Genomic DNA, 72,089 nt, shown 5'->3' with positions numbered 1-72,089 from the left:
TCTGGCTATTATAAATAAGGCTGCTATGAACATAGTGGAGCATGTGTCCTTATTACAAGTTGGAACATCTTATGGGTATATGCTAAGCAGATGTATTGCTGGATCTTCTGGTAGTATAATGTCCAATTTTCCGAGGAACCACCAGACTGATTTCCAGAGTGGTTGTACCAGCTTGCAATCTCACTAGCAATGGAGGATTGTTCCTCTTTCTCCACATCCTTGCCAGCATCTGTTGTCACCTGAGTTTTTTATCTTAGCCATTCTGACTGGTGTGACTTGGAAGCTTAGGGTTGTTAATATTTGAATTTCAAGGATGTTGAGCATTTTGTCAGGTGCTACTCAGCCATTCCATATTCCTCAGGTGAGAATTCTTTGTTTAGCTCTGTACCCCATTTTTATTACATTTTTATTAGATATTTTGTTCATTTACATTTTAAATGCTATCCCCATAGCCCCCTATACCCTCCCCTGCTCCCTAACCCACCCACTCCCACTCCCTGGCCCTGGCATTCCCCTATACTGGGGTATATGATCTTTGCAATACCAAGGGCCTCTCCTCTCATTGATGTCCGACTAGACCATCCTTTGCTGCATATGTAACTAGAGACACAGCTCTGAGGGGTACTGGTTAGTTCATATCATTGTTCCTCCTATGAAGTGGATGTTCACAGTCATCTATTGGATGGAACACAGGGACCCTAATGAAGGAGTTAGAGAAAGTATCCAAGGAGCTAAAGGGGTGTACCCCATATTTTAATAGGATTATTTGGTTTTCTGGAATCCAATTTCTTGAGTTATATATATATATATATATATATATATATATATATATATATATAGGATATTAGTCCCCTATCTGATTTAGGACTGGTAAAGATCTTTTTCAAATCTGTTGGTGGCCTTTTTGTCTTATTGACAGTGTCCTTTGCCTTACAAAAACTTTGTAATTATGAGGTTCCATTTGTCTATTCTTGATCTTACAGCATAAACCATTGCCGTTCTGTACAGAAAATTTTCCCCTGTGCCCATATCTTCGAGGCTTTTCCCCACTTTCTCCTCTATAAGTCTCGGTGTCTCTGGTTTTATGTGGAGATCCTTGATCCACTTAGACTTGAGCTTTGTACAAGGAGATAAGAATGGATCAATTTATATTCTTCAACATGATAGCTGCCAGTTGAGCCAGCACCATTTGTTGAAAATGCTGTCTTTTTTTCCCACTGTATGGTTTTAGCTACTTTGTCAAAGATCAAGTGACCATAGGTGTGTGGGTTCATTTCTGGGTCTTCAATTCTATTCCATTGATCTACCTGTATGTTGCTGTACCAGTATAATGCAGTTTTTATCACAATTGCTCTGTAGTACAACTTGAGGTCAGGGATAGTGATTCCACCAAAGATTCTTTTATTATTGAGAATAATTTTTGCTATCCTAAGTTTTTTGTCATTCCAGATGAATTTGCAAATTGCCCTTGCCAACTCTGTGAAGAATTGACTTGGAATTTTGATGGGGATTGCACTGAATCTGTAGATTGCTTTAGGCAATATAGCCATTTTTACTATATTAATTCTGCCAATCCATGAGCATGGAAGATTTTTCCATCTTCTGAGATCTTTAATTTCTTTCTTCAGAGACTTGTAGTTCTTAAGGTTACAGGTAGGACTTAGCCCAGTCCTTTAGAAACAGAAATTTAATCATAAACAGGAGTGAATCTAGTTTGACATTACTATAAGATGGCTTACAAGCCCAAGATAGAAGCAGGCTAGTTTATCACCAATTTGAATACAAAACGTCAGATACATGTGAAAGAAATTTCCTGGAAAGAAACTGTCAGATCGAAGTCTGATAGATTAATTCATTAAAATTATGAAGAGTTTGGAATGTTGCTGAGGAACTAGCTAAATTACAATTCCTTTCTTCATTTTCACAGTAATACAAGGGTGGTATACTGTATGCAAATTAATAAATCTTAGACACAATGTCACCAAAATAATAATGATCCATATGATAACATGTTGGGTAGACAAAAGAAACTGCCTAAAATTGAGCACTCATAAATATGAGAAGAGCTTGGTATCTTAAAGATATCATTTAATAATCATTTTACAATGTATATCAAGACATAATACCACACATGGTAAATATATGTTTTATTTGTCAGTCTGGGCTGCCTTCTGATTGCTAAGGATCCATTGCTTGTACATATCTGTATCAGACCCAACATCCTGGTAAACAGAAAACATGCTTTGGAATGTATTAACAAAACTTTGTTTTCCACCAATGGAAGGCTAACAATGCTCTCAGGTACCACCCAAAGCCAATCTGCATATCTGTAATCTGCTTATCTGACACATTCATTGATGTATTTTAAAATTGCCTTCATTTATGGCTTTGTTCATATAAAACTTCATGAAACATCTTACACATTACATGAAACCAGGAGTAACTTAGTGCTGTGTTTCCTGGACCATGCTCACTCATACTTGACTCCGGAATGAACTTGATATTTCCTCTGTAGTGAAAAATGTGGTTGTTTGTGATTGCGTATGTGTGTTATGAATATAAGAAAAAGCAGCTATTACAACTGACACCTCAGAAATCTACAAACTCACTGAGATTACTATGAATAATTATTAGTCAATGAATTTGGTAACTCAAAATAAATGGCCAAATTCCTAGGTATATATATATATACATTACCATGACTAAATCATGAAATAAATGGAAACCACTCACCAGACTAATAACAATTAACAAAGCTAAATCAGCACAGGACTCCAACCCAAGAGAAGCTTAGTGATATTAGCCCAGAAACTAAGAATATCCAGGATACAATTTGCAAAACACATGAAACTCAAGAAGAAGGAATACTAAAGTGTGGATACTTTGTTCCTCCTTGGAATGGGCAACAAAATACCCATGTAAGGAGTTACAGAGACAAAGTTTGGAGATGAGACAGAAGGAATGACCATGCAGAGGATGCCCCACCCGATGATCCATACCATAATCAACCATCAAGCACAGACACAATTGCATATGCCAGCAAGATTTTGCTGACAGGATCCTGATATAGCTGACTCTTGTGAGGCTATGCCAGTGCCTGGCAAATACAGAAGTGGATGCTCACAGTCATCTATTGGATGGAACACATGGCCCCCAATGGAGGAGCTAGAGAAAGTACCCAAAGAGCTGAAGGAATCTGTAACCCCATAGGAGGAACAGCAATATGAACTAACCAGTACCCCCTGAGCCCCTGTATCTAGCTGCATATGTAGCAGAAGATGGCCTAATCGGCAATCAATGGGAGGAGAGGACCTTGGTCTTGTAAAGATTATATGACCTAATACAGGGGAATACCAGGGCCAGGAAGTGGGAGTGGGTGGGTTGGAGAACAGGGCAGTGGGAGGGTTTAGGGGACTCTTGGGATAGCATTTGAATTGTGTATGAAGAAAATATCTAATAAAAAAAGAAGCTTAGTACCAATTGTTTCAGTGTTGATTTGTACCAAAAATTAAAAGAATACCAATTATTTGCAAGCTTTTTCAAGAAAATAGAAAAAAATGTTCCATGACGATTCTATGAGGTCAAGCATTCTACTCAAACAAAACCACATAACATGACAGAAAGAAAAGTAGACAAAAGTATTAAAAACCTAAAGTCAATGTCCTCTTAACATATACACATCAAATAGTAAAAGCAGTAATCTAAATAGCAGTAATATAAATCTAATAACACGTTGCAGAGCTTGTTCACAAATTCATAACAGTCCAGAATGAATCACAACAATATAAGGGTATTATATAAGATGAAAATTAATAAACCTAATATACAATATCAACAGAATGAAGAAAATTATTCTTATGATAATCTTATCAGGTTGACAAAAGATACTGGATAAAATTCATCCGTCTAGAATATGTGGTTGTAGGTATCTTAATGATATCAATTCAAAATATGCAGAAAGGCTTAATACTGTACATGGCAATATATATGTTTTTTCAGCTACACTGTAGTGACACAAACAGGGAAGAAACTGGTGATGGATCTCCAAAGAGTGTCCAGATTCTGAAATAAGTGTGAGACACTTGCCGACAAGACCAGCATCTTTAAAGATCTTCAGAGAGATTGTAATTTCTAAGGTCCACCAAGCTCAGTCAAAGATACATCCTGTTATGATTTATTGTGTATCATTGGAAAGGGGTTGTTTTTACTGATGAGACATGGTAAATAGATGGTATAAAATAGTCTGATATAAGTAATATCTATTCCCACTTAGCATGTAGATGATTTAAGTTAGCAACATAAAATGTAACCCGTAATTTAAATTTGTATAGAAAGAGGGGATAAGGTTGCTTGAGGATGTGATATTCTATATGCTCTGTAAATAATACAGGTAGAACAGTTTATTACATGACATTCAGTAGACTTGATCTCAAGAGCCATTGGTACATTTAAATAAAGTAAACAAAATATTATGCAATTTGTCAATTTAAGTTAGAAGAACTATGTTGAGAACATTCTCAGTGGAGATAGAATCCATATTTCAACATTTTACACACACACATGCACACACATGCCACAAGTGTGTGTTTCATGCATTTTTCAGCTGTTTTATTTATTATTTTTTCTCTATGTTTTTTTTAAATTTTTCTTCTGGTTTGTTTGTTTTTTATACTTGCCAGTTGTTTGTTTGTTTGCTTGTTTGTTTCTTTGTTTTGTTTTTCTAAAGAAAGATACCCAGATGTAGTGTAGTTGAATGGTTCACAAGGTGGAATTGGGTAAATGATGAAAAGAAAACCACATTAAGGATATATTGTATAATTTTCAATAAAAAACTAAAACTCCAAGAAGAAATAAAAAGGTAGGACAAAAGGAAGGTCAAAAATGTTTCTGGGCTGATTTATTACAAGTGAAATGAGGACAAACCAGAAGAAGGAAAGAAGTATTATATAAAGAATTGGGCGCTGACAGCAAACAACCTGAATCTGGGGCAGAGAAGGGGAGTTTTGAAGGCTGTGATCAAGAATCGCTATTCAATTAGGTTACCCTCAAGTGAATCTGATACAGTAGCACATTTGCAGTCCACATTTTAAGCCTGATTCTGCTTCGTTAATTTACTTCCTTTTATTTATTTTTTCCTCCCTGTGAAAAACGAGTTAATCGTCAGTGTAGCATGCCCACCGTGCTCTGGTGCCTAAAAGAGTCATGACAGATTGAGAAAATCTTTGGAGGCGAACTTTCTCTCCGTTGCATACCCTGGGATTCCTCAGTGAGCTGAAGCAAGGAAATACTATTCCTAAATGCATGGAATTTAATCAGAATTTAGACAGAGATGGAGACTGACCAAAGCAATTGATGATTAATGATTTCCAATTGCTGACTGTGCCATATTGGCCTGTCTCTCTGCTAGAACTTTTCATGCTGCCATGCTGCAAGTCAAGGTTTCCTGATCCAAGGAGGTATCTCATGAAGGCATGAGAGTGAACTGATCTACCTGGAGCTACTGTCCAAGAAAGAAGGTATGAATCATTAGTACCTAATGAGTTCTAATGTTTCAGGCTGATTCTAAGGGCACTGCCATAGCTTCTTTTAGGGTTTCACAGCAGGTTTCATTCCCTGTTGGCATAGGATAACACCCTCATAACAGCATTTGAAATTTGCTTTTTTTTCTGACCCCCCCCCACCCCCGCCTTTTATTTCCCAAATTCCTCACTTAAACATACTGGAATTCTTCAAACAGGCCCCAAGAACACAGATTTGTATCACCAGGCTTGCTTAGAGACTAATTCAGACACAAATCTCCAGTAATATATCATTTAGGTATTGATCTTTAAAAATAAAGAAATCCCCTTGCTGATGAACAAGGATTAAGCATTGTGGATGATTCAGTTGGCTAGAGGAAATCCACCCTTTAGTGAAGTTCCCTTGGTATGTAGATAGACCCAGCCCAGGCAGTACTTGTAGTGATTTCCTTCCTGGGCATGGTCACTGGGTGTGACCCAGCCATGCCCATCAATTTTCTAGCCTGTAACCCTTGGTGGATTTAGGGATTGTTGTTTAGGGTAATCAGACTGAGAAGGCCTGCCCTAGTCTTTTGTTTTTTTCAGCTCATTTAAATAAAACCTGGCCTGTTTAATACTGGACAGGGTGCCTTGCCAACACCACCCTGACACTGTTTCTGCTCAGTGCTTTCTTGTGATCCTCCTGGTAACCCCGCTTTCTACATCCTCTGATGCCTGTGGTGAGTCACCAAGTTTTGCAAACATGGAGCTCAAAGGGGATCCTAAAACCAGTTATGGGGCTGGGGAACAAGTGGAATACTCTGTAGACCAGGATATGCACGACAATCTCGCAATATCTCCAGTGTGTGTGGTGCAGATGACTAGTGGTCACCTATTTCAAAGGCTGTCTGTTACAAAAAACTGTGCCTCTATCCACCTGATCCTATATATGGTCATGTAAACTTTCTGACTGGAGGTCATGAGTTAGGTGAACAAATTGAATACGTTTTTTATCCTGGGTTTTATAGAATTGGTGAAAGAATTTTACATTGTATTGTTACACCATCAGGTGTGAATTGGAGCGATGAGGCCCCGTATGTTCAAAGATTTTATGTAAACCATCCCCAAATACAGAAAATGGAGAATTCTTCTCAAAACACAATGACGTATTTGAGTCTCAGGGATGGGCAACCTACAAATGTAAAAGCGTACCTGGCAAGGATGAACTGCCACTTGTTGGAAAGAGCCAGATTTCTTGCACTGAAAATGGAACATGGAGTGCTAGCCCTCCGGAGTGCAGAGTGGTCAGATGTCCACATCCTGTCATTGCAAATGGGAGACAAACATCAGGATTCAGGAAGAAATATTCTTATGGAACAACGATTATGTTTGATGTAACCTGGGTTTTACCTTCATGGGAGCGATAGGATTACGCGTGAGGGTAATAGTATCTGGCAGCCACTAATTCCAGTGTGCCAGAGCCAGCGATCTCCTCCCACTACACCTCCTTCCACTACACCTCCTCCCACAACACCTTCCAATTTAAATGCTTCACACCCTATCAAAGGGATATCACTTGGTTTTGGAGATTCAAATGGATGGATCATTTCACTGATAATTATGGCTCTACTGAACTTACCATAATTTTCATGGGCTATTCAAAACATCCTCAGAGAGAGGAAAGGTGATAGAGGCATAAACTGCAAACACCACTTGCCAGAGTAAATGAATTCTACTATGCACAGCAGCCCGAACAGTTTCCACATATTGATTCATATGCTTATTTTTTCATTCTATTAAAAGTCTTTGGGTATACCAGAACTGCTCTATCATTTCAATCTCATAGATGCAAGTGTTCAGTCATAATAGGAATGTAATGAGATCATAATGTAGCTTAAATGTAGTTATCTTCTGATATGTTTTTAAAGTTGGATTAGGAATATAGTGTTTATTTTCCCTTAAATAACATGGACGCAGACACATAAGTGTAAATTCTCTTTGGTAGTATCAACACATAAAAATTATAAGGTCTCTGCACCTAAATATAGTTCAAAATAAAATCATATTTCATTAATAAATGATAATTTGAGGATTTTTTTGTATAAAGACTAGTGCTATCACTTCATAATCATTCTTTTAGTGTGGAAAAATCCCAACAACATTTATTTTTTATTGAAGAAAGCACTTACAAATTTAAATACACTGCTTCAACTTTTATTCATTAAAACTAAAATCTGTACTGTGAGGCTACGACACACTTTTCTTCCATGACTATGAATATTATAAATTTTTCATAAATTAATCTGTGATGCTCTTTTCTTTTATACTTTTATTGTTGCTTGTAATTTCTTTATTGGTCATTTAAGGAAGCTTGAATGTTATGTACGGTACCTATTTCTACTTTGATAAATACCAATAAACCAATAAAAATGTTCAGGGATATTTCAGACTCAGATTAATGCCTCCATGAGTTAGCACAGTCTGAAATCGATAACAGATTTAGCCCTTGGTTTCAAGTGAATGTCTTGACCTTTTATTTTCCTTAAACACAAATTCATAAACTGAGTAAATGACTCCAAGTCAAGGCAATGGATGATTGTCACCAGTCTTAAATAAAGAAATATTATTTAAAACATATCATCAACAAGTAGACACTTGCATAGAAAAAATTCAAATAAATTCAAGTTGTATCATAATCTAGTTTACTTATAAATTTGCTATTAGAAAACTCAGATCTGTAGTATCAATTCTTACCTCAGAAAAGCTGGAAGTCAGGAACCATAGTTCAGAGAAAGCAGCTTTCAGGGTACAGTCAATACTTGTAATTTTAAAGAATGAGAGACAGGAACATAGTTCAGACAGGATAGCACTCTCCTATTGTCTAGAGAGTCTTTCATGAGCAGACCAGGAGGCAAATAAGAAGACTGCCTTTCTATCTCAAACCATATTTTTAAAACTATGTTTTAAATATCTACACAAAACACACACACACACACACACACACACACACACACACACACACACACAGGCTAGGTCAGAAAAATGTTACCTTGAAAGGAACATGACTGGGATTCAAGTGTAAATCTTAACTGTGGTGTTTTGCTACATAGACACATGGAAGTGCCCCTTCCCTTTGGCACCACTGGAGATAATTTAAGAAAACCCAATTGAGCAGAAATAAACAATAATTCTGCCATTAAAGGAGTTAAAGTTTAATAGTGCTATTTTGACATGTTTTTCAAGAATGTACTAATTGCTTAGAATCAAGGAACAGTAACACTTCATAAAAATATTAATAGCTTTTAATGACTATTTTATGCTTAAAGGAATTTATACTTATACCAAATTATTTTCCAGGCTGAGGATAGAGTTTGATGTTAAAATGCCTGTCCAACATCTGTAAGACTCAGGGTTTGATCCCAGTACTCAAATTCATATTTGATATTTTGTTTGACAAATCATTTACTTTAAGTATGAAAGCGCACTTAGTTTCTGTTTTAAAAATGTTCAAATAATAGGAAAAATCACATTTGGTTTAAAAAATTTTTAAGAGCAAAATTAAGTAAATTGATAATTTTTATATAGAGTGGCAGTAATTGTTCATTTTATTGAATTTGGCTCTTCAAATCTATTGAGAATAAGACTGCACATCTGATACTGGATCTAGCAGAGCATATCTATAATTCCTTCTGCATGGGCAGCTGAGGTAGGGGGACATATTACATAAATACTAACTGGGATACACTTAAAGCCAACATAGGCAACTTAATGATACTTTCATAAGTAAAAAGAGAGCTGGGATATAACTGAGTGGTCCAGTGCTTGACTGTTTTCACTCTCCAGTAATACACACACACACACACACACACACACACACACACACACATATACACACACACATATACACACACACACAATTTGTAAAATCCTCCAAATAAAAAACATGTTTTAAAAAGTGTACACGCAGTACCTTTTAAGGTATCTGAATATCCCAGATGGTCCACTGCTACATCCACTCCAGTAGTGACTGGCATGACAGGCCTAGAAGCCTGGAAGCAGTCCCAAGGCAAAGAGTTTCACAAAAACTTAGCCTCCTGGAACCTTGGCATTCCCATAGCACATATGCTCCAAACCTGTTTCTGCGTTAGTCTGGTGTATGGATCTGTGTGCTCTCCCTCAATATTGTTTTATTATAAGTGCCTTTAAGAATTGATTTTGACATATAGCTAAGATAGATTAAGCCTCCACCAATGTTCCAATGTCCTAGGAAGCCCTTGAAGCCAACCCTGAGCTTGGCATTCAGTAAGAATGTTACCTATTCAGTAACATTCAAATTCACCTCTAGTAGAGACAGTGAAAATAATCAGGCATTACAATTTACTTGAATAAGAGCTAGAAAGCTCAGTGATGGTCTTCATAGTAATTACTCAGAACAATAGCAGAGTCACACCCATACACAGGAATACACAATGGCCTAGGAAATAGTTGGGTTGTGGTTTTAGGAAGAACTGTAGTATTACTCATGAAAGGGCTAGCAGAACAGAATTCCCCTGGTGCAGGTTTTTCACTAGGCCCAGAGGAATAGCATTATCTGGTATTTACTAAAGGACCCCTGGTGGTGGATTTAACGAGAGACTAGCATTGCATCAGAGCATTCACCTGGCTCCTGTGTTTAGCTGATCTTAATTAGGGTTGTTCCTATTCTCAGTTGTAAACATGGCCTGGCTCCCCCTAGCATTTTATGTATGCATTTTCTTTGTTTTTGTGTTCACATATTTTAGCAGATGTATTCGCCTAGCTTTGTTGTTTTTCTTTTGTATTATAAGACTGTTGCTTGTTTTGAGAAATTACATTCAGATACACACTCTCTCTGTGTCAATGTCTGTCATCTGAGCCAACTCCTTGCTTGCCTGTAACTGGAACCCTGATTTCTCCCATGGATTGAGGGGGCCGGACTGAGGCCGGTCTGTGGCAGTCCAGTTTCTGTTTTCTACTGGGTTGATATGAAAATAAAAGACTGGGCTACTTTTGATCAGCAAGTGATGAACCACCAAGAGAATTTTTTAGAATAGAAAGAGAGAACTGCTTGGAGAACTGTCTTGAGCCAAACATGGAGAACAAGATGTCTGGATATCTCCAGTGAAATTAGAACAGAAAGAAAGAAATCTAGAAAGAATGAATGTAGGTTGTCAGCTTGGACCCATGGTTTGATTTAAGTGGTATGTTTCACTACTCCCAGACACTTCTTCCTCAGAACTCCTCTAAAAGCTGAGGCTGATTCATGACAAGTAATTAACACAAAATCCTTCCATCATATTATTGAAAGGATTCAGCTACTAGAATATCTGGATTGAAAGAGGTCTCCATGCAAGTTGTCACAATAATCCAAAACCATGAGATCATATTACCCTACAAAGACTCATGAATTGACCATGTGTTTTAGAATTTGGTTGGACATAGTTTCTCATACTGCTCTTAACACCACTTTCTAACTACTTGATACTTCATATAGTTAACCTGATACACATGTTCAAGATACACACACAGAGACACATGCATACTTGCACAAAGCACAATCATGCATATATGTGAACAAATATGCATGTGCTTTGTCTCTGACAATCTTGATTTAAGATTGCCTCTTGAAGGGTTGCTGTCATCACAATTTTCTTTCCATTCATTTGTTGTCTCAACATACTAATTAATGGACTTAAATGTTTGTTATTTCCTCTTTAAAACTTCAAATAACTTGAAGGTTTAGAACGCAGTTCTTATAAAACTGAATAAGAACAACAAGGGAGAATGAAAATGAGGAAGAATAAAAAATAACGATGAAAGAGCTAGAACAAACACACTTAAGTACAGAAGATGACCAAGTGAAATAGAAAATTGTCCAGCCTAGAGAGGATTTATTTTATATTATTTTGTAATTAAAATTAAATTGTATATAATTTAATAATTAAAATTTATATAATATGTGTATATAAGTTTTTCTTTCTGTAGTTCAGACTTGCCATAAACTCATGATCTTTACAAATCAATTTCCAGATTACTATGATTTGTGATCTATGCAACAGTTGGCTGTAAAGAGTTCATAGAGACAACAAAATGCTCAGTATCATGTAATTGCTTTTTAAAAATATAATACAAAATAAAGGTTAATCATAACTATGTTAACAAAAAACTTGGAAACAAGGTAATATTTTTAAATGTTAATAGTACTGTTCCAATCATCTCTGGATTGTTAGTGTTATGATTTGTGTATGAAATGCCTCCAACAGTCTTTTGTGTTTAACATTTGATCAAAGGAGATTGTATTGCTTTATAAGATTCTGGAAATTTTATAAGGTTGTGACTAGCTGAAAAAAATGTCATTAAAAACATGTTTTTGAGGGGCAACTTCATCATGTCTCAGTGTTAATAATGGGTCCCAAGAAAATAACACTATACAATCCAAAATATTTTGGCAAGACAAAACCTTTTCCTTCTGAAGAAGGGTATGTAGTGGCATTTAAACTTAAACAAGCAAGCAGGGTAGCACACCCAGGAGGGAGTCCCACTGAAATTCTATTCCTACTACAATAGACTTCTTACTCTGAGTGGTCAGAGCTCAGCCTCATAGTCTTGTACTATGCCTGGGGAAGCATATTTGCCAGATGCAACCTTATTGCTTTTTACTAAAGATGTAACTTATTTTGTCTCTTATTGTTTAATAGACTAGATCTCTCTCTCTCTCTCTCTCTCTCTCTCTCTCTTTCTCTCTGTGTGCCTCTAGTTCTATGTATCACTGTCTATTTTGTCTCTGTCTCTCTGTCTCTTTATTTATCACTCTGTCTCTGTGTCTCTGTTTCTGTCTGTGAATGTGTATGTCTGTCTCTCACTCACTCTGTGTGTGTGTTTGTGTGTGTGTGTGTTTATTTCTGTCTCTTTATTCATCACTCTGTCTGTTTCTGTGTCTCTGTGTCTCTGAATCTGTCTCTCTCTGTGTCTATATCTATGTGTGTCTCTGGCTCTATATTTGTCTCTCTGTCCCTGTCTCTGTATTTGTCTCTCTGTCTGCCTTTGTTCTCTCTCTCTCTCTCTCTGTCACCCATGAAGTGAAGAACTTCTTCCATCCTATTCCCCCCCCCCAATACCACTATCACAATGTCTACACAAGCACATAGAGTTAAGAAAAATGGGATGGGACTTATGGAAAATGAGATTTAATAAGTCTTTCTTCTTTGTGTGTATTCTGTCACAATCATTTTAAGATAACCAATACAGATACCTGCCATAGAACTGTTGTTAGGACTAAACCTGACCACGTGATTCTTACTTACTTATTACCAGTTTGCAAGAATTTGGAAGTTTGGAGGCACAATTTGGAGAAGTAAACAGAATGGACAATTCAGGAGGAGCTCAGATTAGAATGACAAAAAAAAAAATAGACCAGCAGAGGACAGCGAGATGTGTCATCATATAAAGGTGCTTGTCATATAATTCTGGTGTCATGAATTTGATTACTGGAACATATATTAAGAGAAAGGAAGAAAATTGATTCCACAAAGTCGTCTTTTGCTGTCCACTTGTGATCCACTTTGACCATGCTCCCATGCTCAGAGATTTTGTTTCCTTCTAATATGACATTGTTCTTCTCATATCCCTTTTTTTTTTGTCATGGGATACTTCACTCTGCTCCTTTCTTTACCTCTTGAGATTATGCGACTTGTGTTTTATTTTACAGGAGCTCAGAGTACAGAGCTTCCCTGCAGTCTCCGAGGACACTTTGAACTTAAGACTCTTGAATACTATGGGAATTGTGAAGACTTAGGGGACTCCTGGAGACAGAATAAATGTGTCTTGCAATATGAGTTGGTGAGGAGTCTACATAGAGTATTATTGCTAGGATGTAAACTATTCCCACAGGCTTGAGTGTTGAACACTTTGTTCCTAGTTCCTAACACTATTTTGAGAGGTCCTAGGAGGTGAAGAGAGGCCTGTAGGAGGAAGTGGATTACTAGAGACCTTTGTAAATGAGACTTGGCCTCTGGTCCCTTTATGTTTTCTATCTACAATGAAAGAATGAGCCCCTACTTCAGAGGCTTTTGCCACCAATAGAGTCTATGGAAGTTTATTAAACTAAGTAGCCATGAGCTGAGTACCCCTAAGCTGAGCCAAAATAAATATCCTCTCTTTAAGTTGTTTCCACCAGTATATTATCACAAGATAGGCAAAATATGTATTACAAGATACATATATTGCACATGTAAATACAGACTGTATATGTAACAAGTACATATGTTCAACTTAGCTTCATAAAATACTAGATCCCTATGTCCTCCTAAAGGTGGCATTGTACTGAATACAATTATGTATTTTCTCTCTTCCTCTTACTGTCCAACTTCCATTACAACACATTCATTTAGAAGAATGTGTGACTTTGGCATATAGATGAATCCATGGAGTCCCTCACTTTTCCTCATCTTTACTGACCTAGCAAATTAGTATAAACAGATCAGCAACTATATCCTCAGGCTCCAGATGTGTTACTAATGCCATGTTGGGAGTGAGAACTCCAGTGATTGACCTTCTAATCAAGCAAGGCACAAGTTCATGCTCAGACTATGTATTTTTCAGTGGACTGGGGCATCCCTAGTGTACAGACATCCCTAGTGTCTGTACAGATTGGAAATATTTATCTCTAAAATCAGAAACAATTGGCTGACTTTGGAGCTAGGAATCTGTAGTTTTTGTGGAGAACACAAATACTCAAGCACAAAGTAAAATCCCAGTGGCTATAACCATCTGCTGCAAAAGGACACCATCCTGACATTGTAGCCTAAGATCTACCTTCCCTGACTCAGGAGAGGTCTCAATCCAAATCCACACCTCTCTGATGAGACACAGAGGCTATAATAACAATCTAGTTAGTCCAAACAAGGCAAGTGTTCATACCTTGTCATGTTAAAGCAATAAACATGAGGCAGAAAAATGCATGGAAAAGAGAAAAGGAAAAAAGAAAACCCACTGCATATAAACAGATCTCTAAAAGTCTAAAAGTAATTGAAATGTTCTTCTCTGTTGGTAATCGTGGGATGCATACTCCCCCATCACCCTTCAGGTACTCTAGAAATGGTGTCAGCTTCTGTAAAGAACACACAGTGTTTTCACTGTTGGTAAAGAAATCTTTCACAACAAAAATAACAGGAAACAACAATTACTTTTCCTTAATATCTCTTAATATCAATGGACTCAACTCCCCGATAAAAAGACATAGACTAACAAACTGGCTACACAAACAAGACCCAACATTTTGCTGCTTACAGGAAACTCATCTCAGAGAAAAGGATAGACACTACCTCAGAATGAAAGGCTGGAAAACAATTTTCCAAGCAAATGGCATGAAGAAACAAGCTGGAGTAGCCATTCTAATATCTGATAAGATTGACTTCCAACCCAAAGTCATTAAAAAAGACAGGGAGGGACACTTCATACTCATCAAAGGTAAAATCCTCCAAGAGGAACTATCAATCCTGAATATCTATGCTCCAAATACAAAGGCAGCCACATTCATTAAAGAAACTTTAGTAAATCTCAAAGCACACATTGCACCTCATACAATAATAGTGGGAGACTTCAACACACCACTTTCACCAATGGACAGATCATGGAAACAGAAACTAAACAGGGACACAGTGAAACTAAGAGAAATTATGAATCAAATGGATCTGGCAGATATCTACAGAACATTCTATCCTAAAACGAAAGGATATACCTTCTTCTCAGCACCTCATGGTACCTTCTCCAAAATTGACCACATAATTGGTCACAAAGCAGGCCTCAACAGATATAAAAATATTGAAATTGTCCCATGCATCCTATCAGATCACCATGGACTAAGGCTGATCTTCAATAACAAAATAAATAATAGAAAGCCAACCTTCACGTGGAAACTGAACAACACTCTTCTCAATGATACCTTGGTCAAGGAAGGAATAAAGAAAGAAATTAAGGACTTTTTAGAGTTCAATGAAAATGAAACCACAACATACCCAAACTTATGGGACGCAATGAAAGCATTTCTAAGAGGAAAACTCATAGCTATGAGTGCCTCCAAAAGGAAAATAGAGAGAGCACACATTAGCAGCTTGACAACACACCTAAAAGCACTAGAACAAAAGGAAGCAAATTCACCCAAGAGGAGTAGACGGCAGGAAATAATCAAACTCAGGGGTGAAATCAACCAAGTGGAAACAAGAAAAACTATTCAAAGAATCAACCAATCAAGGAGCTGGTTCTTTGAGAAAATCAACAAGATAGATAAACCCTTAGCCAGACTCACTAGAGGGCACAGGGAAAGCATCCTAATTAACAAAATCAGAAATGAAAAAGGAGACATAACAACAGATCCTGAAGACATCCAAAACACCATCAGATCCTTCTACCAAAGGCTATACTCAACAAAACTGGAGAACCTGGATGAAATGGAGAAGTTCCTAGACAGATACCAGGTACCAAAGTTGAATCAAGATCAGGTTAATGATCTAAACAGCCCTATATCCCCCAAAGAAATAGAAGCAGTCATTAATAGTCTCCCAACTAAAAAAAGCCCAGGACCAGATGGGTTTAGTGCAGAGTTCTATCAGACCTTCAAAGAAGATCTAATCCCAGTTCTTCACAAACTATTCCACAAAATAGAAACAGAAGGTACTCTACCCAACTCATTCTATGAAGCCACAATTACTCTGATACCTAAACCACAAAAAGACCCAACAAAGATAGAAAACTTCAGACCAATATCCCTTATGAATATTGATGCAAAAATCCTCAATAAAGTTCTTGCTAACCGAATCCAAGAACACATCAAAACAATCATCCATCCTGACCAAGTAGGTTTCATCCCAGGGATGCAGGGATGGTTCAATATACGGAAATCCATCAACGTAATCAAGTATATAAACACACTCAAAGACAAAAACCACATGGTCATCTCCTTAGATGCGGAAAAAGCATTTGACAAGATCCAACACCCATTCATGATAAAAGTCTTGGAAAGATCAGGAATTCAAGGCCCATACCTAAACATGATAAAAGCAATCTACAGCAAACCAGTAGCCAACATCAAAGTAAATGGTCAGAAGCTTGAAGCAATCCCTCTAAAATCAGGGACTAGACAAGGCTGTCCACTTTCTCCATACCTATTCAACATTGTACTTGAAGTCCTAGCCAGAGCAATTCGACAACAAAAGGAGATCAAAGGGATACAAATTGGAAAAGATGAAGTCAAAATATCACTTTTTGCAGATGATATGATAGTATATATAAGTGACCCTAAAAATTCCACCAGAGAACTCCTAAGCCTGATAAACAGCTTCGGTGAAGTAGCTGGATATAAAATTAACTCAAACAAATCAATGGCCTTTCTCTACACAAAGAATAAACAGGCTGAGAAAGAAATTAGGGAAACAACACCCTTCTCAATAGTCACAAATAATATAAAATATCTTGGCGTGACTCTAACTAAGGAAGTGAAAGATCTGTATAATAAAAACTTCAAGTCTCTGAAGAAAGAAATTATAGAAGATCTCAGAAGATGGAAAGATCTCCCATGCTCATGGATTGGCAGGATCAACATTGTAAAAATGGCTATCTTGCCAAAAGCAATCTACAGATTCAATGCAATCCCCATCAAAATTCCAAATCAATTCTTCAACGAATTAGAAAGTGCAATCTGCAAATTCATCTGGAATAACAAAAAACCTAGGATAGCAAAAACTCTTCTCAAGGATAAAAGAACCTCTGGTGGAATCACCATGCCGGACCTAAAGCTCTACTACAGAGCAATTGTGATAAAAACTGCATGGTACTGGTATAGTGACAGACAAATAGACCAATGGAATAGAATTGAAGACCCAGAAATGAACCCACACACCTATGGTCACTTGATCTTCGACAAGGGAGCTAAAAACATCCAGTGGAAGAAAGACAGCATTTTCAACAAATGGTGCTGGCACAACTGGTTGTTAACATGTAGAAGAATGCGAATCGATCCATTCCTATCTCCTTGTACTAAGGTCAAGTCTAAGTGGATCAAGGAACTTCACATAAAACCAGAGACACTGAAACTTATAGAGGAGAAAGTGGGGAAAAGCCTTGAAGATATGGGCACAGGGGAAAAATTCCTGAATAGAACAGTAATGGCTTGTGCTGTAAGATCGAGAATTGACAAGTGGGACCTCATGAAACTACAAAGCTTCTGCAAGGCTAAAGACACCATCAATAAGACAAAAAAACCACCAACAGATTGGGAAAGGATCTTCACCTATCCTAAATCAGATAAGGGACTAATATCCAATATATATAAAGAACTCAAGAAGGTGGACTCCAGAAAGTCAAATAACCCCATTAAAAAATGGGGCTCAGAACTGAACAAAGAATTCTCACCTGAGGAATACCGAATGGCAGAGAAGCACCTGAAAAAATGTTCAACATCCTTAATCATCAGGGAAATGCAAATCAAAACAACCCTGAGATTCCACCTCACACCAGTCAGAATGGCTAAGATCAAAAATTCAAGTGACAGCAGATGCTGGCGAGGATGTGGAGAAAGAGGAACACTCCTCCATTGTTGGTGGGATTGCAAGCTTGTACAACCACTCTGGAAATCAGTCTGGCGGTTCCTCAGAAAATTGGACATAGTACTACCGGAGGATCCAGCAATACCCCTCCTGGGCATATATCCAGAAGATGTCCCAACCGGTAAAAAGGACACATGCTCCACTATGTTCATAGCAGCCCTATTTATAATAGCCAGAAGCTGGAAAGAACCCAGATGTCCCTCAACAGAGGAATGGATACAGAAATTATGGTACATTTACACAATGGAGTACTACTCAGCTATTAAAAAGAATGAATTTATGAAATTCCTAGCCAAATGGATGGACCTGGAGGGCATCATCTTGAGTGAAGTAACACAATCACAAAAGAACTCACACAATATGTATTCATTGATAAGTGGATATTAGCCCAAAACTTAGGATACCCAAGATATAAGATACAATTTGATAAACGCATGAAACTCAAGAAGAATGAAGACCAAATTGTGGACACTGTGCACCTTCTTAGAATTGGGAACAAAACACCCAGGGAAGGAGTTACAGAGACAAAGTTAGTAGCTGTGATGAAAGGATGGACCATTTAGAGACTGCTGTATCCAGGGATCCGTCCCATAATCAGCTTCTAAACGCTGACACCATTGCATACACTAGCAAGATTTTGCTGAAAGGACCCAAATATAGCTGTCTCTTGTGAGACGATGCCGGGGCCTAGCAAACACAGGAGTGGATGTTCACAGTCAGCTATTGGATGTATCACAGGGCTCCCAATGGAGAAGCTAGAGAAAGTACCCAAGGAGCTAAAGGGATCTGCAACCCTATTGTTGGAACAACATGATGTACTAACCAGAACCCTGGAGCTCTTGTCTCTAGCTGTATATGTATCGAAAGATGGTCTAGTCGGCCATCAATGGAAAGAGAGGCCCATTGGACTTACAAACTTTATATGCCCCAATATAGGGGAATGCCAGGGCCAAAAGAATGGGAATGGGTGGGTAGGGAAGTGGGGGGCGCTATGGGGGACTTTTGGGATAGTATTGGAAATGTAATTGAGGAAAATATGTAATAAAAATATATAAAAAAAAAAAAAAAAAAAGAAATCTTTCCTAAGAGGACTCAAAAGCTGAGAACACACTCGTTACTGACTGTACTACATAAATGGCTCACATTTTTATCTTATTTTGCCATCTCTTTCTTTACCAAAGGGGACCAAAACGCTCCTTTTTCCAAAGCATCTCCCCAGTTTTGCTTCTTATAATTAAGTTCTTCCTAGAACTTAAACAAGGCTTTCAGGAAATTAGGTTTTTCCTTTGAGAAGAAGGCAGCTGTCCCACAATGAAACCGGCTTGAGTTTCAGTTAGTGCTTCTGCTCAGCCTGATGAATTTGCTCTTTTATTTGGGCATGTTACTCAGCACGAAATCCACTAACATGGTTGCCAGGAAATATTTAAGTGAATAACAGTACTATGGTAAATACTTGAAATGACTTACTGGACATAGAAAATTCTAGATACATTATATAGTACTTGGAAATATTATCCCTTTGGATTAAGGGAAGGTAGTTTTTTGTTTTGTTATTTTTTTGTTTGTTTGTTTCGTTTTGTTTTGTTTTAAGTGAAAAGGCTGTTTCTGGTGCTTTTGAGTGATTGCTAGCTCAAGGCTGAGACATAAAAATTTCAAAACTCCTGTATTTAAGTGGGCAGCAATGCACAGATGATCCATAAAACGTATTGACACAAAGCATGCAGACTTATAGACCAAATGAAAAGGCTAAAGAACATAAGAAGTAGCAGGAATATCGAGAACACATGAGATAACTGAGAAATTCTCAGAATTGAGCCAACCAACTAGCAAGCTACAAACCTGTGTCATGTGTCTTAACATACATTATTCAAATGGGTCACAGGACTTGTGTTTCTATTATTCCTTTCCTATGTCACTAAATTCCTTTTAATTATAGTATTAGTATCAATATTATCATAGGAAATTATTGACAAGGCTTACTAAATTATTGACAAGACTTTTCCTTTAAGGAAAACAATTCCGTGCCATTATAAAACCTTCCTTTCTTTTAGTTGCTACTTGACAAGCTATTTAATTTTTTATTTAATTTTAATTTTTTTTTTTTTTTGGATTTTTCGACACAGGGTTTCTCTGTATAGTCCTGGCTGTCCTGGAACTCACTTTGTAGACCATGCTGGCCTCGAACTCAGAAATCTGCCTGCCTCTGCCTCCCGAGTGCTGGGATTAAAGGCGTGCGCCACCACTCCCGGCTTAATTTTAATTTTTTACTTATTCACTTTATATCACACTCACTGCTTCCTTCCCACAATTCTTCACCATCCTCCTTCCTCATCTCCTCTGAAAGGGAGACCCCCCCCCCCCCATGCTGACACTGTAAGTCTCTGTAAGGCTAGGTGCTTCCTCTCCCACTGAGGCCAGACAAGGTAGCCTAGCTAAAAGAACATATCCCATGTACAGTAAACAGCGTTTGGGATGGCCATCATACCAGTTGTTCGAAACCAACATGCAGACCAAGCTACACATTTACTACATATGAGCAGGGAGGCCTAGATCCAGCCTAAGTATATTCTTTGGTTGGTGGTTCAAATTCTGAGAGCCCCAAGGATCCAAGTTAGTTGCCTTTGTTGTTCTTACCCCTTTGAGACCTGTCTTCCTTTGAGTTCCTATCTCTTTGAGACCTGCAGTCCTTCCTCCTATTCTTCCATGAGTCCCCAAGCTCGGTATACTGCTTGGCTGTGGTGTCTGTATCTGTCTAAGTCAGGTGCTGGGTGGAGCCTCTCAGAGGACAACATACTTCTGCCTGTAAGCATAACACAGTATCGTTAATAGTATTAGGGATTAGTGCTTGCCCATGGGATGGGTCTCAAGTTAGGCTGGTTATTGGTTGGCTATTCCCTCAGCCACTGCTCCAACCCCAGTGTCTGCATTTCTTATAGACAGGATAAATTTTGGGTTGAATGAAGGCTTTGTGGGTAGGCTGGTCTTTCTATTGTTCTACTGGGCTTCTTGCATGACTACAGGAAGTGGCCTCTTCAGGTTTCATATCCCTAATGTAGTAAATCACAGCTAAGGTCATCTCCATTGATTCTTGGCCATCTCCCTTATCCCAGGTCTGTCTCTCATTGAGTTTTTAAAAAGATGTCTTATAAGTGGTCCTGCTGTTTCCTAAACACATTCATGTTCTTCTCAGTTTTCTTTTGTTTTTGGTTGAATGCAATTCCCTGGTAATGAGAACCACAAATGGGAGTAGAATTTATTATTTCACTTGTGACCATGGCTTTTTTCTGCCTAGTTTCCATAGATCGCTCTGACAGCAAGGGTGATATCACTGTATTCTCGTTTTTAATTCCTTTTTCCCCAACCCTACTATTACAATCATTATTTTTGCAAATATTATTTCAAGTTATCCATTGTCTTTCAAAATATTGTTTTTAATTATTTTCTCTGACAGGAGCATTCATTTGTATCTCCTTATATAAAGCATTTACTTATTCTATGTCCATTTTTTTCTCTGTCATTACTGTGCTAACTTGTTTTAAAATAGTATCTTTTAAATAGATTACACAACTTTGCTTTGTCAGATCTGTTTCATATTGAGCAAACTAACAATGAGATTTAAACATGAACATTTTTATTGGGGTTCAGATATAGTCTTGAATGTATGTGGTGTTTTGTTTTGTTTTTTTTCACAGAAAGCAGAAATTTTTTAAACTTTTCTTTTTGTGTGTAAGTAGATTCTTCTCTCATATAATACAACCCAACCAGAATTTCCCCTCCCTCAGCTCCTTCTCATCCCCTTGTCCCCCTACACATAGGAATCCTCTTCCTTAGAACCACTCCCTCTCTATCTCACATCAGAAAAAGAACAGGCCCCCTAGAGATAACAAGTAAATAGGTCTAAACAAAATATAATCAGACAAGGCAAAAGCCCTCAGACCTAGGCTGAACAGTGTACCCCAGCAGGAGGAAAAGAGTCTCAAGAGCAGGCATACAAGTCATCCCTACTGTTAGGAGTCCCACAGAAACATCAAGCTAACAGCCATAAAATATATGCAGAAGATCTGGTCCAGACTCTTGATGCCTGCATGACTGTTGATTTAGTATCTGTGAGTCCATGTGATCCCTGCTTAGTTGATTCAGTGAGTTGCTCTCTTTATGTCCTCCATCCCATCTGACTTTTCCTACAACCTTCTGCCTTCACTTCTGTGGGAGTCCCTGAGCTTCAGGACAATGGACTCGGTGGAGACCCTTACCAATTAAAACTCTCTCTTCACATATGTCTGGCTGTGAGTCTCTGTACCCACTTCTATCTGATGTTGGAAGAAGCATTATATTGACTAGGCAAGGTACCAGTCTATCCAATCTATGAGTATAACAAGCTATCACTAGGAGCAATTTCATCATTTTCAATAGACAGTTGTATTTGCTTCTACTTAAAGTCTCTGGGCTATCAGTTTCCAGTTGGACATCCAAGCAATGTCTGGCATGAGTTACCTCTTCAAGTTAAATCAGAAATTGGTTTGCCACCCCCAGAGTTGTATGTCACCATTGCCACAGAACATCTTGCAAGCAGGACAAATTGTAAGTCAAATGTTTTGTCTCTGATTTGATATCCACATTTGTATTTCTGTATCCTGCAGAATACCTTCCTGTATTCAAGAGATGAGATGTAGGGTAAGGCTATCTATAGGTACCAGCTCAAACTTTCCAAATTCAATGAGCTTTGTAGAGGTTGTCCCTTCTTGTCATTTTACTGAGAAGAACCCTTTGTCCTAGCTTCAGCCTGCTTTGTCTAGAGATCTCCATGCGATCATCTCAGTCAACGGCTCACAGGTGTAAAACCAATCACACCATAGGGACCTTTGCCTGGCTACAAGAAGGTATCAGTTCAGACTCCTAATCTTCCATTATTAGGAATCCTCAATAGGATCACACTCATAGATTCCAGAAGGTTTCTGCTTCACTAGGTTTCCAAGTTATACACCCCCGCCCTATTCTTCACACCAATTCTAGCTTCTTCTCTAAACTCTCTACTCCATATCTCCCAACCACCAGTTCCCCACCCCCTGATTCTATCCCCACCATAACCAGAATGTCCACTAAATCTATTCTATTTCTCCTTTCATGTGGGAGATCCATGTGTCCCCTTGGAGCCCACCTCCTTACCTAACTTCTTGTGGGTGTAGTTTGATTTCATTTACTTAAGAGCTAATATTCACTGATAAGTAAATACCTACCATATTTGTCTTTTTAGGTCTGGCTTACCTCACTTATGATGATTGTTTCCTAGTTATATCCATTTGCCTGCAAATTTTATGTTGTCTTTTTTTTTAACAGTTGAGTAATACTCTATTGTGTAATTCTATTGCATTTTCTTTATACATTCTTCAGCAGAGGAACAACTAGATTGTTTCCAGTTTCTTGCGATCATGAGTAAATGATTGACTAAGTATCCTTGTAATAGGATGGAGGGTCCTTTATGTATATGGGCAAGAGTTATACTACTGGGACTTGAGGTAGATTGAGTCCCACTTTTCTGAGAAACTGCCATGTTGATTACCTTAGTAATTGTACAAGTTTGAATTCCCACCAGCAGCGGAGGAGGAATGTTCTCCTTGTTCCACATTCTCACCAGCATGAGCTGTCACTTGTGTTATTGATCTTAGCCCTTCTGACAGGCATAAGTTAGAATCTCAAAGTAGTTTTGATTTTTATTTCCCTGATGGTTAATTATGTTAGACATTTCTTTAAAGATTCCTCAGCGATTTGATATTCCCTATTGAGAATTCTGTTTACCCCATGAATTATTTGTTTATATCTGTGTGTGTATATATATTTTTTCTTGAGTTTCTTTATATATGTAGTTTATATATATAGTTTCTTGAGTTCTTAATATATTTTGGATATTAGTTCTCTATCAAATGTGGAGTTTATAAAAATCTTTTCCAATTCTGTAGGCTACCATTTTATCCAATTGATAGTGTCCTTTGCCTTAGTGAAGAATGTTAATATGGGATGGCTAAGTGGCTAAGCCTCGTGTAGGGCAACTGACCTCAAAGAACATTGGCCTAGGAAGATGTTAAGATGTTGGTATCTTGATACAATTTTGTTCTCATAAGAACAAATTATTATTAAAAACAAACCATCAATGGACCCTCCATCCTATTACAAGGATACTTAGTCAATTTTATTCATGATCACAAGAAACTGGAAACAATCTAGCTGTCCCTCCGCTGAAGAATAAATAAAGAAAATGTGATAGATTTCTTTTCTTCCCATTTTATAGCCTCAGAAGTTTCCTATCATAATGATACCATCAAGATCTATTCCTTATCAGAAACCAAATAATACAGTGACTTGATAGACAGTTAGCCTCTAAACTGTTAATTTAGCATACACTAATAAGTGATATTTATTTAGTAATTACATAAAACTCACATACTGTGAGGCACTAAATCATTGTTGTTTACTTTTACTGTAATAGTATACAATGGCAAAAAGATAAGTCACACATATTATGGCAGTATTTATTTTTCCTTTTAAATTGTTTTCAAAAGTTTGTCTGATTTTAGCAGCCATACTTTCATGAGTAAAACAATGTAGGAGGAGTCTTTTAATTATGCCTGTTATCACCAAAATGCATCATAGCTGCTCATATCATGAATCCAATTACATATCACATGATAGTATTTTGTGTATCATAAATTTTATATGTAATTCCTTTATAAGGATCTTATAATATTTAAATTAACTGAAGCCATTTCCATTGCAGAAGACTATGTATACATATTTTGCAGTAAACATTTTTAATTGTGTGTGTGTGTATCACTATGTGTTTCTATGCATACTATGTGCATATATCATCCTACAGAGACATGTAAAGGATATAAGATACCCTGAAACTAGAGTTATAGATAGTTTTGAGGCTCTGTATAGGTGACAAAATCTAATCAAGTTCCGATACAAGAACTGCAAGAACAGAGCTTAACCATCTCTCCAAAACTGGACCTTTTGTTCAGATCTATATTCTAGTAATATTAATTATAATATTGCATGACACAATCTTTTCTTAATTTACTTATATGGATCAGGTTTTGTTTTCTTGCCACTTTGTCACAAATTAGAGTCATTAAAGAGATGATATCAATTGAAGAATTCCCCCTTAAAGATTGTCCTGTAAGCATGTCTGTGAGGCATTTTCTTGAATACTGGCTGATGTGGAAAAACCCCAGCCCTGTTGTGTTCAGTGCCATTCCTTGGAATCAACCTGCATCATATATGAAGGCAAACTGAAAAAAACATGGAGAGCAAGCCAGTAAGCAGAATTCCTCCATGGCCTCACCATCAGGATCTGCTTCAAGGTTTCTGGCTTTAGTGTCTTCTCTGACTTCCTTCAGTGATGAGGAATATTCTTCACATGCTTAAAATTCAGAAATGGAAGTAGAAGGTGAAATAGCCTGTTTCTTCCACAAATTTTTCTTAAATAGAATGTTTTTTCACAGCACTAGAAATCAACCTAGGAACCTACAAGAGAGGAAGAAACTTAGAGGCACAAATTAAGTCTTTGAAATGAAATGAATATGAATTTTCCTATTTTAGTTTTATCCATATGAATTTGTATATATATATATATATATATATATATATATATATATATATTCACCTATACTGAATTTCTTTACTTTGACATCTTATCACATATATCTTTAAAATGAAGGGTGATCTGTGATGATTTTTTTTTTGTCCTTCACACTCCCTTGCATCTACATATTCATTTTGATTCCCACTGTCATCCTTCATCTGGACCCTCATCCCCAACTGTTTAAGTGCTGATATCAACAGGCTCCCATCTGTTTCCTAGGCCTCCAGGCTCTTTCTCATCAAATCATTCCCCTGCCAAAATAACCTTTACAAACTATTTTAGTCCATGTGACTAATCACCCCCACCCCCAATTAGTCACTGGCTTCCGTTTTTTTCCCAGAGTAGAGTTGTTAAAATATATTCCATAGATCATTGGTTCTACAAGATGCTACTTGGAAACAAAGATCTGAGAACATATTGGAAAACACAGAACATTTTATGCTTTGCTTGAAATTTCACAGTGAATGTTATTATTCTAAAGCCTTCTAAACTATTAACTTTTTACACTTACAAAATTTTGGCCTCAGAATCTCTAACTTCTGCGTCTTCTTTGGAATTCTTATAGCCTTGCTAAATCTAAATTGTTCAAAACTGTACTCTAAATCCCATTAAACCCATTCCCATCACTACATCTCTATCCAAACAAATGGTCACTTTACAAACTTATTCTTGATATTATTTTTATTGATTTAACTTCTGCTATCCTTGTCACCTTCAAGTCAGGAGTAATTTAACTTCTCTTCCTATGAATTCAACACAAAAATAACCAATAATTTCCCAAATTTTCTAAAATATTCCAGCCAAAATATTATATCTTATGAAATTTTATCAGATTTCAGAAAAGATGCCTTTTTATTTACCTAGATCATCAAAGGTTGTTCACTATAAAGCAGCTAGGATAGCACATTAAACATATAAGAGAAATTTCCTTTCATGAAAATGTTCAAATGGGCTTAAAAGAGGATCTCTCAGTAGCCCTTTTATGACTGTCAATGCAGCAATAAAAAGATGGAATCTATAGAAAGGCAATTTCATTAAGAACTCTTGCACTAGATGACCTAGATGGCCAAGTTCTAGGCCAATCAAGGAGAGACCACACCCTCAAAACATTTGTGAAAGATGCTTGAGGACAGATACCATAGTCTGCCCTTTGACATCCACAAATATTCAAGAAAAGAAACAAATATCACAGAGAGAGAGAGAGAGAGAGAGAGAGAGAGAGAGAGAGAGAGAGAGAGAGAAAGAGAAGTAAAAAGAGAGAAAAGCCAGAGAAAATTGAAAGCCATCTAACAAGGCCTAAAAGAGCATCATGTAAAGCCTCACATTTCATATCTAGAGAAATATTCTTTAAAACTAAAACTAAACTTTAAGGTGCTGGGGGACAGGTCAATGAGTGTGAGCTCTAGAGTTTGGGTGCACATAGCCTATGTAAAATGGGCTTTTGTGTGTTATCGAAAGGGAAAAAGTATTGAAGTGAGGAGAAGGTATTGGGAGTACAGTGGGGAGTTGAAAGAGGCATAGGTGGAATGGAGATGTGCATCATTATACTTAATTGTATACATGAATAAAATTCTCAATTAAAAAAAAGCTGGCCAGAGTGTCAGGGGCCTATAATATTAACATCAGGAAGAATGATTGATGCTACACCATCAATCATTGAGCTCAGTAAGAGCTATTGTCTCTCAATTAGTGAAGAGCATTCACCGAGAAGGTACCCAAGGTCAACTTTGGCCCTTCACGTGGTTGGGCATCTATGCACACACTTGTAGAGTTATGCACCCACAGTCCTGTGGACAGACATGTACACACTCATGCATGTCACATACCACACATGTACACACTTAAAAAGAAATAAAACTTAGTCTGAAAAAGTTTCACACAAATAAACCTAAAAACCTTTGTCGATTGCTATAAGAAATGATAAAAGAAACTGTTTAGACAGAAAATAATTAACATCAAGTAAAAAGGTTTTTGTATTTTTTTTTTCTACACAAAAGAATTAATGACAGTGTGGTGTCTATTCCAAAAATATTTCTTGTTTGAATTTTCCTGAAGCTGTTAGAATTCTAATTATGTTTTTGGTTCGGTTCATAGCATCAGGCAAATGTTAAGCTCCTTGACACAAATTATGCTATGCTGTGTGAGATATTAACACTAAGGGAAAGAGAAAAGAATATATAGGAGACTTTCTGACAATTTTTTACAATACTCATGTAAGCTAGAGTCAATTAAAAATAAAAAATTAAACAAAGTAAAATAGTAAAATATTTTATATGGTTTATAGCATGTGTTGAAATTTTTTATTTTTAAATTTAAGGTAAAATTTAAGTTTTCTTATACCAACAGAATAAAGAACAACAGGAAATAGACTTTGTTGATAGAAGAATCATAATATCATAGCATTTATGTGGCATAATATCATTGGAAAATAGACTGATCTGATAAATAAAATGTAGTAAAGTCAATATAATTCTTAAATAATATAAATGAAAATGTATAGAAAATAAGTCATATACCAACAATAAATCCAACATGTCATACTAAAAGCACATCCAATTATTTCAAAAGAGGCCAAGAGAAAGTAGATTTAGACATAGTCAGATATTCAAATCAAAATATGTAGACTAGAGCATTGGAGAGGAGAGTATAATGGTATTTCTTTATTGTGGATTTTACATATACATATATAATATAACCATAGCAAAGACCTCTAGTTCTTCTGGACTAATAGAGGTCTAACTCCCATTCTCTCATCTCAGTGGTCACTTTAACTGTTGTTAGAAGTTTGGAAGTACTGAGCTGACAAAGAGACAAAGGTAGGAAGATCAGAAGTCAGCAAGACTCTGAGGAGGATTCATCTAAGTGCCCAACAGATGGTTATGATACAGAACATATGATGATGATTTGCTGACAGCTAGAATTCTTGCAGCATGATATATAAGTGAGTCTGCATATGAGTGATATAAGAATTCCATTTTTCTTGAAGTTTCAACTAGATATCAGCATAGTTGAAAATCAAAATGAGAAATAAAATCTCATCTGGCTTAGTAAGAGTGCGTGATGATTGGTCCAAGGATACTAATTGGGTCTCTTGTTATATTTTCTCCATACCTCTAAGTCTATCTACAGAGCATCTCGTGGCTTCCTTTAATCAAGAAACATTGGTGGTTACTGTACAAAAGAACACATAACAACAGTAAGAAGAACTCTTCCAGGAAGAGTGTGTTATTTAGTTGGTAAAAAACACTTTTTACGTTTTGCTTTGTCATTTAAGAAGATGGGCCTATTTTCTAGACCACAGGTAGAAAGTGCCATGCTACGTTTAACCAAAGTCATGATGCCCTGTATCTGGGAAGGCCATTTTTATCATGTAGTAAACATTTGCAAAAGCTTCTTACAGATCAAATTGGAGGACTGTCAGTCAAATGGAATCACCAAAATTCTTTCTCCAATCAGAGAAATGAACTTCCTGTTTACTCTCGCAGTTTTAAATTTCTCAGATATATTTGTAACACCTACCTTCTCAGCTCACAAACAGTTTACAGAACTTCTGGGAAACAGAAAGGCATGCTTGAATATGCCATGGGAACATCAGAGTTACCTCTGATCTCATAAACCTTTTCCAATCCATCCTGTATAGTTTGGGGGTTAGAGGATAGCATATCTTATGGTAAGAGGATAGCATATCTTATGGTCTAGTTCATATTGTAGTGCCAGAACAATTGATTACACCACACACACACACACACACACACACACACACACACACACACACATGCACACACACACACACACACACCATAAACCTTAGTAATAATATGTTGTTTTATTTGAAATATGCCTTTTCCTGACTAGATTTGATTGTATTTGAAAGATGTTACTATAGGAAACTCACTTACATGTCTCAGGATTTTCCCTGTTCAGTTACATTAAAATATTAGAGCAGCAAGAGACCTGTGATTGGACAGGGAAAAGGGAGGCAGAGCTAGGAGTTGCAGGGATGGAGAGTGACAGAGGAGAGAAAAGAAGGCAAGATGGAGGTGGACAGACAGGAAGAAGATCCTGAACCAGTGTGGCTTTAAATAGCCACAGGTAGTTATGACTAGAAAAATTGGGATAATTTTTCTAATCTAGGTGGGTGGCTTTTATTATTATCAATTGGTTCTGAAATTATTGTAGTGGTATCTTGTGAATTGAGAATATATTGATATGTAAATCTGACTTCTTAATTATAAGCTTTTAGAGTTCTGTTCCTACTGGGTGTTCTTGCTGGGTGTTGTGGTGGTTGACTGCTGGGTGGATGGTCATTGTTGTGTGGGGCTGGCAGGGCAATGAAGGGAACTCAGGAGCTCCAGCCCTGCCAGGACAGAGTCGCTGACTAGAGTGTGGGAACTTGGCAATTCTTTTTTAGTATTTCCCGCAACACTTACCTATTTCTCATCACTAGCCCCGTGTCTTTCTATAGACTGAAGAGACCAGATGAGAATGTGTTCAAGCTCTAATGTGCATGAATCTATGAAAAGTACTCAACAAAGGAGCCATTGAGAGGTCGCATTTCTAAAGAGAATTGAGTTGGTATTATGTTAAATTATGTAGAATGATAAGATATTGTCTTTAAATGTATTGGTAGAACCACTTCATTTATTCAGTTTTCATTCACTCAAAGATTTCCTAAATGTCTGATGTGGAGACATTGTAGTAAAAAAAATGTGAATCAAATAAAACACATGAAACACTGGATTTTAAAGCTCATTAGCAGCCAATTTAGATTTTGGCAGCTACACTGAAGTTCTTCTGTAACACACATTAAATTATGCAATTTCCTTCTCTCCCCTGATTTCCCTCATTCCATTTTTCTTTTTACCTTTCATTTTCCCCTTGCTTCCTTCTTTGGGTTGCTCTTTCTGTCTTAAGTCATGATATTCAACATCCGTTTGCTATTTCTTAAGGCGCAGTTCAACAATGGTGTAGGCATTAGTTCTATGAAATGAGAGAAACAGAGGGGAGTCAGTAACAAGAGAAGAGGTTATGTATTGAGAATTTCACAAGAAGTACAGAAACTTGCTGTCTGTAAAGATACATGCAGGCATTATTTATGGAACAATTAAAAGCTAGGATACCTCTATCATAAAAAATGCAGGAACTAAGGGAGACCCATCAGTGATGTAAATTAAAGGACTTCTGAACCAAATTACTGAAGGAAGAAATTTGAGTATCTAATGGTAAGTGGTAAAGAGCTAAAAGACCTTATTTCTTACTTCTAACCTAATTAACACAGCTAATGTTGGGTATGAATTAGAAATGAAGCAGAATGAGCAAATAATCCCTAAACATTCTGTTTCTATGTAGGATTATCTTCAAATATTAAAAATAAGAGCTGAGTGTTGAGTATTCTACCTGGTCCTTTGTAAATACCAGAGAGCTAAGAAGAGAACAGACAAGTAGTTCTAGAAAAACAATAGACTTTGCCAAAATATAGGAAGGAAACTCAACATAATCTAAGGAAATCTGCATACTTTCTCCTTTTGCTCATTTCTAAAAGACCCCCAATTGCTTAGTAAATGTTTTTGGCACAAATTACCACCCTTCTTTCCTTTTATTCTCTCCCACATAGACTGCACCTATTAATTCTGACATCCATTACAGGAATCATCTCAGTGCACTTCAATTAGGTGCATTAAAGCTCAATGTAAGTTCTTGAATATTCGCCCTTGCTTATATTTCAATATATTTCTTTTATTATTAGCACACAAAGCCTTGTTCAAACTGAATTAGTTTCTGTGTTAACTCATTAACGCTTAAGGCCAAAGCCATCATTCTATCAGTGGGTTCAGTTTTATAAATAACATATAATATTGCATATATATAATCACACATGTAACATATTACATAGTGTTATGATTCTTAATGTTGCTTAATGATTACTTTATAAAGCTCCATTCAGTATTTAAAGGTCATATAATATATTCTCCATTTGATTTTTATACTATTAAAGCTACTGGAAAATAGTTGCCTTACCCAGTAAATAATGTTTCTTTATTTAAGAAATAAAATATCTTCTTCATGTCTTCAGAAATTTGTGAATATACTAGCTTTCTGAACCAGATCATTTGTTATACAAGAAGCCTGCTGAAATACTAGTTATATCTCTATCCGTAAGGACTTCACAGACCACAACCAATGGATCTTACTTCAATTCTAGGCAAGCTGTTTGGAGTCAGTAATAAATGTAAACTTAACCTGTGTTGAGACAGGCATTATGTTGCAAGGAGAAGTAACATGGCAAGAAATCAGGTCTAACTGATTTGACACACAAAATAAGTGCATTAAAAACATATAGATGTGATTTATTCACTTTAAAAATCATTTGAAAGCCCGCTTTCATCTTGTCATGAGATCCTATTCTCATTGAATTGCAGTGGTCAGCTGGGTAGGTAGCATTTGTCCAGTGACCAAGTGATGGTTGGTCTTGTAGTGAGAATTATTGTTCTGTCGTGGCTAGCCAGATGGCAAGCATTTGTTGGGTGGTCCAAAGAGAGCTAGAATCTTGAATAAAGTACCCTAATACATTGCAAATCTAGCCTGCCAGAAATTTAGACATTGGTTCTTTTGATGTTTTGTTTTTTAGGTGTTTGTTTTGTTTTCATAGACAAAATGAACTGAATTTTTAGAAAGCTACAGCAGAAGCAAACAGTGGCTTCTACACAGTATGAATGTCACACTACTTGTCCACAAGGGATCAGAAGATTATGAAAAGTCAAATGAAACAATGTAAATAAATCTCTTAGGTGTACGGAAAGCATGCTTTCCTGGTAGTAAAAGGCCACCACAGTGTAAGAAAGTATCAAAATGCAGCTTCCTGTATTATGTGAAAACAGAAAGTGAGCTTTAACAACAAAAAGTACTGTCAGCTGCATGCAGGGAGTTTGTGAACTGTCCATTATTATTTAGTATTCACAAGATGTGAAACTCATTGCATTATGCCTATAGGCTGCTTCTGGTCCTTAGAAAATTTTACTATTCTTAAAAACATTTTCATGTGATCAGGGAAGATAATTAGACTATAGCAAAAATAAACAATTCAAACACTTAGGCATAGCTGAAACAAAATAAAAATTTACTAACGACTTTCCCATAAAAAGAAAAGTCCAGTACAAGCTACCATCAATGAATCAAAACTATTGAGATGGTTAATTTTAATTTTTGGCTTGACACAACCTCAATTCACATAGAAATAAAATATCAATAAAGGATTGTCTACATTGGATTCACCTGCTCAAATGTTTGTAAAGAATTGCCTAAAGATAATTGATGGGGGAAGACCCAGTCCAGTGTGGGTAGAACTATTCCCTAGGTGTAGAATCCTGAATTGAGTGGAGAAATTAAAGTAAGCTCAAGCAATAAAGCAGTTTGAATGCATTCATTCCTCTATGTTCCTGACTATACATATGATATTGCTGGCTATTTGATGTTCCTGCTTTAAGTCCTCCAAAGATAGTGGCTGTGTTCAAGCTTAATTCCTATTGCTGTAATAATGACTATGATAAAAAGCAACATGGAATGAAAGGGTTTATTTTAGCTTATGGATTACATATGAATCATTAAGGGAAGCTAAGGCAGAAATTTAACATAGGAGGTGATAACAGAAAACAGAAGAATCTTGCTTACTGATTTACTTCCCGTATCACATTCAACTAGGTTTCTTATAAAGACCAACTCCACTCCCATCCCGTACACTCAAACGTATACTCCAATCCTTATTTAATCTAATCCCCATCAAGGTATTATCACAGTGGTCTTACTATCTGTAAGTGAGTCAGTTATTAATCAAGAAATGCCCCCACAAACATGTCCATAGACCAATGCAACAGAGGAAGTTCTTCATCAAAAATTCCCTGTGGCAATCAAAATTAACCACTGTGGAATATACCCTGAAATTATAAGATTAATAGATCCTTTCTTCTGTAACTTTCTTTTTGTCAAGATAGTTTACTACAGCAACAGAAATAAAACATGGACAACATATAAACTACCTTCTTAAAATCAATAAATGTTTACCCTTTAGAAGTCTGTGATATATCTAAACAAAATTCAAAAGTCCAAGAAAATGCAAGAACCTGTGTAGAACCACACACACAGTGTACTGTATATACCTTCTGAACAAACACACACACAACTTATATTCCTTCTGATCACACACATATATCAGATACAACATTTGTGTCTTAATTATGTTCACTGATGTTTAAAAGAAAGATAGATAAATATTGAGACTTTTAAGTAATGTGCACTTAAAATTGTAGGAGTGCAAGTCAGTTATGATACATATAAGCATCTCCTTCTGTATTTGTCAGGAACTGGCAGAGCCTCTCAGGGGACAGCTATATCAGGTTCCTGCCAGCAAGCACTTGGCATCCACAATAGTGTCTAGGCTTGGTAATTGTATATGGGATGGATTCCCAGGTGGGGCAGTCTTTGGATGGTCATTCCTTTAGTCTCTGCTCCACACTTTGGCTCTGTAACTCCTTCCATAGGTATATTGTTCCCCCTTCTAAGAAGGATTGAATTAACCACACTTTGGTCTTCCTTCTACTTGGGTTTCATATGGTTTGTGAATTGTATCTTGGGTATTTTAAGATTCTCAGCTAATATCCACTTATCAGTGAGTGCATATCATGTGTGTTCTTTTTTTATTGGGTTATCTCACTCAGGATAATATCCTCTAGATCCATCCTTTTGTCTAAGAATTTCATGAATTCATTGTTTTTAATAGCTGAGTAGTACAGTACTCCATTGTGTAAATGTACCACATTTTCTGTATCCATTCCTCTGTTGAGGGACATTTGGGTTCTTTCCAGCTTCTGGCTATTATGAATAAGGCTACTATGAACATAGTGGAGCATGTGTCTTTATTACCTGTTGGATCTGAGGAGTGATATTGCTGGATCCTCAGGTAGTACTATGTCCAATTTTCTGAGGAACCACCAAACTGATTTCCAGAGTGATAGTACCAGCTTGCCATCCCACCAGTAATGGAGGAGTGTTCCTGGAAGCAGTCGGTGGCTTTACTGTCTTCTGGGTGGTTTAAATGGCAGAGAGTTGTGTAGCTAGTCCCTCTGAACCAAAACAATTCCTACTAGACTTGGGTGTCTTAGTCAGGGTTTCTATTCCTGCACAAACATGATGACCAAAAAGCAAGTTGGGGAGGAAAGGGTTTATTCGGCTTATACTTCCATGCTGCTGTTCATCACCAAAGGAAGTCAGGACTGGAACTCAAGCAGGTCAGGAAGCAGGAGCTGAGCAGAGGCCATGGAGGGATGTTCTTTACTGGCTTGCTTCCCCTGGCTTGCTCAGCCTGCTCTCTTATAAAACCAAGACTACCAGCCCAGAGATGGTCCCACCCACAAGGGGCCTTTCCCCTTGATCACTAATTGAGAAAATGCCTTACAGTTGTATCTCACAGAGGCATTTCCTCGACTGAAGCTTCTTTCTCTGTGATAACTCCAGCTGTGTCAAGTTGACACAAAACTAGCCAGTACATTGGGGAATATAGAGTCACAAGACTCTCAACAAGTCAGTGGATCTTACAAGGCTCAAGAGACTCAGGAACCATTTGAGATCCATGAGGCCCATCCCCAAAAGCTTGAACAGTTGCTGGGAGGAAGAGACACTTGATTGGTGCTGGCAGCACCTGGGAATACAACTTCTTAAAATCACTTCACATGCAGGGGTTAATATTTTTTAACCTCTGAGTAACATATGCTCTTGTAACTCCAATAAATACACTGGTGAGGCAAGTCAGCCTTAAGTATTTCTTTGATCAGCAGTAACTGAACTATGTTGTGTATTTGGTTTATTGCTAGTATTATGTTAATTGGCTTCCCAAAATTATATGGGAATTTACACATCTACATGTAAGATGCTGAGAGTTCCTGGCCCAGTGGCTTTGGTCAGTGAAGTTACTGGTGGCCAATGGCTATGCACAGAGCCAGAGGCAGAACTTTTAGGATTCCCAGGCAAGAAATTCAGGAAGTTGACCATGCCAAGAAAGAGATAAGATCCAGGATTGAAAGTGGCAGAAGAGAAAGCTTACCAATCATGTAAGAGTCAGGGAAGAGGACCCCGCCCTATTGGGTCTGGGGAAGCAAAGATGGAATATACATTTTAGTAAGTAATAATTCAGGAGTATCAGAGGGAAGGCATTAGCAACATGGAAGTTTGGGAATGGGCTGATTAAGACATTTTAAATATAAGTCTGTATGTATGTGTCTTTCATTAAAAAATTCAGGCCTTTGGAGTGGGTACTAAGGAACTCACGCTACCACTGGGGAGATTAGAACAGAATAATCAACTACAACAAAAGTAAATAGTCATTCATTCACATCTTTCCAAGAAAGTCATATAACACAGGGAAAGTACATATGAGGTCATGAAGTAGAAAGAACAAGTAGAAATGGAAAAGAGGGGTAACAATGTGTTCTGATAGGTTGAATGACTCTGGGGCATACAGGTCTTATAAGGAACTTCAAAATAAATTAGAACACTTACTCATGGAAACAACATAATAGATGATAAAATAAATGAAGGAAAATATTGCAGGCTCAACTTGAAAGCTACAACACACAAGCTACAATAAATCTTTCCTGTGGCAAAAAAATAAATGAATTTGACAAATCTATGAAGTAATATGTTTTGTTGAGCAAAAAGATCATTCAACAAAGCTGGGGGACACTACTGTCATAGCTCACAGGACACAAAGGCACTCCATGTTCACATTGCCTGGCTCACAACTGTAATCTCAGCATTACAAAGGCTGAAGTGGGAGGATCAATTCAAATTTGAGGCCAGCCTTTGCTACAGACTAAAGAGACACAATTATATCATGAAAATAAATTACTGGGAAATGATTTGTAACTAAGGGTGAATAGCTTGTTTCTGCTGCACATTCTGTATGGAAAAATGTGCATGACCTAGAACTGGAAAACTGAATTAATAAAGAGTAAGTCGATGCTATGAAATATCACTTTAGATATTTTAAGTTTAGGACATGTGTTGGATGCATACTATTGTATATGGGTTGTGTGAAAGATATTTCCTGGGGAGATGTAACAGACATATCATCTACTCACCCCAGGCAGGGAACCTAAAACAGGCCAAAGAAAAGATACCACCAAAGTCCAGCTTAATGAGCCAATGCATTTTGTTGGGGTTCCTTATAAGAATATGTGTGAGCAGTCCCGTACAAGAGGAGAAGTGACTCAAAAATAGCTGCATCACCCCAACATGGGTGACAACTCACAAAATCTAGGAAAATGGAATACACTTTACAGCTTGGGGCAGATCAACAAGATTGGAGAGAAAGCTTTCCAGTTGACTCATTTGGTCAGAGCCTTTTCTAGGCAGCTGGTCTGGTTTCTCTCACTTCTTTGCAGTTTGGTTTGCCTGAGAGTAGCCTTCAGTATCTTTACAGCTTACTCTGGAAAGTAGGAGCCTTGTGAATCTGATCAGTTTCAGGCACTTCCTGGAGCTACATTGAGCTGTTTATCTTTGGTCTTTTTTTTTTTTTTTTTTTTTTTTTGGTTTTTGGTTTTTGGTTTTTGGTGTTTGGTTTTTGGTTTTTGGTGTTTGGTTTTTCGAGACAGGGTTTCTCTGTGTAGCCATGGCTGTCCTGGAGCTCATTCTGTAGACCAGGCTGGCCTTGAATTCAGAAATCCTCCTGCCTCTGCCTCCCAAGTACTGGGATTAATGGCATGTGTCACCACTGCCCAGCTTTATCTTCAGTCTTAAGGAGCTTCCTTGGGAGATAATATTGGAAGAGAACTAGTATACAACAATGTGTAGGAATGGTAACAGTAATTTGAATATTTTACTGAAGATCAGAAATAAATAGGAGACAGACATGAGAAATACCAATCAGTAGACTATTTTAAAGTATGACAATAGGTTGGTTAAGGAGAATACAAAAAGAACAGCAGCCACAGAGGCCAAGCACCTACCCAAAAAATGAATAATGCAGAAACCAAAATCGGACAAGCCAGACGAAGTGTCTTGAAGATAGTTTTAGGAGAAAATATGTACATGGAAGTCAGGAAAGTTTTTTAAAAACAAGAACATAGCAAGCAGAATTAAATGCCCTAAATATTAAGTGAAAGAATGACAGAGAGCTGTTTTCAAACTCTAGAAACTGCTGATTGCCAAACTATGGCAGTGGAACAGAATGGGGAGAAAACAAATTGACATGGTTTGAATATAAAATAGGAGGAGGTAGGGATATAGTTTTGCCTTGAAAAAATAGCAAGGCAAAAAGATGCTGCTATGCTAAATGTTGCAAGGTCCATGAAGTAGATGAATCTTGAAATGGGAACCGGCAAAGCAGAAGAGTCCAGGTAGAGGAACAAGACCCTTAGAGGAGCAGGAACAGTTATCTCTTCAATTATAAAAGGAGAGAAGACAGGCTAAATAAACAGCAAATACATGTATCCACTTAGGTACAGAGGAATGACACACCCTCTGCTTTCATTTAGTGAAGCCTGAGGCAGCCTATCAGTTTAGAATGTAGGAAGCATTGTTTTTGTTTTGGGTCTTAGGTTTGTTTTTGTTTTTTGTTTTTCCAAAGAAAAGTAAAAGAGATTTACCATGGAAACCTAATACTAAGGCTGGATATTTAGTATCAAGAGTTATCCAAATTCATGAATTAAAGTGTACCTTGGGTATTACATTTTGGAATTATTTTTACTTTCCACCACACTCCTAACAGCTGATCTGTTGTGGCTGTGGCAAAGACTGACAGTAGGAATAATGCTAAAGGTTTTAGAAGCATATATAACAATAAGGGAAAAATAGGAAATACTTGAGTACTCATAAGGAGACAACACTAAAATTGGAATATAGAATCTAAATTGGATATGAAAAGAAATGAGCAGTTGGGAGGTGATGGTTCACTTCAAGCATTTTTTTTTATTTGGTACCATTCCAAGAGGGATGATTCCAAGGGTTGGAATAGGAACCCCTATTAGCTGGAGTCTAGACAGAAGGGAAAGGATAAATAGAAGCAGAAATAAACTCTGCAAAAGAAAAGCAGAAACTCTTGTTTCCAACTATGCTTTGGCACTCTGAAATTAGAAGTAGTGACATAGCAGGATGGCAGAGAGGAACAAGGTGGAGCTTATTCCAGACAAAGGTAAAAGTGTTGGGTATTCTGGGGACAAGCTATGTTTGGATGGTGCTGGTTTAAGGGAATCAAAAATATTACAAAGGTGATAATTTCATAGGAAATGGTCAGTGTTCAGAAGCTGGAATAAACTGGTCAGCTTGCCACCTGTTGAAGATACACCAAGTCTTTGCAATAAAAGAACAAGTGTTAAATGAATTTAAATCATTATCATCCTTTATATTATAGTTTTGATCATTTAAGATTCTCTTGACAAAGAACTGAAATCTCTTTCCATGTTGGACATCATAGGTAGCTCTTTTAGTTCTTCTCTGGGATCTGGTTTCTCTTCTGCATTGAGTTGAGTAAGTTTATTGCTTTGCAGGAACACTCTGTCTTCTTCCATAGATGTCAGCCTACTATATTCACAGTTTACAAAACAAGATGCCTCCACCTTACAATAAAAAAGTCAAAAGTACTCATACCATTTTTTCAACAATTTAAACACAAACTTGCAGGCAATTGAGTAACATTTTGAATAGTTTCTTCACATGCTCAGAATCCAAAAGCTCAGGTTCATCCATTATAATCCCCTTCACCAAATTCTGTAATAGCAGAACTAAAGGACTCCCTAGGTAGCCTAAAAGCTGTAGTTATAAAACAACAGAAGTGAAGTAGGAATTTACACAGCAGGCAGCAAACTCATGAAACTTATTCCCTAACTGGCAGAACAAGCTAAAAATACAGCTTTCTATATATTTTTGGATGATAAATTTATAATAGGTTATTAATGAAACTAGAACATTTAGTATATAATCCTGATTTTTCTAAAGTTAAAATTATGTAGAAGGAAACTGATACCTACCTCATAAAAATGTATATAGCAACAGCACTGGAAAATACCTTCTAGGATTAATATGCCATGGACCCAAAGAACAGATTCAATTCTTTCTCTAAGAATATATCACACTGCATCGTCGTTCAATGAAAAGAGAGAGAAAAATATTAGTATTCCATAAAATATTACCAGCTGATATGCTTGTTCATCTCCTTAATTTCTATTATATAAATAACGTGATACTGAATAAAAACATCCTCACTCAAAATTTAAATGAAATAAAGCTAAAGTTTTTGGCAAGAGTTTATGGCTTAGAGAATGTGAAGTTGAAACAATAGATTGCAATTTTAATGATTTTCTTCTGTTCCTAGGACAATTAAGTTATCCAGACATTTTAAAAGAGAGAGTAATTGTTGTTGCATCTGTAATTGGTAAATATACTGTTAATAAGACTTATTTACATGGGTGTGTCCAGACACTGGTTAAAATAGAAGGTTTTCAGTGTAATATGGAAGACTAACATAGCTAACACCAAACAAAATAGGCAACAACACAGATGCCTGTCACATTACAAGAGACTAAAGGCTTTATATCTTGGGATTAGGGACAGTTTTCACCATTCCCTGTTCTCCTGGAACATGGTTCATAAGAGCTGGCTGTAATTCATGTGGAGTAATGGTATAAGCCTGGATCTGAGGCAGGAAGTTAGAATAGATGTTACTGCCAAATAAAAGAATAAACACATTAAAGACTTTCATATGAATCTGTGTGAGTCTTGCTTAGTTAATTTGGTGTGCCAAATTCTCCTGGTATCTTCTATCTCCTTTGACTCCTACAATCTTTCCTCCCCCTCAACCATGGGGTTTCCCAATCTCTAAGAGGAGAAACCCAATAGAGACTTCCATTTTAGGCTTTCTGTCTGCATCCACTCACATCTGCTGCTGGAAAATATAGGAAGCCCCTGTGATGACAACTGGACAAGACACTTCACTGATTTGGGGGGGGGGGATTGGGGGGCTGTCATCATGGTTGGTACTGAGAGTGAAGCTATAACCTGGGCCTGCACCTCTACAGACATATTATTCTTGCTAGCTTGGTGTTTTGCAGAACTCCTTACAGTTGGAGTGGATATATTTCTGACTCTTGCCTGCTATTGGGATTTTTCTTTTCCATTTAGATTTCTTTATCCTGCCTCAATATGAGGACTTTTGCCTTGTCTTATTTCATCTTGTTTTGTTGTGTTTAGTTTTTCCCTCTTAGAGGCCTGATCTTTTCTGAAGAGGAAATGGAGGGAAAATGGATCTGGGGGAGAGGTGAGGTGGAGGGAGGTAGAAAGAGTGGAGGGAAAGAAAAATGTAGTTGGGATGTGTTATATGAGAGATGAATCTATTTTTAATAAAAAATAATTTTAAAAGAAAAAATATGGCAATGAAGGCCTTTAGAAAGTATTTGCCTATCACTATCTTAAAACCAAATGAAACAATATTGGCCAGCATTGATTCAAAACCATTAATAACTGAATATAGCAGGCTCAGGGGCACATATTTGTACTCTCAGCACTTTGGAGTTTAAGAAGAGATCATTGCCAGAAGTTTAAGACCACAAAGCAACAAAGGTCTCTTTGAAACGCTGTCTCAAATAAAGAAAGAATATATAGACCTCTGGACAATTGTCAGAATTATTTACTAAATTTTAATTGTTCCCTGTACATATATTATATAACAGAAATGTTTTTAAAAGAGAAAATAAGCATGTAAACATTCAAGCTCAAGTTAGTGCATCCATTAAAAGATGAAAAACAAAAATATCTTCACACACACAATATAATATACATACACCACAGGAAAGTCAAATCTAAGCTAATGGTACCCATATCCAATGATTACACAATCCAGTGTCCCCAAATTATTGTCTCCCAAACACATTTAACAAAATTTCTACCAAAATATCTAGAAACTTACTAGACAACCATATAATTAGGAGTGTATTTTATGCACACACATACATACATATGTTGCAGATTGGTTCTAATGCTTTGATTTGATTGAGAATCTGCATGTCCAAACACTAGGGGTCCTTGTCCCTAGTTGATTTTGATCATCAATAAAGATGCCAGCAGCTAATGGCTGGGAAAAGGCAGATGGGGTGGGACCCTTAGAATTGTATGGGCTAGGACACGGGCAGGGGTTAGAGGTTTGCCAGGATGCAAGGATAGACAGATGGATAGGGGAGCTGCAAGAAATAAAGCCAACTAGCCATGTGAGATTTCAGGTAAGTGGCCATTGGCCACTTCCCAGATTGGGCCTAGGGTAGCAGGTATAAGAAGTGCCCAGTCAAAAAAAATTAAAATAAGGAAGTGCCCAGTCATTGAATTATCCAAGGCATTTTAAAAATAAGGTAATGTATATGTGTCTTTCAGTCTCTGATCCAAAGAGCTGCTGAGTGATGAGTGGCTGGCTGGAAGCACACAACCCACTGTGAGCATAAGTGGAGTAGCCAAAATTCATGCTACACACACACACACACACACACACACACTACACACACACACATATATATACACATACACACACACACACACACACACACACATATATATATATATATATATATATATATATATATATATATATATATATATATACACACACACACAATTGGATATAGTAGTACAAAGAAAAAAAGACAAGATAATCTTAAGGCAGAAAAGTGAGAAAACTTACAGGTTTTTAAGGCCACATAAAATTTCAACTATTCAGAACTGCATTATTGGAAGAACAATAAACAGGCCTATGAAATAAAACAGAAATCTCTTAGTTGTACAGCCTTCCCAGGTAGGTGAATCCTTCAAGAGAACCAAGACAACTCCCTTCAATGCGTAAGACTCATCATTCTATAAATGCTATTGAGTTGAAGGATTTCAAAAGGCATTGACGTTTCTTTGTAATATTCACAGAGAGTAATTCTGGGTAGAGTAAAGAAGTAAATGTGATATGATGTAGTTACATTTACCAATGATAAAGTTGCAGAATATCTTTATGCCTTTTCAATTGGTTACCATTTAAGATAAAATACAAAACATATTAATAATTACAAAAAGGAAAATACAATGGATGTAGCTTACTGGTAGAGTATTTGCCAAACAAATGTGATACTCTGAGTTTGATCTCCATGACTGTACATATAAATAAATAAAATCATTGAAAATAGTTAAGTATTTCTGTTGACAAGTAGTAGTAACAAGACATACAAAAGACAACACTTGAAAAGGATGTGAGGTTTGCAACATAGACAAAGACTGTATGAAGACCAATAAATAATAATTTATGCAGAATAATCAAAATAGAAATATGTTTCCTAAGTAGACAGGACATTTTACAGAAGGAGCTTTGTCTATGAATGGTCAAGGCCAGAACTTGAAGCTGGATAACTTGCTCTACCATTCTCCAAACTTCATCTTTTGAGACAGGTGTGGTATCCTTCTGTCTCTGATTTCCATAGCTGGCATTACACTAGTGATTGCCAAACTAGGCTTTTTATGAGGTAGGGTCTGAGAAATTAGAATTCAGGTCTCAATGTTTCTGCATCAATCACTTTACCAACTAAGCCATCTTTTCGTTCTCTCAAATTACCTGACTGTTGTGTTTATAAGATGTAAACATTTGATATATTCACAATGATCTTGTTACATCGTTGGCTTTTTTTAGATTGTATTTGGTTTTGCTCATGTTGTTTGTTCACATTTTTTCTATATGAATAAATCTTTTTTGGAAACCTGATTTCACTCTTGAAGTATCTTGAAATTTTGTTTCTGGTTTTAATATTTTGGTATTGAACAATATTTTGTTAAAATCCATCTTCTGTCAATCATTTTAGGTGTCTGGAAAATATTTATTATTCCATTAACAAAAACATCTTGATTTGTCCTTATATCCTTTGTTTTACTTAGTAGACATCTAACTAACTCATTCTTTTATTTCATATTTTCCATGTTTTTAAACTGCTTATGTACACTTGCACTGAGCTGTGCAAAAACCCTATCATGTTTTAGTTTACCTTAGTTTTCATTTATATTGTTCTATATATTTTTATTCTGTGTAATTTTAGTTGAAATAGAATGGCATCTCTTTCACTCTTCTTTTTCCTTCTTTCAGGCCCTCACTGCTATCCTACCTCTAATCCTGTCTATGCCCTCCTGACTTTTCTTTTTTCTTTTCCTATTATTTCTTATTATGTCTTTTTTTCTTTATTATTGTATATGTGTGTATCTACACACACACACACACACACCCCTACCAATAACTTGATGGGTTTAGTCTCCCTAAATTTATGTGACATTACTCAAACTCATATAAAACATTTTCCTTATTTTTTTGTTTCTTACACATTTTTTGAATAAGATTGTTTTCCCAGATTGTTATTGTCAATCTGACTTTTATTATTGAGTATCTGCATATATATCCACCTTACATGCCCTGTAAAACCCATGTACTTAATGTTTGGCTTATATATTTCCCCTGGGTGATCCTTGCAGTGTGATATGCTATTATACCATGTCTAGTTTTTAATCCTTCAATCCAGGGAAAGAAGAAGATGCAGATGTACTATATTGCCATGTCTCTCTCTAAGCATCTCTACCTCTTGAAATTCCAACTTCTGTTCGTTTACAAAGCCCAGTGCTATCTCAGCATTTGTTTCCTGACTTTTAAGGCCATACATTTGCTTCCATTTGAGTCATACTGACGCTAACTGTTGACTCTTTGGAATCTACATTTCAAATTCCCTGTTCAGTGTTTCTCTTCAAGTGATTTCAGATATTCATTGTGCAGATTCATCAGATTCTGACAGCCTGAAGCTGACCTCCTAATTTCACACACCTGCTTGAATCTACTGCCTACTATAGCATTGATAGCATTGCCACTTACTACTCCTGAGTTCATATTAATATGTTGTATTTTCTATATTCACTTTAGTGTTTCAATTGTTTGTCTTCTTTCTCTTAGCATAGTTCCTGGTCTACCACCTGTTTCTGTCTTGTTGCTGACATCCTAATAGAGCTAACGCATTCATTCAGCTTGCTTAAAAAAAAAAAGATTTCTTCACTCTTTTCTAAGTTTCCCCATACATGAGACTGTACTAGACACCATTTCTCCTATAGCTCAAATTGGTCAGGCCAGGGATAAGTTTCAGATTTGCTTTATTTTTTGCTGTTTATTTCTGCCAATTGCCCATTTGCCTTAGATATTGAAATAATCATTGCCTTTATATATATTAAAAAAACTACTCAACTGGATAAAACAACAGTGCTTATTTCCTAGTGCCTTGAAAAGGAATGTCTATTATATAGCCTGGGTACTCACATACCATTCCAGAAGGCTTTAAAACAAAAATATTTGTATTTAATTTGAAATGTGTGTGTGTGTGTGTGTGTGTGTGTGTGTGTGTGTGTGTGTAAAGGTGAAGGCCCTGGATACAAGAACTTTGACCTTGCATTGCATATGAAGAACACTTACCTGATACCTTTACATAATTTTGACCAATGGTCTTCAATCTTCTGACTGCTTTAGAATTACACTTTTGAGAAATAGAATTACACAAGCCCTGTTTGGATATGTCTCATTAGAATCTCTGATTTTGGGTACCAGTCCCAGAAGCTTTTGATCATATGTTCTGTAATCTTCTCCACATTGCAGTACAACAGGTTTACAGTCCTGTTGTGAACCTACTTTTCCCAGAATACCATGCCATTCACGTCCATCTCCAGATTTGCTCACATTGATTCTCAACCATTTGATGTCACAGTAGCCTGAAGCACACCACAGTACTCCAGGCAAACAGACCTTCAGTTAGCACTCTAAGACCAAGGCTGTCTGGCATCTTATACTGTGACTTCCCCCAATTAGTTCCACTTATCATAAACTAAAAGAAAACTAAGAAAAAATAGTCTACATGGAAATGGAGTATACATTATAATCCATCTCATTTACCACTCTGAACATATGAGCCTTGTCTGCTATATCCCTGATTTTTTAGCCAGACAGAAAATATATTTTTTACACATCTGAGTTCTAAACTACTTTACTCTGACAAGGGATATTTCTCCTTATGTCAACTTTTTTTTGTGAAAATTATTTAGTAATCTTTGTTGTTGTGATTGTGGTTGTGGTTGTTGTATACCCATCAAATAAATTATAATATGTGTGGGCAAATGGCTCAGTAAGCGAAACATTGACTGTAAAGATCTGAAGAACCAAGTTTTGTTCCTGAAATCCCACATAAAAGCCTTATCCTCTGACCTCAACATAGGTAGGTAGAGATAGAAAAACTAGCAACAAAATTACCAAATATTGTGAAGAAAAATATTACAACATAAACAACTTAATGTTTGGCTTAAAACATAAACTCTGACATGTACAAAGTCCAATTTGATAGAGGGATCTCCTTACTTGAGGTTCCTTATTCCCAATTACTCCAATTTGGGTTAAGTTAATAAAAATGTACCATCACAGTACAGTATATTTATCACACATAACAAATGTGCATAAAATCTCATTGTGTTAATTAATACCACATTGATTTTAGATTATGTTCTTACATTTAGAATAAATAAAGAAAAATCACAATGTTCGTAATGAAGCTCATAAGACCATAAAAGTTACAACCACAATGGCTAAGTAAGACAAGGACAAGTACCTCACCATCATAAATGCTAAAATGGATGGGGAAATCTCACAGAGACCCACCTCCTAAACAAAGAACTATAGACAGCTAAAGAACACTGAGGGTGGAGGAGACAGTCCTCCCCAGGAGTAACCCCAAACTTGGTGATCAATACCAATTGGTCAGCCCTAAAATTACATAAGTACAAACAGAAGTACAGTAACTGAGAACATTGTACTTATATATTTATGTATTTATATGTTACATGCATATATGAACAGTAACAATTAAAGAAAAGCCGGCTATACATTTGAAAGAGAGACAGAGACAGAGAAACATGGACTTATAGGAGGTCTTAGAAGGAAGAAAGAAAAGTGGAATGGATGTAGCTATATTTTAGTTCCAAAACACACACACACACACACACATTAAAGATAAAAGTATGAACAAATGACATTTAATATAAAAAGTTGCCAATGTTTTACACATAAAACTTCAGCCAAAAGTCAGAAATATTAATACTGGTCCACCTTTGTTAACTAGATCATTGCAAATAGGAATAATTTATGCTGCAGTATTTTGAAAAGGGTTAACACATTTGTTAAGAGATACTGAGTCTACAGAATTACTAAGGGAAAACATACATATAAGCTATAAAAATATTTAAAACAAAATGGTATTATTGAAGGTTCACTTAATAGCATTCAAGAGTGAAAATGAAAATTTTTATGGCAGCTGAAATACATCAGGCAAAGAAGATAAAATAGGAAGGAAAGCATAATCTTCCTTGTATGTAGATGTTAAAAAGAAAACATCAGCAACAAAACAAAACAAAACAAAAACAACCCAAACCCACCCTTGATGCCATAGGAGCTGAAAGCCGAACAGTGATTCCCAGTGACGGGAGAAAGTAGTGAGAGAAGTGAACGGAGTGTGTTCTATGAGTGCATGGATATAGTTTGATGGAACAAGAAGTCCTGCTGGGCTACTGCACAGTGTGATGAATATAGATAACAATACCCTGTATCCTACAAAGCTAGAGTAAATGATTTGAAGTTTCACCATAGAGAAATCATAAATATTGTATTAGTTTTACCATAGAAAATTCATAAATATTTTATTAGAGAGTTTTGTGCAACTTGCCTTAAGCATTATGCAATACACATATACAGGTATTAAAACATTACATCTTATACCATTGGAGGTGCAATGTTATGTTTTGATGTATCAGCTGAAGGGAGACAATTTGGGAAGAGATTGGAGTAGAGGTGGAGAATATGAGAAAGTTACAAGGATATGCATGCACACACATACACATGCACACACACACGCACATATGTGTGTGTATGGGTGTGTGTATGTATGTATAGTATAATATCACTTTCTCTCTCATTTCTGCTTACTCTCCTGAGACTCTGAGAACCAGTGTTCAACTTTCAATTCCAAGGAGATCAAATTGTTTAAGTTCTACTTACAAATGAGATCACATGTTCCTTTTTTTTCTGTAACTTGCTTATTTCATATACATGTAATGTCTACATATAATGTATATTGTATATAATTATCATATATCCTGTCATAATTAACCAATTATCTTATTTCCTAGCAAAATAATACAAATATTTAACTTTAAAATGAAAAACAATTTAAAAATCAACAAAAAGTAAAAAATTCACACATGTGACAGGCTTAGGTATATTTTTCCATAAAATCTTGTATATATTTGAAGAAGATACACATTGACTATTGTTCTTCACATGGTTCCAGTCTCAAGATACACACATCGCTGTGTCTTCCCAATGAATGCTTTTTTTATATATATTTTTAATATATTTTATTACATATTTTCCTCAATTACATTTTCAATGCTATCCCAAAAGTCCCCCATACCCTCCCCCCTCTCCCCCATTTCCTTACCCACCCATTCCCTTTTTTTTTTTTTTTTTTTTTTGGCCCTGGCATTCCCCTATACTGGGGCATATAAAGTTTGTGTGTCCAATGGGCCTCTCTTTCCAGTGATGGCCTACTAGGCCATCTTTTGATACATATGCAGCTAGAGTCAAGAGTTCCAGGATACTGGTTAGTTCATAATGTTGTACCACCTACAGAGTTGCAGGTCCCTTTAGCTCCTTGGGTACTTTCTCCAGCTCCTCCATTGGGAGCCCTGTGATCCATCCACTAGCTGACTGTGAGCATCCACTTCTGTGTTTGCTAGGCCCCAGCATAGTCTCACAAGAGACAGCTATATCAGGGTCCTTTCAGCAAAATCTTGCTAGTGTATGCAATGGTGTCAGCGTTTAGAAGCTGATTATGGGATGGATCCCTGGGTATGGCAGTCTCTAGATGGGTAACTTGTGCCACAAGAAAACATATGCATATATGATTGTCACCCTTTTCTAAAAGCTTAAAATTTTAGACAAGAGGTTAAGTATAGAATGTTTAGGGGTAAAAAAGTTTTATAAAACAATAAAATGTCCTCATAGAAATCTGAATTTTAACAGGCATGTATGATGCACTTAAACTACGTGCTATCACACACCTCCTATAAGTCAATTCCATCAATAGGTAAAGGATATCGTTATTGATATTAATATTTTTATACTTATTATTTTATTATTAAACAGTTGACATAATACCTTGAAACTACTCTAAGTACTCATCCACAAAAATGAATAAATTGATACACTCATGCTGATTTTTTCAAATGAAAAAGCAAGCTATAAATATGATTTAGCCAAAGAAACATAAGTAATTATCTAATTAACAAAATTAATATGAGCCTATTTGCCTTTGATGGTAATTTTCAGATAATACAGTATCTTTCATGATATATTATATATTAACTTAAAAATCACATTAATTTTTAGCTTTTTGGTATGGTATCTAAAGCATAGCAAACACATTAAAACAGCCAAAATTTCTAAATGTGATCCAAATATTTACCTGGTACTCAAAGATGACACTGTGCTTAAGCATTAAATACCACAAAGAAGCACAAATAAATGGAATGCTAGAATGTAAGTTAAATATATCTTCAAGGTTTTATAACCCAATGATCAGTATACAACAATAAAAGCAAAATATCTGTGAACTATTTTGACACAATAAATTAAAGAACGTGTTCACAATGCTACAAAAGTTAAGCTCAAATCAGAAAATATAAAAAAGGGATTATGTGTGTCATTTAAAAATTTTTATTTGTATCCCAAAGTAAGCAGTGCCCAAAGTGATATTATTATTATTCAAGTTTTGTTAAACAGGGTGGGAAAGAAGTAGATGGCATGATCAAGAAAAATAACACACCAAGTGGAAGCATTACAAAATACCATACTAAATCTTGGGAGACAAGATTGTTGTTTTGAAGGAATGGCACCAATATTAGTAACAGTGCCATCCATATAAAGTAGAACCATATAAGATGGATTCAATGTATATTTTAATGGACAGCATCATTACTTTGATTACTCACACAATAGAGCAGTGAAGGTGTTATTATTCCCATATCACAAATGAGGAAGTCAAGTTGAGCTATAAGCCTGAACTCAGGATTCTAGGGCAAGCCTTTCCAATTATGAGCTCTGTGACTCTGGGGAAATCACGACCTTTCTTAACGTCAGTAACTACCCCTATAATATAGAGATGATATAAAAACAACCTTTCATGGTTGTTTGGGGGTGATAGATTAACACAGAAAGTCTGTTTAAAATGAGGGGTGCCTCAAAGATAAAGATTTTTTTGTTTTCCCATTTTTACAATCTTAAAGGAGATGTTAATAGAATCAACATGAACAGCCACAAAGTAGTTCATATACCAGGCCCTAACACACGAAAGTGTGCATCTTGATGATGGTATTTTCTACCTGGGCAATCTTTGGAGACCTGATACTTACACAGCTGATTTTCCATAGTAGTAAGTAGTCACTAAAAATTGGGTGAGACAATGCATAAATAGTCCTTAGAGTCTTCTGGTCACAGTGCCTTCCTCTCTAGAGAGAAGAACCCAATTCCAGGCACCACAAACTTACTGGCCTCACAGATGACTAAATAGTGTGCAAATTTAATTATGTTCCTACCAACAAACCTTTTATTGAAAACCATCATTTTGAAAGCAATATGCTAGACATTTCAGATGACAGAGATAAATAACATAATATCTGCACTCTAAGGACTCATAGCCTTCTGAGAGCAAAAAAACCATAACTAACCAAAATAAAAGATGGGGAATATATATATATATATATATATATATATATATATATATATATATATATTCAAGAGAGAAATTATTGCTATGGGACCAATATTTTCCTGTCTTTGTTTATTTGAAGTTATCTACTTTGTTAGTCTACAATAACTGAAAAATGATATATATGTATTTTCACAGTTGGTGTATATAATAAAAATTCATACTCATGTTCTGGTTCCTGTGTTCCAATATAAAATTGAGATGTAGCTTTGCTGGAGAGTCCTGGGGTTGGGTTGCATTAACAACCTGTTGTCTGGATGTGGCTGATTTTACCACAGTACAGACAGATCCGTGCTAACTCTCTGAAGCCTCTTGTTACTATTGCTGCCCACATTAAAGACGGTTGTCTATGCTTGGGAATCAGCGTTAAAGCCTAAAACCAATCAAGGAGAAAAGAGTTGTAAAGAGATTGAACCTGAAACCTCATTTCTCTAGGTGACTTTATGTCATCCATCTGCTGAATTCAGATGCTCAGATACCACTCTGAAAAACATCTCTGCATCTGCTCCCTGTGTGAGATCAGCAAGTATTTGCTGCAGTTCAGGGAATCTCAGATTACACACTCAGCTACTCAATGCTTCAATTAAATGGCACCAATTCAATATCATTTTATTTATACCACAAATCTTCTTTTTCTTTTGCCTTTGGTAGAATATTTCATAGAGACCTGATACTTGAAACAAAATTTAAGCGTGAACTCAACACTTGGCAGTTACCTTTTAATTAGTCTCAATCCTAGCTTCTCTTACATTCAAATACATTCTGAAGAAAGACTTCAAGTGCTCTCCAGTAAGCAAAGTGCTCCCATTATGTATACTCATTCAGTTATAAACAGAATAGACAGGCTCAAGAAAATGCAGGAAAACTGTTATCCATTACAGAAATCCAGCCGAAGCTTCTCTCGGGCTGTACTGTATATTACTTCTGCCCTTATCATTCTTCATGTGTTTATTTCCCTTGGGGATCTGTGAGTCTTCACAGTGCAGGAACTCTGCCCTATTTATCATTGTATCTCCTAATGTGAAAGTATATTACAGCCCAGGTCAGCAATGCTCAGTGGTTCCTATTAGTATATTGAAAAAGATCTCAAATGTCACAATATGAATGTCAAAGACCTAAATCCCAATGAACTCTTTTTATTCTCCCATACAGCTTGTGTTTATATAGGTGCCAGAACTGAAGGGGAAGGGAAAGACAATGGTTCACTAGCTATTTTATACTATCTATTTTACACTATGACACTGAAAGCAGTGGTTAGTCTTCATATGAGAGAGAGAGAGAGAGAGAGAGAGAGAGAGAGAGAGAGAGAGAGAGTTTAGCATCATAATAAAGTATATAACATAATTCGCTCACAGACTTAGAATTATTTCTCCTAGAGTTCAGATTGGTAAATTATCCTTTTATAATGTTTTTTACTATTGCTATCCACATTAAAAGTAGATGGCTATGCTTGGGAAACACATAGTGTTTTAATAATGTCATCAAAACTATACAAAGCCACACAAAACAATAAAAAGAGATTCAACCTGAGATCCTGCATTACATATATATATATATATATATATATATATATATATATATATATATATATGTAACCAATAATGCATAGTGACACATAAAGATATCAAAACACTCCTCCTTGGTGACACTTAACCAATTGATAGCCCAGATTCTTGTTGTCCTCTGTCCATCTGTATGTCTGTTGTGTGAGTCTGAGTCTGTGCCTGCCTCAAGGCTGTCATATGATACTGTTCCTGTCCATGTGACTGTTTCAGTATGCCTATGTGTGTGTCTACCTAACAATAATCTTTGCTCTGCTTTTACTGAACAGCAAAGAAACATGGGGAAGGAATGAAAGATACTTAATTATTTGTGTCTCTAACAAAGTTTACAAAGAGTTATGTCACTGACTCCAACTGACCCAGATAACAAACAGTATTGCAAACATCATGGTCTATCAAGCAATATCCAAATGTAACATTCAACATTACCTATAAATGTTATTGTGTTCAATATTTATTATGGATAATCATTTTTAAGGAGTGATTACAATTTCTATTAATGTTGCCTCTGACATGTAATTATTTGAAGATGCTTGTGTTAATATGGGTCAGATATATCAAAACTACACATCTTAAGATTTTATCTATGTATTAATTTAAGTTGTAAAAGTTATTTTTTAACTTTGCCAAAAAAAAAAGTTAATTACAAGGGACACCAAGGTGAGTGAGGTTGGTTATTACATTATTTTCTTGAAAGCAGGTTAAACAGACAGTCTGAATACATATTAGATTAGCAGTTTAAAGTATTCTACATGTATTAAAACAAGAAAACTGTCTCCTTTTCCACTCAGGTACTCTGCTTTTTATATTTGTCTGTTTTTCACAACTATAGCTGATCATTTTCAGGCTCAAATTGCTAGTAAAAATCCTTCCTCCATTCATGCCGACCCTTGTCTACCTAGTTGGAGAAACAATAAGACACTTGTAAATACATTACTCATGTATTGAATTATTTTTATAAATAATATGGAATGTAGGATTATTGAAACTGCAATAGTATAAGAAACACACAAAGGAGAGGATGGTTTCTTTTTTTTTTTTTTTTGTTTTTTTTTTGTTTTTTTTTTTTTTATCTTGTACATTTTATTTTTTTTTTTTTATATTTTTATTACATATTTTCCTCAATTACATTTCCAATACTATCCCAAAAGTCCCCCATAGCGCCCCCCACTTCCCTACCCACCCATTCCCATTCTTTTGGCCCTGGCATTCCCCTATATTGGGGCATATAAAGTTTGCAAGTCCAATGGGCCTCTCTTTCCATTGATGGCCGACTAGGCCATCTTTCGATACATATGCAGCTAGAGACAAGAGCTCCAGGGTTCTGGTTAGTACATCATGTTGTTCCAACAATAGGGTTGCAGATCCCTTTAGCTCCTTGGGTACTTTCTCTAGCTTCTCCATTGGGAGCCCTGTGATACATCCAATAGCTGACTGTGAACATCCACTCCTGTGTTTGCTAGGCCCCGGCATCGTCTCACAAGAGACAGCTATATTTGGGTCCTTTCAGCAAAATCTTGCTAGTGTATGCAATGGTGTCAGCGTTTAGAAGCTGATTATGGGACGGATCCCTGGATACAGCAGTCTCTAAATGGTCCATCCTTTCATCACAGCTACGAACTTTGTCTCTGTAACTCCTTCACTGGGTGTTTTGTTCCCAATTCTAAGAAGGTGCACAGTGTCCACACTTTGGTCTTCATTCTTCTTGAGTTTCATGAGTTTATCAAATTGTATCTTATATCTTGGGTATCCTAAGTTTTGGGCTAATATCCACTTATCAATGAATACATATTGTGTGAGTTCTTTTGTGATTGTGTTACTTCACTCAAGATGATGCCCTCCAGGTCCATCCATTTGGCTAGGAATTTCATAATTTCATTCTTTTTAATAGCTGAGTAGTACTCCATTGTGTAAATGTACCATAATTTCTGTATCCATTCCTCTGTTGAGGGACATCTGGGTTCTTTCCAGCTTCTGGCTATTATAAATAGGGCTGCTATGAACATAGTGGAGCATGTGTCCTTTTTACCGGTTGGGACATCTTCTGGATATATGCCCAGGAGAGGTATTGCTGGATCCTCCGGTAGTACTATGTCCAATTTTCTGAGGAACCGCCAGACTGATTTCCAGAGTGGTTGTACAAGCTTGCAATCCCACCAACAATGGAGGAGTGTTCCTCTTTCTCCACATCCTCGCCAGCATCTGCTGTCACCTGAATTTTTGATCTTAGCCATTCTGACTGGTGTGAGGTGGAATCTCAGGGTTGTTTTGATTTGCATTTCCCTGATGATTAAGGATGTTGAACATTTTTTCAGGTGCTTCTCTGCCATTCGGTATTCCTCAGGTGAGAATTCTTTGTTCAGTTCTGAGCCCCATTTTTTAATGGGGTTATTTGACTTTCTGGAGTCCACCTTCTTGAGTTCTTTATATATATTGGATATTAGTCCCTTATCTGATTTAGGATAGGAGAGGATGCTTTCTTAAAGGTAGTAGATATTCAACTTAGAAAATATCTGTGTGAACCTCTGTATTACTCAGGGGGTCTATAGAAAGAACATGCAATGTATTATAATTTATATACATATTAATTAAATATATTCACACATATTTAAAGCAGCTTATCTAAAAACACTAACAACTATTTTCTCACACTGATTTGCTGTGAACCTTGCAGGTATCTGGTTTGAGAGTCTGGTTACCTCAGTAGTCCCAATCAATTTCAGAAAAACTGGAAGCTTTCTGGTGAGCTACTGGGGCCAAAGTTTCTAGTAGACATTTGGAAACCATGGTTCTTATACTAGCAAAGGGATCAGCAGCAGCCGCATCATGATGAATTAAGTTGGCAGCAAAACAAAGATCCAAATAATCAAAAAACAACCTTCCTTTGGCCAAGATCCTTTTTATCTGTACCACAACCTTTTTATCTGGGGTGCTACCAAAAGGTGCTGCCTACATTTAGAATGTGGTTTTCTTCCCCAATTCAGGTAATTGCAACAATTCCACTATCACAGCTCCCTATAGATGATTTTAATTTTTGACAAGATGAAATTAATGGGAACCAACACCACAATCTCATAGCTAATGACTAAATGCAAGACTAAGGATTTATAGAAACTGGTATAAAATATGAACATTTATTCTGCATCACACTCTACATTAAATGTAACCTTGATCAAATCATTAAATTTAGTACTTAGTCCTAAGTCAATAAAAGGGAGATTCCAAGATTAGTAACACAGACTGCAGTTAGAAGTACAATTTTAAAAAAGATGGAGAGAAGGAGGATGAATGGTAGAAAGATGCACAAATGAAATAGATCACATCCTTTGGTTGTTCCATTTCTGATAGGAAAACTATTTTTAAAATGATTTACAAATGAACATTGTTGTCTTCTCTTCAACTATTCTTGCTTTAGGCATTTGTTTTATGTCCTGAACTACAAAGTTATTTTGATCTAAACTCAAATCTAGGAGCCTCACCACAGGTAGTGAGACAGTTCCATGGACAAATATACTTGTTTCCAAGCCTGGCTACTTAATTTCAGTTTTCAAAACCCATAAGGTGGAAAGAGATTACTGATTCAATCAAGTTGTCTTCTAACTCCACATGCATGTTGTGGCATGCATGTCCATGCACATAGACATATATATATGGGCATGCATGTAGAGGAATTTTAATCCAGGAATATTACTGCTCTCACAAGATATCACATCCAAAGACTTTCTAGGTCTGTGTAATCTGGTTGGAATGACACATCTTCAATATCTCGGGCTGGAATATCGACATACGTTCAGTATACACCTTCAGTTCATAACAGTGAAGGTAAGGTTAGTTTGTAGATGGAAGCAACCATGTTTGAAAGTGATATCTAACTGAGGATCAGACAGAGTGATGAATCAGAGAAAGATTTGACAGAAAGAATCAGAGATAGGATACATACAACTTACATGAGAACAGGATAAAAAAAGAGAGGCTACTTAAGGGTAACACAGTTTTACAGGGTAAGATTGCAGAGAACACAAGTTTGTTACAGGTGAGAGTGAGTAAAAGATGGAGAAAGAACCAGAAGATTAGATACTGCCAGAGTGGGTTTGAGTTTAAGCAGTGCAGTTCAGTGACAAGCTTAGAGAAACTGGTTTGAATTAGTCAGCTTGGAGAAGAGTTTGAGTCGGAACACCTGAGTTGAACCAGCTAGCCAGATTTCAGAAAGAACTAGAAAGGGTGTGCTTATTCATATTCACCTTCTGAAATGACAAATACATCTGAAAAATAAAAGTCACTTTTACAAATGCATGTGAATGAATGCATGTGCTCATGTGTACAAGTGAGCACACACACACACACACACACACACACACACACACACACAAAATTTTCTTTTTAAATTTATTTTTTCCAACATAATAATTGTATTATTTGGGAACCTGATACAATCCACCCAGACCACACTTTCTTCTCATCCTCTCAGGTCTACCCTCCCACCTTTGTGTCTGCCCCACCAAAACAAAAAAACATACACCAAGTACAATTTGGTTTGGCCATCTATTCATAGTCAAATAGCCAAATACCCAGTGGTCATTCCCTTAAAGCAAACTGATTCACAATGTCTTTATTATGTACTTTTTATTTTATTACTTTTATTTTTTTACAGTCCAGTTCTTACTCCCTACTATTCCACCTTCTCACAGTTCCACACCTCATTCCTCCTCCCTCTGTCTCCAAGAAGGTGTCCCCACCCTATCCCCCAGCTCCCACCCCCTACTCCCACCAGGCTTCCCCTCTCCCTGTGGCCTCAAGTATCTCAAGGGTTACACATGTCTTCTCTCACTACGGCCAGACTGGGCAGTCCTCTGTTGAATATATGTTGGGGGCCTCGGACTAGCTAGTGTATGTTGCCTGGTTGGTGGTTAAGTGTCTGAGAGATCTCAGGAGTCCAGGTTAGTTGAGACTCATGAGCTTCCTATGAGGTCACCTCCTCCTCAACTTCTTCTAGCCTTTCCATAATTCAACCATACTGGTCCCCAACTTCAGTCCATTAGTTGGGTATAAACATCTGTATCGGTCTCAGTCAGCTTTTTGTTGGGCTTCATGGAGGACAGCCATGCTAGACCACATATTTCAACATCGCCTTCATGGACAACAAGGGCCATAAACACTGACATGGCCCCCATTGGCTGGCAAGACCACAGATTTCAGTATGGCTCAAGTGGCAGCACAGACCCCCCAGATATCCACATGATGTTCAGTGGTAACATGTCCATGGACATCAACATGACCTCCTTCTAACTACTCATGTCTAATATATGACATCCAAATTCTAATATATGTCTTATATGAGTCCTGTCAGTATTTTTCCTTCTGAATTTAGCACACCATATTTCATGCTTAATGAGATCTTTTAAGAAATGCCATCACCATCTCCCGCATATGTGTGAAGGTTGTTAGACAATGATTTTTTTTATATTTTCATATCTAATAAATACAAGTTGAATTCTAGACCCCAATATTTATTAGTTTTAGTGATATTTAATAGGCTACCTACCTAAACTAAAAACCTATTATGCACATCCAATTATAATGCCAGGATATTTGTTTTGCTATTGGAAAAAAATTATTCTGTGGGCTGGGATAGCATGCTTGCCACACAAAACAACATAAAGGAAGGTTAATTTAAGAATTATTAGCCTGTAATATTCTTTCTTTGTTTTGTGAATTTGATGTTTTGACTATTATGTGATGGGAGGAATTTCTTTTCTGCTCCAATCTATTTGGAATTCTATAGGCTTCTTGTATGTTTATGGGCATCTCTTTCGTTAGGTTAGGGAAGTTTTCTTCTACAATTTTGTTTAAGATATTTACTGGACATTGAAGCTGGGAATCTTCACTATATCCTATACATCTTATCCATAGGATTGGTCTTCTCATGGTGTCCTGGATTTCCTGGATGTCTTGGGTTAGGAGCTTTTTTACATTTTGCATTTTCTTTGTCTGTTGTGTCAATGTTTTCTATGGTATCTTCTGCCCCTGAGATTCTGGTTCCAATCTCTGTCATTCTCTTGGTGATGCTGGCATCTATGACTCCTGATCACTTACTTGGGTTTTTCTATCTCCATGGGTCTCTCCCTTTATAATTTCTTTATTGTTTCTATTTCAATTTTTAGATCCTGGATGATTTTGTTTAATTCCTTCACCTATTTGGTTGTTTTTTTCTGTAATTCTTTAAGGGGCTTTCTATTTCCACTTTAAGGGCTTCTACCTGTTTATCTGTGTTCTCCTTTATTTCTTTAAGGGGATTATTTTTGTTCTTCTTAATGTCCTCTATCATCATCATGAGATGTGATTTTTCAATTAGAGTCTTGCTTTTCTGGTATGTTGGAGTATCCAGGGCTCATTGTAGTGGAAAAAACATGTTTCTGATGATGCCAAGTAGCCTTGCTTTCTGTTGCTTAGGTTCTTGCCCTTGCCTCTTACCATCTCGTTATCTCTGGTGTTAGCTGGTTTTACTGTCTCTGACTATGGCTTGTCCCTCCTGCAAGCCTATGTGTCAGTATTTCTAGGAGACCAGTTCTCTCTGGGAGGAATTTGAGTATGGAGAGCTATGGCACAGGTTCAGTAAATGCACAAAACAAAGAAAGAATAATAAAAGCAGTAAAGGGGAAAAGTCACATAGCATATAAAGGCAGACCTATCAGAATTACACCAGACTTCTCACCAGAGATTATAAAAACCAAAAGATCCTCAGCAGATCTCATACAGACCCTAGGGGAACACAAATGCCATCCCAGGCTACTATAGCCAGCAAAACTCTTAATTATCATCGATGGAAAAACCAAGATATTCCATGACAAATTGAAATTTACACAATATTGTTCCAGAAATCCAGCCCTACAAAGGATAATAGAAGGAAAACACCAACCCAAGGAGGGAAGCTACACACTAGAAAAAGCAAGAAAGTAATCTTCTTTCAACAAACCCAAAAGAAGATAGCTATACAAACATAAAAATAACATAAAAAAATAACAGGAAGCAACAATCACTATTCCGTAATATCTCTTAAAATCAATGGACTCAATTCCCCCCCCAAAAAGACATAGACTAACAGGCTGAATACATAAACAGGAACCAGCATTTTGCTGCATAAAGGAAACTCACCTCAGTGTCAAAGACAGACACTACCTCAGTGTAAAGGGCTGGAAAACAATTTCCCAAGCAAATGGTCCCAAGAAACAAGATGGAGTCCCCATTCTGATATCGAACAAAATCAACTTTCAACCATAAGTTACCAAAAAAGATAAGAAAGTATACTTTATACTCATCAAAGGAAAAATCTACCAAGAAGAACTCTCAATTCTGAATATCTATGCTCCAAATGTAAGGGCACCTACATTCATAAAAGAAAATTCACTGAAGCTCAAATCACACCTTGCACCACACACAATAATAGTAGAAGATTTCAACACCCCAATCTCATCAATGGACAGGTCATAGAAACACAAACTAAATAGAGATACATTGAAACTAGCAGAAGTTATGGGCCAAATGATTTAACAGATATTTATAGAACATTTCATCCTAAAACAAAATAATATATGTTCTTCCCAGCATCTCATGGTACTTCTCCAAAATTGATCATATAATCTGTTAGGCCTCAACAGATACAAGAAGATTGAAAAAATTTCATGCAACCTATTAGATCAGCATGGACTTAGGCTGGTCTTCAATAACAAGACAAACACCAGAAAGCCCACATACATATGGAAGCTGAACAATGCCCTACTCAATGATAACTTGCTCAAGGAAGGAATAAAGAAAGAAATTAGAGACTTTAGAATTTAATGAAAATAAAGGCACAACATACCCAAACTTATAGGACCCAATGAAAACAGTGAAACTCATAGCTCTGAGTGCCTCCAAAAAGAAACTAGAGATAACATGCAGAGACTAGCAGTTTAACAGCACTCCTGAAAGCTCTAGAGCAAAAAGAAGCAAATACACCCAAGAACAGCATGAGATACTCAAACTCAGGGCTGAAATCAACCAAGTAGAAACAAAAAGAGCTATACAAAGAAGCAACAAAACCAGGAGCTTATTCTTTGAGAAAATCAACAAGATAGATAAAACCTTAGCCAGTTTTAGCAGAGGGCACAAGACAATATCCAAATAAACAAAGTCAGAAATGAAAAGGGAAACATAACGACAGAAACTGAGGAAATTTTAAAAAATCATCAGATCCTACTACAAAAGCCGATATACAGCACAACTGGAAAATCTTGATGAAATTCACAATTTTCTAGACAGATACCAAATACCAAAGTTAAATCAGGATCAGATAAACCATCTAAATAGTTCCATAACCCTTAAAGAAATAGAAGCAGTTATTAAAACTCTCCCAACCAAAAGAAGCCCAACACCAGATGGGTTTACTGCAGAATTCTACCAGACCTTCAAAGAAGACATAATACCAATACTCTTCAAACTATTCCACAAAATAGAAACAGAAGGAACACTACCCAATTCACTCTATGAAGTCACAATTATGCTGTGTATTCTCCCTTGGAGATGGAACAGTATCTGTCTAAACAAGAACTTCTCACAATTTCTTTTCATAGAGGACTTCATGAGAGATTTTTTTTTTTACTACTTCTATCATGCTTAATGTTCGAAATAGTTTTTAAAAACTGACTGAGTTCATATTACTTTTAGTTTCAGAAGATATCATGTATACTTAAGAGGCATTTAACTATTATAAATTACTTTGATGACTTAATGTCAATACTGAGTTGTATATTGTAAAATAAATTTTATTAGTTTAATAATAATAATAATAATAAAATGATTAGCAAATAAGTATTACCAACAATGTTGTAAATGTAGTCATGTCCATGTAATAAATATTTGTGTACACGTACATGCTGTTTTGTGAATTTAATGTGAATCAACAGAGTTTTTGTTACTCCTTCTAATGCATTTGTATATATTGTTTTTTTTAATTTTTAATATTTTTATTACATATTTTCCTCAATTACATTTCCAATGCTATCCCAAAAGTCCCCCATAGCGCCCCCCACCCCACTTCCCTACCCACCCATTCCCATTCTTTTGGCCCTGGCATTCCCCTATATTGGGGCATATAAAGTTTGCAAGTCCAATGGGCCTCTCTTTCCATTGATGGCAGACTAGGTCATCTTTCGATACATATGCAGCTAGAGACAAGAGCTCCGGGGTTCTGGTTAGTACATCATGTTGGTCCAAAAATAGGGTTGCAGATCCCTTTAGCTCCTTGGGTACTTTCTCTAGCTTCTCCATTGGGAGCCCTGTGATACATCCAATAGCTGACTGTGAACATCCACTCCTGTGTTTGCTAGGCCCCGGCATCTTCTCACAAGAGACAGCTATATTTGGGTCCTTTCAGCAAAATCTTGCTAGTGTATGCAATGGTGTCAGCATTTAGAAGCTGATTATGGGATGGATCCCTGGATACGGCAGTCTCTAAATGGTCCATCCTTTCATCACAGCTACGAACTTTGTCTCTGTAACTCCGTCCCTGGGTGTTTTGTTCCCAATTCTAAGAAGGTGCACAGTGTCCACACTTTGGTCTTCATTCTTCTTGAGTTTCATGCGTTTAGCAAATTGTATCTTATATCTTGGGTATCCTAAGTTTTGGGCTAATATCCACTTATCAGTGAATACATATTGTGTGAGTTCTTTTGTGATTGTGTTACTTCACTCAAGATGATGCCCTCCAGGTCCATCCATTTGGCTAGGAATTTCATAAATTCATTCTTTTTAATAGCTGAGTAGTACTCCATTGTGTAAATGTACCATAATTTCTGTATCCATTCCTCTGTTGAGGGACATCTGGGTTCTTTCCAGCTTCTGGCTATTATAAATAAGGCTGCTATGAACATAGTGGAGCATGTGTCCTTCTTACCGGTTGGGACATTTTCTGGATATATGCCCAGGAGAGGTATTGCTGGATCCTCCAGTAGTACTATGTCCGATTTTCTGAGGAACCGCCAGACTGATTTCCAGAGTGGTTGTACAAGCTTGCAATCGCACCAACAATGGAGGAGTGTTCCTCTTTCTCCACATCCTCGCCAGCATCTGCTGTCACCTGAATTTTTGATCTTAGCCATTCTGACTGGTGTGAGGTGGAATCTCAGGGTTGTTTTGATTTGCATTTCCCTGATGATTAAGGATGTTGAACATTTTTTCAGGTGCTTCTCTGCCATTCCTCAGGTGAGAATTCTTTGTTCAGTTCTGAGCCCCATTTTTTAATGGGGTTATTTGACTTTCTGGAGTCCACCTTCTTGAGTTCTTTATATATATTGGATATTAGTCCCTTATCTGATTTAGGATAGGTGAAGATCCTTTCCCAATCTGTTGGTGGTTTTTTTGTCTTATTGATGGTGTCTTTAGCCTTGCAGAAGCTTTGCAGTTTCATGAGGTCCCACTTGTCAATTCTCGATCTTACAGCACAAGCCATTACTGTTCTATTCAGGAATTTTTCCCCTGTGCCCATATCTTCAAGGCTTTTCCCCACTTTCTCCTCTATAAGTTTCAGTGTCTCTGGTTTTATGTGAAGTTCCTTGATCCACTTAGACTTGGCCTTAGTACAAGGAGATAGGAATGGATCGATTCGCATTCTTCTACATGTTAACAACCAGTTGTGACAGCACCATTTGTTGAAAATGCTGTCTTTCTTCCACTGGATGTTTTTAGCTCCCTTGTCGAAGATCAAGTGACCATAGGTGTGTGGGTTCATTTCTGGGTCTTCAATTCTATTCCATTGGTCTATTTGTCTGTCACTATACCAGTACCATGCAGTTTTTATCACAATTGCTCTGTAGTAGAGCTTTAGGTCCGGCATGGTGATTCCACCAGAGGTTCTTTTATCCTTGAGAAGAGTTTTTGCTATCCTAGGTTTTTTGTTATTCCAGATGAATTTGCAGATTGCACTTTCTAATTCGTTGAAGAATTGATTTGGAATTTTGATGGGGATTGCATTGAATCTGTAGATTGCTTTTGGCAAGATAGCCATTTTTACAATGTTGATCCTGCCAATCCATGAGCATGGGAGATCTTTCCATCTTCTGAGATCTTCTTTAATTTCTTTCTTCAGAGACTTGAAGTTTTTATTATACAGATCTTTCACTTCCTTAGTTAGAGTCACGCCAAGATATTTTATATAATTTGTGACTATTGAGAAGGGTGTTGTTTCCCTAATTTCTTTCTCAGCCTGTTTATTCTTTGTGTAGAGAAAGGCCATTGATTTGTTTGAGTTAATTTTATATCCAGCTACTTCACCGAAGCTGTTTATCAGGCTTAGGAGTTCTCTGGTGGAATTTTAGGGTCACTTATATATACTATCATATCATCTGCAAAGAGTGATATTTTGACTTCATCTTTTCCAATTTGTATCCCTTTGATCTCCTTTTGTTGTCGAATTGCTCTGGCTAGGACTTCAAGTACAATGTTGAATAGGTATGGAGAAAGTGGACAGCCTTGTCTAGTCCCTGATTTTAGAGGGATTGCTTCAAGCTTCTCACCATTTACTTTGATGTTGGCTACTGGTTTGCTGTATATTGCTTTTATCATGTTTAGGTATGGGCCTTAAATTCCTGATCTTTCCAAGACTTTTATCATGAATGGGTGTTGGATCTTGTCAAATGCTTTTTCTGCATCTAACGAGATGACCATGTGGTTTTTGTCTTTGAGTTTGTTTATATACTGGATTACATTGATGGATTTCCGTATATTGAACCATCCCTGCATCCCTGGGATGAAACCTACTTGGTCAGGATGGATGATTGTTTTGATGTGTTCTTGGATTCGGTTAGCAAGAACTTTATTGAGGATTTTTGCATCAATATTCATAAGGAATAGTGGTCTGAAGTTTTCTATCTTTGTTGGGTCTTTTTGTGGTTTAGGTATCAGAGTAATTGTGGCTTCATAGAATGAGTTGGGTAGAGTACCTTCTGTTTCTATTTTGTGGAATAGTTTGTGAAGAACTGGGATTAGATCTTCTTTGAAGGTCTGATAGAACTCTGCACTAAACCCATCTGGTCCTGGGCTTTTTTTAGTAGGGAGACTATTAATGAATGCTTCTATTTCTTTGGGGGATATAGGGCTGTTTAGATCATTAACCTGAACTTGATTGAACTTTGGTACCTGGTATCTGTCTAGGAACTTCTCCATTTCGTCCAAGTTCTCCAGTTTTGTTGAGTATAGCCTTTGTAGAAGGATCTGATGGTGTTTTGGATGTCTTCAGGATCTGTTGTTATGTCTCCTTTTTCATTTCTGATTTTGTTAATTAGGATGCTTTCCCTGTGCCCTCTAGTGAGTCTGGCTAAGGGTTTATCTATATTGTTGATTTTCTCAAAGAACCAGCTCCTTGATTGGTTGATTCTTTGAATAGTTTTTCTTGTTTCCACTTGGTTGATTTCGCCCCTGAGTTTGATTATTTCCTGCCGTCTACTCCTCTTGGGTGAATTTGCTTCCTTTTGTACTAGTGCTTTTAGGTATGTTGTCAAGCTGCTAATGTGTGCTCTCTCTAGTTTCCTTTTGGAGGCACTCAGAGCTATGAGTTTTCCTCTTAGAAATGCTTTCATTGTGTCCCATAAGTTTGGGTATGTTGTGGCTTCATTTTCATTGAACTCTAAAAAGTCCTTAATTTCTTTCTTTACCCCTTCCTTGACCAAGGTATCATTGAGAAGAGTGTTGTTCAGTTTCCATGTGAAGGTTGGCTTTCTATTATTTATTTTGTTATTGAAGATCAGCCTTAGTCCATGGTGATCTGATAGGATGCATGGGACAATTTCAATATTTTTGTATCTGTTGAGGCCTGTTTTGTGACCAATCATGTGGTCAATTTTGGAGAAGGTACCATGAGGTGCTGAGAAGAAGGTATATCCTTTTGTTTTAGGATAGAATGTTCTGTAGATATCTGCCATATCCATTTGATTCATAATTTCTCTTAGTTTCTCTGTGTCCCTGTTTAGTTTCTGTTTCCATGATCTTTCCATTGGTGAAAGTGGTGTGTTGAAGTCTCTCACTATTATTGTTTGAGGTACAATGTGTGCTTTGAGCTTTACTAAAGTATCTTTAATGAATGTGGCTGCCTTTGTATTTGGAGCATAGATATTCAGGATTGATAGTTCTTCTTGGAGGATTTTACCTTTGATGAGTATGAAGTGTCCCTCCCTGTCTTTTTTAATGACTTTGGGTTGGAAGTCAATCTTATCAGATATTAGAAAGGCTACTCCAGCTTGTTTCTTCATACCATTTGCTTGGAAAATTGTTTTCCAGCCTTTCATTCTGAGGTAGTGTCTATCTTTTTCTCTGAGATGAGTTTCCTGTAAGCAGCAAAATGTTGGGTCTTTTTTGTGTAGCCAGTTTGTTAGTCTATGTCTTTTTTACGGGAATAGTTGAGTCCATTGATATTAAGAGATATTAAGGAAAAGTAATTGTTGTTTCCTGTTATTTTTGTTGTTAAAGTTGGCATTCTGTTCTTGTGGCTGTCTTCTTTTAGGTTTGTTGAGGGATTACCTTCTTGTTGTTTCTAGGGCGTGGTTCCTGTCCTTGTACTGTTTTTTTTCTGTTATTATCCTTTGAAGGGCTGGATTCGTGGAGAGATAATGTGTGAATTTGGTTTTGTCATGGAATACTTTGGTTTCTCCATCTATGTTAATTGAGAGTTTGGCTGGGTATAGTAGCCTGGGCTGGAATTTGTGTTCTTTTAGTGTCTGTATAACATCCGTCCAGGATCTTCTGGTTTTCATAGTCTCTGGTGAAAAATCTGGTGTAATTCTGATAGGCTTGCCTTTATATGTTACTTGGCCTTTTTCTCTTACTGCTTTTAGTATTCTATCTTTATTTAGAGCATTTGTTGTTCTGATTATTATGTGTCGGGAGGTATTTCTTTTCTGGTCCAGTCTATTTGGCGTTCTGTAGGCTTCTTGTATGTTCATGGGCATCTCTTTCTTTAGATTTGGGAAGTTTTCTTCTATAATTTTGTTGAAGATGTTTGCTGGTCCTTTGAGTTGAAAATCTTCATTCTCATCCACTCCTATTATCCATAGGTTTGGTCTTCTCATTGTGTCCTGTATTTCTTGGATGTTTTGAGTTAGGATCTTTTTGCATTTTACATTTTCCTTGATTGTTGTGCCGATGTTCTCTATGGAGTCTTCTGCACCTGAGATTCTCTCTTCCATCTCTTGTATTCTGTTGCTGATGCTCGTATCTATGGTTCCAGATTTCTTTCCTAGGGTTTCTATCTCCAGTGTTGCCTCATTTTGGGTTTTCTTTATTGTGTCTACTTCCCTTTTTAGGTCTAGTATGGTTTTGTTCATTTCCATCATCTGTTTGGATGTGTTTTCCTGTTTTTCATTAAGGACTTCTACCTGTTTGATTAGGTTATCCTGTTTTTCTTTAATGATTTGTAACTCTTTAGCAGTGCTCTCCTGCAATTCTTTAAGGGATTTTTGTGCTTCCTCTTTACTGTCTTCTACCTGTTTACCAGTGTTCCTTTGTATTTCTTTAAGTGTGTTATTAAAGTCCTTCTTGAAGTCCTCTACCATCATCAGGAGTTATGCTTTTAGATCCGTGTCTAGCTTTTCCAGTGTGTTGGGGTGCCCTGGACTGGGCGAAGTGGGAGTGCTGGGTTCTGATGATGGTGAGTGGTCTTTGTTTCTGTTAGTAAGACTATTACGTTTACCTTTCGCCATCTGGTAATCTCTGGGGTTAGTTGTTGTCGTTGTCACTGTTTAAAGATTGGAGCAGAAGCTGTGTTCCACTCACCAGCAGTCTCAAAATCCTGTGGCGGGGGTCGTGTGTAGCTGGCAGTACCCTGGTGCTGGTCCAGCTGGAAGAGGCCTGTGGCCCTACTCAGGCCGGTTTTCTGCTTCCCTAACTAATGCAGTCTCAGGTCCCGCACCCAATTGGATTGGAGCAGAAGCTGTGTTCCACTCTCCAGAAGTCTTAAGATCCTGTGGCGGGTGTTGTGGGTAGCTGGCGAGTGTCAGCCGACCCTGGGCTCTAGCTACCCAGGTGCTTTTCTGACCAGAAGAGGCTTGTGGCCCTACGTAGGCCGGATTTCTGCCTCCCCAACCAAAGCAGTCTCAGGTCCCGCGTGATTGGACTGGAGCAGAAGCTGTGTTCCACTCACCAGCAGTCTCAAAATCCTGTGGCGGGGGTCGTGGGTAGCTGGCGGGTGTCAGCTGACCCTGCGCCCTAGCTACTCCGGTGCTTTTCTGACCGGAAGAGGCTTGTGGCCCTATGTCTGTATATATTGTTTAGAGCTTTAAAGTTTCTGTAATGTCATGACTTCAACAGCTTTTTAAAATGTTAATTGAACAGGAGCAATAAAGTCAGATAGAAATACTAAGACTTTTTTTTGTAAAGAAGCCTATAAAAGCTGATAGTAGACTTAACATATTACTCTGTACATACAGTGCATTAATCAATGGTGGAGACTCTGCCTTACTCTAAGAAGTGTGGTATTAACTTGATATCTAAACAATATTTACTTCTCACAGCTCTGAAAGCCAGAAGTACAAGGTCAAGGGCCAATCAAATTTATTTGCTGCAGAAGACCTACTTCGTGACTATAGATGGCATCTTCTCCCCATTGTGTCTTCTGATAGCAAAAACACAAGCAATCCCTCTGTTATGTCCCAAACAGAAGCAACGATCCATATGGACTCCACTCTCTTGGCTCAGTTCTGTCACCCAAATCCAACATTCTAAACTCATATTTGGTGATTAGGATTTCAGTATGGGAATCTGGAAATGGTCTGTATAACTAGCCTTCCAAAGTTAATTGTTTATATTTTATAAGAATGGAAGGGTAAACAGAAGATTAAGAGATAGACTTTTTGAGGTACTGCCTGCAAGCTACTCAATCTATCTCAGGACTTTGAATTTATGGAGAAAACAAAGCCATCTGTCTTCTTTACGTCAATCAGAGCTCATTCATTTACTACAATTCTTCAATAATCTATGGAGAGAAAAACTCAAGGAAAGGCCAAGGTCATGAGAACTATGTAATTTTCTGTCTTAGCTCCTAAGGACCCCATAATTGGCAATTTATACCTTACAACAGTCAATAATTAATTCTAATTCCACTAAAAGTTTCCATACTCCTTGCACAGTACTTGGGTACCTATTCTGGTTTGCACTACAGCTTTATCTTGAGACTATTAGGATCTCAAGAAATTTTTTTTCAATTGCTCATTAGTGTTTTCAAGTAGACAACATTTTGCTGAGAGGATAAATGAGTCATTACTCTTCTTTAATTTTTGTCCCTGAAGCATTAAGTCTCCAGTGGTGGCTCAGTTTCATCTACTACCTTGATAACACACAAAAATGCAGTATGTTGTAGGTGCTTTTAATCTGCATCCCTAGACAGGACATCAAGGAAATGTGACAGTACCCAGGCAGTCCAGAAGAAATCCCTGTCAGATACTCCACACAGATACGGACCTTAGAAAGAAACAAGAATGTCAAGTGCATAGAGAGTCAAAGAAGCCCTGGGATTTCACGACAGAACTTGCAGGGGCCATATCTGACTACTGCTGATAGGTAAGGAGACCTTGGGGGTCAGTTAACCTCATCTACAAATGTCAGGGAGAAGACAGAGGCAACCTTTTTTTATTAAAAATGGAGAACTAAAGTTAGTGTAACTCAGTGAAATAAAGTTAAGTCAAGAGCATCATTGTGTATTTAAACTTGGCATTCATGTCCATAGTATTTCAATAGGCAGGTCCCCCACCTCCAAAGCCAGTCTCACTCATATGGAGAAACAAAGAATTGTTTGTAATTTATTAGTGAGAGCACACAGTAGAGAAACAGAAGGAAGCTGTGCATAGTCATAGTGTGCTTGTTCACCTGCACACAACTATTCATTCTGGTGTCTGTTTTTTCCTCTTTGCTGTCAGAAAAGATTTAAATGTCTGAAGAATGCATGGTAAACATCTCTTTCTTTCGATAATGCCTAAATTTCTGGAGCATGCACAATATATATCACCTATCTTCTGCTGCCCCTGGGAGAAGTGACATAAATTTGAGTGAGTTGGTAGCCTGACAATTTACAATATATAATGGGAAAACACTGAGTGCCTACTGTGCCCCCTACACCATCATACAGACATATAGTTTTGTTTTCAGAAAACTTTGTTTTCAGAAATATTGCCCTAAATATAGTTTCTCCTGGAAACAAGAGGCTTCACAGGTAGCTAGCTTCCATTCTCTGTCATCACCCTTTCCTACTCCCAACATACATAGCACTTAAAAGTATAAGTAAAAAAAATAGTAATTATTTAAATATATTTATAAAGTATTAATCTTTATAGTTCTCCCTTCATTTGGAGACTGATAAAGAAAGCATAGCTACCTTGTCTAAAAATGGTCATTCTGTATTATTTATCTGTTTATTACTAATAGCATTCTTCTAGCAATATTTAAAGGAGATTTTAATTAATAGTTATTAACACTTCATTAAATAGTACTGAACATCAACTTAAGTTCTACTGCTTGCTTTAGGAACATTTTTCCCTGAATAAATGAGCAAAGTCCAATGGAATCTTAAGAAATGAAAGCTGCCCTTCCAGTAGGCTCCAGTTCCTGTTACCTTGGGCATGAACTCAGCGGACAGTCTCAAGGTCCTCAGAGGACTCTCCACATGATCCTAGGATCACTGGTGAGTGCAACACATCATCAGTTACAATACAATTGAGTGGGACCTGAGCCAGCAGCATGGAAGCAGAAAACCTGTCTGATCAGGGGCACAAGTGCCTTCTGGTCAGCACCAACTCCTGGTCACCTTGAGCATGAATCACAGGATGGTCCCAAAGTCCCCAGAGGACTCTCAAATCAATCTTAGGATGACTGGTGAGTAGAACACAACAACTATTCCAAACCAATTGTGATGGGCCTGTGACAGCAGGAACAAGGACCTGGGAGCTCTGTCTGACAAGAGGCTCAAGTTCCTTCTGATTGGTACTGGTATACCTTGGTTTCCAACAGACCAGACAGCTCCATGGTCCTCAGAGGAGACACCATTTCCAGGAGCTGTAACATACCCAGGATCTTAGGATTCTAGGATCCCAGAATTATAGGAGCTTAGTCACACCAGGATCTCTAGGTCTCAGAGGAAGCTAGACTGCCAAGAACTCTGACACACCCAGAATCTCAAGTTCAAGAGAGCCCAGAATCACAGGATCACAGAGAAAGCTGGACTCTGAGGAGTCCTGAATTAATGAGGATTATAGAAACGACAGGCTCCAATCAGATATATGAAGGCAGCAAGCACTTGAGATAATCAGATGGCAGGAGGCAAGCATAAGAACAGAAGAAATAGAAACCAAGGTTACTTGGCATCATCAGAACCAAACTCTTCCACCATAGCAAGTCCTAAATACATCATCACACCAGAAAAGCAAGTCATGGATCTAAAGTCACATCTCATGATAATGGTGGAGGACTTTAAGAAGGAAATACAGGAAAATGCAGGTAAACAGCTAGAAGTCCTTAAAGAAGAAACACAAAAAAACCCTTAGAGAGTTACAGGAAAACACTACCAAATAGGTGAAAGAATTGAACAACACCATCCAGGATCTAAAAATGGAAGTAGAAAAAATACAGAAGTCACAAAGGGAGACAACTCTGGAGATAGAAATCCTAGGAAAGAAATCAGGAACCATAGATGCAAGCATCAGCAACAGAATACAAGAGATGGAAGAGAGAATCTCAGGTGCAGAAGATTCCATCAAAACCTGGACACAACAATTGAAGAAAATGCAAAATGCAAAACGATCCTAACTCAAAACATCCAGGAAATCCAGGACACAATGAGGAGACCAAACCTATGGATAATAGGAGTAGATGAGAATGAAGATTTTCAACTTAAAGGGCCAGTAAGTATCTTCAACAAAATTATAGAAAAAAACTTACCTAACCTAAAGAAAGAGATTCCCATGAACATATAAGAGCTTACAGAACTCCAAATAGACTGGACCAGAAAAGAAATTCCTCCCCACACATAATAATCAGAACAACAAATGCACTAAATAAAGATAGAATATTAAAAGCAGTAAGGGAACATGTCAAGTAACATATGAAGTCATACCTATTAGAATTTCACCAGACCTTCAAAGGATAATAATGGGAAAACATCAACACAAGGACTGAAATTATGCCCTAGAAAAAGCAAGAAAGTAATCCTTCAAAAAAACCTAAAAGAAGACAGCCACAAGAACAGAATCCAACTCTAACAACAAAAGTAACAGGAAGCAACAATTATTTTCCTTAATATCTCTTAATATCAATGAACTCAATTCCCAATAAAAAGACATAGACTAATAGACTGGCTACACAAACAGGACCCCAACATTTTGCTGCTTACAGGAAACCCACCTCTCAGGAAAAGACAGACACTACCTCAGAGTGAAAGACAAGAAAACAATTTTCCAAACAAATGGTCTGAAGAAACAAGCTGGAGTAGCCATTCTAATATTGAATAAAATGGACTTCCAACCCAAAGTTATCAAAAAACACAAGGAGGGGCACTTCATACTCATAAAAGGTAAAATCTTCCAATATGAACTCTCAATTCTGAAAATCTCTGCTCCAAATGCAAGGGCAGCCACATTCATTAAAGAAACTTTAGTAAAGCTCAAAGCACACATTGCATCTCACACAATAATAGTGGGAGACTTCAACACTATACTCACATCATTGGACAGATTCTGGAAACAGAAACTGAACAGAGACACATTGAAACTAACAAAAGTTATGAAAGAAATGGATTTAACAGATATCTACAGAACATTTTATCTTAAAACAAAAGGCTATACCTTCTTCTCAGCACTAATGGC

At 37.0% G+C, this 72,089-nt stretch overlaps 1 long non-coding RNA gene and 1 pseudogene across 1 annotated transcript; one reads left to right on the top strand and one right to left on the bottom strand.

Annotated features, from left to right (window-relative positions):
* The window catches only part of LOC147002642 (membrane cofactor protein-like), a 23,516-nt pseudogene extending 16,374 nt beyond the window's left edge, over window positions 1-7,142 (top strand).
* An 18,339-nt stretch (window positions 7,143-25,481) lies between these two features.
* On the bottom strand, window positions 25,482-42,534 carry LOC115032117 (uncharacterized). The gene is made up of 4 exons (XR_003837750.2): window positions 42,472-42,534; window positions 39,776-39,879; window positions 30,625-30,740; window positions 25,482-25,642 (listed from the first exon to the last, which is right to left on the bottom strand). It is a non-coding gene; the product is annotated as an uncharacterized LOC115032117 (long non-coding RNA).
* Window positions 42,535-72,089: the final 29,555 nt, after the last annotated feature.

This window comes from Mus caroli, unplaced genomic scaffold (assembly GCF_978045245.1).
Source record: "Mus caroli unplaced genomic scaffold, Mus_caroli_1 scaffold_9, whole genome shotgun sequence".
In the NCBI taxonomy this organism is placed as follows: Eukaryota; Metazoa; Chordata; class Mammalia; order Rodentia; family Muridae; genus Mus; species Mus caroli.
Note: the sequence above shows the minus strand (reverse complement) of the source record. Positions and strands in the feature narration are given on the sequence as shown.